Source organism: Oryx dammah, unplaced genomic scaffold (assembly GCF_014754425.2).
Source record: "Oryx dammah isolate SB20612 unplaced genomic scaffold, SCBI_Odam_1.1 HiC_scaffold_19, whole genome shotgun sequence".
Taxonomy (NCBI): Eukaryota; Metazoa; Chordata; class Mammalia; order Artiodactyla; family Bovidae; genus Oryx; species Oryx dammah.
Genome location: NW_024070203.1, coordinates 59,439,382 through 59,511,470, shown reverse-complemented (window position 1 = coordinate 59,511,470; position 72,089 = coordinate 59,439,382). Strand labels below are relative to the sequence as shown.

General features: G+C 40.0%; 2 protein-coding genes across 2 annotated transcripts in view; one reads left to right on the top strand and one right to left on the bottom strand.

Moving 5' to 3' along the window:
- Positions 1-9,772, bottom strand: part of EIF3H (eukaryotic translation initiation factor 3 subunit H) — a 99,561-nt gene extending 89,789 nt beyond the window's left edge. The window contains exon 1 of the mRNA XM_040261804.1: positions 9,586-9,772. Within this exon, the coding sequence (XP_040117738.1) occupies positions 9,586-9,717 (132 nt within the window). The 5' untranslated portion in view covers positions 9,718-9,772. The remainder of the gene's footprint in view (positions 1-9,585) is intronic.
- An 18,092-nt stretch (positions 9,773-27,864) lies between these two features.
- UTP23 (UTP23 small subunit processome component) lies at positions 27,865-34,837 on the top strand. Its single transcript, XM_040261803.1, has 3 exons — positions 27,865-28,180; positions 31,439-31,613; positions 32,471-34,837. Exons 1-3 carry the CDS (start codon positions 27,993-27,995, stop codon positions 32,852-32,854), a joined length of 747 nt encoding a protein of 248 aa, XP_040117737.1. The 5' UTR covers positions 27,865-27,992; the 3' UTR covers positions 32,855-34,837.
- Positions 34,838-72,089: the final 37,252 nt, after the last annotated feature.

Here is a 72,089-nt window from a genome sequence, read left to right as displayed (position 1 = left end):
AAAATTAATAAGCAGAAATCTCTTGCACTCCTATACTAACAATGAAAGATTGGAAACAGAAATTAAGGAAACAATTCCATTTATCATTGCAACAAAAAGAACAAAATACCTAGGAAAAACCTATTTAAAGAGGCAAAAGATCTCTATGCAGAAAACTATTAAGATACTTATGAAAGAAATCAAAGATGACACAGACAAAGATATACCATCTTCTTGGACTGGAAGAACCCATATTCTGAAACTGATTATACTACCCAAAGCAATCTACAGATTCAATGCAATCCCTGTCAAACCACCAACGGTATTTTCCACAGAACTGGAACAAAAAATTTTACAATTTTTATGGAAACACAAAAGACTCCAAACAGCAAAATCATCCTGAGAAAGAAACGGAGCTAGAAGGATCAGGCTCTCTATACTACAAAGCTACAGTCATCATGACAGCATGGTACTGGCACAAAAAAAAAAAAAACAAACAAGAGAAAGATCAGTAGAGCAGGCTAGAAAGCTCAGCCATAAACCCACACACCTATGATCACTTAATCTATAACAAAGGAGGTAAGAATAGAAGAATGAAGAAAAGACAATCTCAATAAGTGGTGGTTGGAAAACTGGACAGCTACATGTAAAAGAATGAAATTAGAACACTTCCTAACACCATACACAAAAACAAATTTATAATAGATTAAAGCTCTAAATGTAAAGCCAGACACTATAAAATTCTTTAAGGGTAAAATAGGCAGAACACTGTTTGACATAAATCACAGTAAGACCTTTTTTTGACTCACCTCCTAGTTATGAAAATAAAAATAAAAAATACACAAATGGGACCTAATTAAACTTAAAAGTTTTTGCACTTAAAAGCAAAGGAAACCATAAACAAGACAAAAAGAAACCTCTCAAAATGGGAAAAAACATTGCCAACAAAGGATTAATCTCCAAAATACAAATAGCTCATGCAGCTCAATACAAAAAAAAACAAACAACCCAATCAAATGTTTAGAAGATCTGAAGAGAGATTTCACCAAAGACACACAGATGGCAACAAACACATGAAAAGGTGTTCAATATCACTAATCACTGGTAAAAATGCAAATCAAAAATATAATGAGGTATCACCTCACTCCAATCAGAATGGCCACAATCAAAAACTCTATAAACAATAAATGCCATCAAGGGTGTGGAGAAAAGTGAAACTTCTTACACTGTTGGTGGCAATGTAAACTGATACAGCCACTATGGAAACTAAAAACAGAACTATCACATAACCCAGCAATCCCACGACTCGGCATAGTATACACAGAGAAAACCGTAATTCAAAACAGACATCTAAAAAGAAGACACATAAACCCCAATGTTCACTGCAGCACTATTTCCAACAACCAGGACAGAAGAAACATAGCTGTCCACTGACGGATGGATAAAGATGCTGTGGTAGATTTATACAATGAAATATTACTCAGCCATAAAAAGGAATGGATGTGACTCAGCTGAACTGAGGTAGACGAACCTAAAGTCTGTTACACAGAATGCTTCATATTACAATATGTAAAACAAACAGCTATTGGAAAAATTGCTGTGTAACACAGGAAGTTCAACCTGATGCTCTGTGACAACGTAGCGCGTCAGATGGCTGGGGGCTGGGAGGTGCTGGGAGAGAGGTTCAAGAGGGAGAGGACGTATGTACACTTCTGGCTGATTCACAGTGTTGTATGGCAAAAACCAATACAACACTTAAAGCTATTATCCTCCGATTAAAACTAATTTTCAAAAAATTATTTGAAAAAAAATACAAGCACCCCACTGTCTATTGCAGCACTATTTACAACAGTCAGGACACAGAAGCAACCTAAGCCTCCATCAACAAAGGAATGGATAAAGATGTGGCATACAAATGCAGTGGAATATCATTCAGTGATAAAAAGAAATGAAACTGGGTCATTTGCCAAGAAGTAGATGAACCTAGAGACTGTCATACAAGCAGAGTCAGAGAGAAAAAAACAAATATTACATATTAACACATATATGTGGGACCTAGAAAAGTAGTATAGATGATCTTAGTTGCAAAGCAGAAACCGACATACAGATGTAGAGAAAAAACTTATTAATAACAAAGGAGAAGAGGGGGTGGGGTGAATTGGGAGATCAGGACTGACGTATATACACTTGTGCTTTGTGTTTAGTTTCTCAGTTATATCCAACTCTTTACAATCCCACAGGCTACAGCCCACCAGGCTGCTCTGCACGAAGGAAGCTTCCAGGCAAGAATACTGGAGTGGCATGCAGTTTCCTATTCCAGGGTATCTTCCCAACTCAGATCGAGGTGGAATTCTTAACCACTAGCACCACCTGAGAAGCCCATATATACACAAGTATATATAAAAGAGACAGCCAAGGAGAATCCACTGAATAGCACAGGGAACTCTACTAGGGCTCCATGATGACCAAAATGGAAAAGAAATCTAAAAAAGAGGGGACACGTGTATGTATACATATGGCTGATTCTATGCAATACAGGAGAAACTGACACAGCGGTGTAAAGCAATGATACACACACAAAAAAAAATCCACTGCAGCACTGCTGACAACAGCCAAGACAGAGAAGCAACCTTTTAAAAAGGCAATGGATTTCACAAGCTCTCTGACCTTAAGGGCAAGAAACTATGGCCAGGATGTCTGCAGGTCATCCAAGTCTTGAAAGCAACCTGAGATGAAAAAGTCAGATGGACTTAGGTTTGCCTACATGAGGCAGGTAACTTCACTTAGGGATACCTGCTAGTACTGAAAGAGAAACTCCCCAGGTCGGTAGGTGCCCAATATGCTACTGGAGATCAGTGAAAAACTAACTCCAGAAAGAATGAACAGGCGGAGTCACAGCAAAATCAACACCCAGGTGTGAATGTGACTGGTGATGGAAGTAAAGTCCGATGCTGTAAAGAGCAGTATCACATAGGAACCTGGAATGTTAGGTCCATGAATCAAGGCAAACTGGAAGTGGTCAAACAGGAGATGGCAAGGGTGAATGTTGACATTTTAGGAATCAGTGAACTAAAAGGAACTGGAATGGGTGAATTTAACTCAGATGACCATTATACCTACTACTGTGAGCAAGAATCCCTTAGAAGAAATGGAGTAGCCATCACAGTCAAAAGAAGAGTCCAAAATGCAGTACTTGGATGCAACCTCAAAAACAACAGAATGCTCTCTGTTCACTTTCAAGGCAAACCATTCAGTATCACAGTAATCCAAGTCTACACCCCGACTAGTAATGCTGAAAAAGCTGAAGTTGAATGGTTCTATGAAAACCTACAAGACCTTTTAGAACTAACACCCAAAAAAGATGTCCTTTTCATTACAGGGGACTGGAATGCAAAAGTAGGAAGTCAAGAAACACCTGGAGTAACAGGCAAATTTGGCCTTGGAATGCGGAATGAAGCAGGGCAAAGGTTAACTGAGTTTTGCCAAGAGAATGCACTGGTCATAGCAAACATCCTCTTCCAACAACACAAGAGAAGACTTTACACATGGACATCACCAGATGGTGGATACCAAAAACAAGATTGATTATATTCTTTGCAGCCAAAGATGGAGAAGCTCTATACAGTCAGCAAAAACAAGACTAGGAGCTGACTGTGGCTCAGATCATGAACTCCTTATAGCCAAATTCAGACTTAAATTGAAGAAAGTAGGGAAAACCACTAGACCATTCAGATATGACCTACATCAAATCCCTTACCATTATACAGTGGAAATGACAAATAGATTCAAGGGATTAGATCTGATAGAGTACATGAAGAATTATGGATGGAGGTTCATAACACTGTACAGGAGGCAGGGATCAAGACCATCCCCATGGAAAAGAAATGCAAAAAGGCAAAATGGCTGTCTCACAAGGCCTTACAAATAGCTGAGGAAAGAAGAGAACTAAAGGCAAAGGAAAAAAGGAAAGATATACCCATTTGAATGCAGAGTTCCAAAGAATAGCAAAGAGAGATAATAAAGTTTTCCTCAGTGATCAGTGCAAAGAAATAGAGGAAAACTATAGAATGTGAAAAGCTAGAGATCTTTTCAAGGAAATTAGAGATGCCAAGGAAACATTTCATGCAAAGATGAAAACAATAAAGGACAGAAATGGTATGGACCAAACAGAAACAGAAGATATTAAAAGGAAGAGGCAAGAATACACATAAGAAATGTACAAAAAAGATCTTCATAACCCAGATAAACATGATGGTGTGATCTGATCACTCACCTAGAGCCAAACATCTTGGAATGCGAAGCCAAGTGGGCCTTAGGAAGCATCACTACAAACAAAGCTAGTGGAGGTGATGGAATTCCAGTTGAGCTATTTCAAATCCTGAAAGATGATGCTGTGAAAGTGCTGCACTCAATATGCCAGCAAATTTGGAAAACTCAGCAGTGGCCACAGGACTGGAAAAGGTCAGTTTTCATTCCAATCCCAAAGAAAGGCAATACCAAAGAAAGTTCAAATGACCACACAACTGTACTCATCTCATACGCTAGCAAAGTAAATGCTCAAAATTCTCCAAGCCAAGCTTCAACAGTACACGAACCAAGAACTTCCAGATGTTCAAGCTGGATTTAGAAAAGGCAAAGGAACCAGAGATGAAATTGCCAACATCCACTGATTCATCGAAAAACATTTATTTCTGCTTTATTGACTATGCCAAAGCCTTTGACTGTGTGGATCACAACAAACTGTGGGAAATTATTCAAGAGATGGGAATACCAGACCACCCGACCTGCCTCCTGAGAAATCTGTATGCAAGTCAAGAGGCACCATGGAACAACATGGAAGAACAGACTGGTTCCAAACTGGGAAAGGAGTACGTCAAGGCTGCATATTGTCACGCTGCTTATCTAACTTAGATGCAGAGTATATCACACAAAATGCCGGGCGGGATGAAGCACAAGCTGGAATCAAGACTGCCGGGAGAAATATCAATAACCTCAGTATGCAGATGACACCACCCTTATGGCAGAAAGTGAAAAAGAACTAAAGTGCCTCTTGATGAAAGTGAAAGAGGAGAGTGAAAAAGTTGGCTTAAAACTCAACATTCAGAAAACGAAGATCATGGCATCTGGTCCTATCGCTTCATGGCAAATAGATGGAGAAAGTGAAAATAATGACAGACTTTATTTTGGGGAGGGGGCTCCAAAATGGTGATTGCAGCCATGAAATTAAAAGACGCTTGGCAGAAAAGCTATGACCAACCTAGACAGCATATTAAAAAGCAGAGACATTACTTTGCCAACAAAGGTTAGTCTAGTCAAAGCTATGGTTTTTCCAGTAGTCATGTATGGATGCAAGCATTGAATTATAAAGAAAGCTGAGCGTTGAAGAATTGATGCTTTTGAACTATGGTGTTGGAGAAGACTCTTGAGAGTCCCTTTGACTACAAGGAGATCCAACCAGTACATAAAGGAAATCAGTTCTGAATATTCATTGCAAGGACTGATGCTGAAGCTGAAACTCCAATACTTTGGCCAAAGAACTGATGCAAAGAACTGACTCACAGGAAAAGACCCTGATGCTGGGAAAGACTGAAGGCAGGAGGAGAAGGGGACAACAGAGGATAAGATGGTTGGATGGCATCACCAACTCAATGGACATGGGTTTGGGTGGACTCCGGGAGTTGGTGATGGAGAGGGAATCCTGGCATGCTGCATACAGTCCATGGGGTCGCAAAGAGTCAGACACGACTGAACTGAATTAGTACTCTTCCTGACTCTCCTTAATATACGTAGACCATTTATTAACAGCATATGATCACATGCCAAGATGAGTAACACAAGATGTCACCATAAAAATAAAAAGTTCTTACAGAATTGTAAAGTAAAATAAAAAAAAAATAAAATAAAAAGTTCAGAGAAAAGAAGAGATTGATGTGGCCCAGAGCAGCACCTTTCAAACATTAAAATGTTACAAATCACCTGGAACAATAGATCAAGAAAAATTCTGAGATACTGTGTTTGTGTCTTTCTAATAAGCTACCAGGCAAGGCCAATTCTGCTTGTCTTGTTGGTCCTTGGACCAGACCTGGAGTATCAGAAGTGTAATATACATAAGAAACGTTAAGATTCAGGCTGGTTTAGGGGGATCAAAGAGGGTTTTTACGTGAAAAGTCCAATAGGAAGAATTAGCTTGATGTTACCTAGGAATAAAGAGATCACCTGACTACAATGACAATTCACTCATCCATTCTATAAGGATACACCGAGTACCAACTGCACAACATACAGTAAAAAACAGGCTGTCAAGTCTACTGGAATGGACGGTTAACATCACTGAGAGATACCATTTCACACAAGGAAAGCAAGTCATCTCACTGTCCATTAACATGTAGAAGAGGAAAATTATGTTCTACTCATGCAATGAAATGTTAAGTAGTAATGACAATGAATGAATTAGAGCTCCTCACTCTAGAACAGAACAATCTCAAGATCATGGTGTGAGATACACACACACACACACACATATATATATATATATATGATTCAAGACATAGGTGAACATGCACTATGATTTAACTAACACTTCATCCTTTTTATTAATGTAAACACGCCGAAGTAAACAAATCGTTTGGGAATGCTCTGTGTGGTACAGCTATAAAGAAAACCAAGAAATTACTGAAACAAAGCTCACAAGAGTGATTACAGGTACAAAAAAGGGATGGGAGAAAAGGATGAAATGGAAAGGACTTCAAAGAGACTAAAAATTCTATTTCTCAAGTTAAAAGGCAGGTAAATGGATATTTATTCTGTGATTACTTAAATTATGTATTAAAGACATTATTTTACATGTATATCCTGTTGTTTTACAGTTCTTTGCTAATGTTATCAATCACCTTTTTAAAAACTAAATCAAGAAACTGGTGATGGCAGATTCTAGTAGCACTGAGTTGAAGAAAGATGGAAGACCACAAATACAGATGAACTGTTTAACCACTGAAATCAAAGGAAAGAAATGGGGACTAAGAATGAACACAAAGGAAAGTCGTTCAGTCGTGTCCAACTCTTTGCAACCCGAGGACTATGGAATTCTCCAAGCCAGAATACTGGAGTGGGCATGCTTTCCCTTCTCCAGGCAATCTCCCCAACCCAGGGATCAAACCCAGGTCTTCTACATTGCAGGCAGATTCTTTAGCCGCTAAGTCACAAGGGAAGCCCAAAAATACAGGAGTGGGTAGCCTATCCGTTCTCCAGTGGATCTTGCCGACCCAGGAATTGAACCAGGGTCTCCTGAATTGCAGGTGGATTCTTTACCAATTGAGCTATCAGGGAAGCCCAAGAATGAACACAAAGTGCTAAGTAAAAAGAGAAGAGGTTGGACATTTTAATATGGAAAAGTCTGACAACTGCCATGTGTTAAGAGAAAGGTAAAATTAAAGATTGATGAAACAAAACTAAAGGTTCGAAAAGAAAGGCTCAAGAAGTAAAGGAAATCTGGCCCTGGCTATCGCCAAGGTGCCAGAAACAAATGTGATTAAACATCAGACTAAGCAAATTAGTCCTGTATGGCTGGAATGAGCCATCCCTACAAAGCATGGAAACAATGGCAAGTTAACCTGAACACAAATGCCAAGGACATCTTGGTCAGCCTTCAACTCATTGCAAAGGCACTAAAAACATTTCAAGAGGGAAGTTAACCATGTCTGAACTTTCACATTAAAGTGCATGTTTTAATAAAAGTAGGAAGGATGGACTGAAGCAGGCTAAGAGAACAATTCAAGATGCTATGAAAATAATCTACAGAAAAAGGTATCAGAACATGAAATGGAAGTACTACAAAAAGAAACTAAAATACTTCATTCATCAATTTATCCTGCTGCTGCTACTAAGTCACTTCAGTCGTGTCCGACTCTGTGCGACCCCACAGACGGCAGCCCACCAGGCTCCCCCGTCCCTGGGATTCTCCAGGCAAGAACACTGGAGTGGGCTGCCATTTCCTTCTCCAATGCATGAAAGTGAAAAGTGAAAGTGAAGTCGCTCCGTCGTGTCTGACTCTTAGCGACCCCATCTATCTCAACTAAGTGATTCAGTTTTGGAATGTAACAGATGAAAAGTCATAATACCTGTCTGCCCTCAGTAGCTTGCATTCTGCTGGGAGAGGAAAAACAAGAAAACAAACAAGACAACTGCAAGTAGTGGAAAATGCTATGAAGGAAATAAAGGTGATGTAATGGAGAGTAATGGGAATGAAGCTATGTTTTACACGGTAGTTAGGCAAGGCCTCTCTTGAGATGCTGACACTTAAGCCAATACCTTAAAGGCTCAAAAAAAGCCACGGAGTAGGAAAATATATTTCAGACAGTATTTCAGGCTGAGAAAATAACACTGAAAGCTGTGACTGAGGCCTAGAAGAAAGTATGAGGTGAGTCTGAAGAAAGAGACAATAGTAGCAGGGCCTTGAAGACTGAGTAAGAATTCTACATTTTAAGTGGATGTGGTTGGTGGAATCTAGAAGAAAAGCAAAGGAAATTTGATGTATTTTGGACGTAGAACCAATAGAATTTGCTCAGGGACGGGACGCCAAGGGTAAAATAAGAACAAGCATACATTAACGCTCATGTTTTGACTTTTCAAACAGGTAGATAGCAGTTCTATTTACTAAGATAGGAAAGAGTGAGGTAAGATCGATGCGTGGGAGAGAAGCAGGGCAAGGGTCAAAAATTTTATTTTGGACACATTAAGTTTGAAGTTCCTATGAGATATCCTAACAGTGACAGCAAGATGAGTAAGAGTGGCATTCAAGAACCACGTCTGACAAGAAACATAAACCTATGAGTTATCAGAATACAAATAATATTTAAAATCTTGAAAAGACGGCCTTAAAGAAAGCCTACTACTGTAACTTTTGCAAATGTAACAACAGCAGCTAAAAGTACATGTTAACACCTCTTACCATTTAACTTTCCAAGCACAAAGAGATTAATAATATGCCCGACGTCATTCAGCTAATTTTAGCGCTGGATTTCAAGCCAAGCCGTCTGACAGCAGAGTTGCGATTTCATCTGCTTTGTCAAGCAGAGACCAGGTGGAAGGACGCCTAAACCCAAATCCCAAGGCACTCCAATATACACAGAGAGGGAAAGAAGTCAACATAAGGTATTTATTCCAATAACGCGGTTTCACGTAACCGCTGAACCACAGGCTCAAACTAATCTCCACTTATGTCAGATCCCAACAGGGAAACAAAGTTTACTCTTCCCTTCCAAAAGCCCTATATCCTTCTAGACACCTCCGTCTCCTACTTGCCTCCCAGAATAGTCATTCTCCAAAAACCCTGTCCCAAGCATCTCAAAACAAGCGCCCAAGAATCTGTCACACACACACACCCGAGCCCAGGTCCACTTTCTGAGTCCTCAATTCCCTGATGAGACGGCAGAGAAGGTAGCCGCGTCTTCCGAACATAAAGTGAAGATAAAGAAAGAAGGTTTTACGGGAAAACCTTGGCCCAGCTTCGGCAAGCCCAGAGGGGAGACTGCCGGAAAGCACGCCTGGCAAGACCGGGCTGGGAACTGAGCTCCCCACGTGGGCTGGGAGAAAAGGAACTCCACTCACCAAGCCATCTATCTGCACTTGCTTCACGGCTGAATCTCCGGATCCTCCTTTGCCTTTGCCTTTGCCTGCAGCGCCGGTGGTAGAGCTGGAAGAGGTGGCGGATGAACCGGTGCCTTCCTTGCGGGACGCCATCTTTCCAGCCGGACAGGGAAAGAGAAACGTGAGTTGCCGGAAGCGGAAGTAAAGTTTCACCTGACGTCAGGCGCAGTCTGGCGTTCGAGGGGCGGAGCTGTTAGGAAAGGCCGGGGTCGGGGGAGGGGGGGTAGAGGCCCGGCCTCCGTTCTCTTTTCCAGCCTTTCTTCGGCAGTGGAACGCATTGCGCATGTGCTTTGTGCTTTTGGGGGGGCTTCTTTCGTATAGAAAGCTTTAAGAAAGGCAAAAAGAAATTTTTGAAAGTGTTTTCCCCTTTATGTTTAATCGATATGCACTAGGTAGTGAATCATAATTGCTTTATAGCTAGCATTTATGTAGCGCGTCATTCGTATAAAATGCTTTCACTTTTAATTTTTTAAATTAATCCTTAGTCCCAATGTGACAAACTGTGAAGAGCTGTACTTACTTCAATAGCATATTTGGCAATTGAGACATGATTTGTCAAACGTCATTCTGTTCATTAATGGCGAGCTTATATTGAGGGTTTTTTTTTTAATTTCTTTCCAATTTTTGTCCTTGGCAATATCTAAGATTTCCAGTCATGTGTGTTAATCACACAACATGTGAAACTGATTGGTGTCATTCAGGGGGTCTCTGAAGAGCTCCAGTGCTATAGTCCTTTATGTCTCAGTGCACAGAAGAATTCAACAAGGGCAAAGTGGCAGATAAAAAGTGATTCATTAGAATAGAACACTTGTGAGGCTTACCAGCAGGTGGACAAGAAATGCCATGCCCCAAGAACTAGTTGGCTACAGCTTTATAATCAAAGGAAAAGGGGAAAGAGGAGAAGACCTCCTTTGTCTTTCTTGAGTAGACATCATGTTTTCATCATTAGCTCCTCCAGGCTGAGCAGGGGAGTTTTCTTGTCCCCGTGTGGTCAAGCTAGGTCCACAAATTACTGTTTTTTACGCCTGCAGAGAGCATTTCGGAGGGATCACCGGGCAGGATGTGGGTCTCTTGCCACCATTGTTTTATTGTTTGTTGGTGTGTCCCATGCTTCTCTTGCATGGTTCTGTTGCTAAGCAACCCTGCTTGGTTTTGTGGTGAGGCAAACCTGCTTTCTCAAGTAATCATTAACTTACAGGGGTCTCCCATATTTTTCTGCTTATAGAAAATCCCTAGTGGGATTAACTATTTAATCACCTATTTTATCTTGTCATTCTGTCCCTACCACTGGGTTCTTGTAATCTAACCCTAACTAGAAAGGGCCTAGAAGTGATAGGGACAGAATGCATGTGTGTGTTCTAAATTGCTTTAGTCCTACTGAACTCTTTGCAACCCTGTGGGCTGTAGCCCCCAGGCTCCTCTGTCCATGAGATTCTCCAGGTAACAATACTGAAGTGGGTTGCCATGCCCTCCTCCAAGGGATCTTCCCGACCCAGGGATCCAACCCACATCTCTTACATCTCCTGCATTGGCAGGCGGGTTCTTTATAGCTAGCGCCACATGGGAAGTTCAGGGACAGAATGTGAAAGTGAAAGTCGCTCAGACATGTCCAACTCTTTGTGAACCCATGGACTAGATACTTCATGGAATTCTCCAGGCCAGGGTACTGGAGTATGTAGCCTTTCCCTTCTCCAGGGGATCTCCCCAAACCAGGGATCAAACCCAGGTCTTCCGCACTGCAGGGGGATTCTCTACCAGCTAAGTCACCAGGGAAGCCCAAGAATATTCGAGTGGGTAGCCTATCCCTTCTCCAGTGGATCTTCCCAACCCAGGAATTGAACCGGGGTCTCCTGCATCTTACGTGGATTCTTTACCAGCTGACCTACCAGGGAAGCCCAATAAGATGATCAAATAGTTAGCTTAGAAACCCCATTAGAGAATTGTAGATAGAGAGGGAACTTTAGGGGGATTTGGGAGACCACGGTAAGACTAATGATCGCTCAAGAAAATAATGGGAAACTTCTGAAACAATGTGGGCCTAGTTGAATCACAAAGCAAAGCAAGTCACTTAGCATCAAAGTCAGACTGGCTTGCTTAATGATAAAATCAAGCTAACCTGCTGGCAACAAAGCCATGCAACAAAAACAGGAGACATGCCCCAAAACAATAAAACAGTGGTGCCATGAGATCTGCATCCTGCCCAGTAAGCTAAGGGAATTAATAACCCCCCAAACATGTTCTTTGGCCCCTAAGACATGTTCTTTGTGCCATTCCACCCAAATAATAAAACAATTGTAGAAAATAACTACAATCTGCCCAGTGCTATCAAGTTAATGACTTCCAAAACAGGATCTTCACACACACAATCATTTATGGGAAGATGATTTCTCAAAATGAAAGGCACCATTGTACTGAAACCTGAAAATATGTTTCCAAAGTGCTGTGACAGTCCTGGCTTGACCGTATGGGTAGGGACAAATAAACTTCCCTGCCCTAGCGGGGGAGGAACTGATGTCGAAACGTGAAGCCTACTCAAGAAAAACAAAGATCTCCCCCTCCTCTTTCTTCCTCTGATTATAAAAATGTAACCCACTGAGCAGTCAGGGCAGTGCAACATTTGCCTGCATGCTTGTGAACCTTACAAGCATCCTGTTCAAATAAATCACCTCTTATCTATAACATTGCTTCTCGATAAATTCCTTTCTGCGTTGAGACATAAAGGACTGTGAGACTGGAGCTCTTCTGGAGCCCTGACGCCTAACGGTTTCAGAAGGAATGACATGTCCTTCACTTGAATGCCTAACTTTAATTCAATTTTTAAATTTAAGAACAGGAGCGTGTTCAGCCCTTGTACATCTTCATTCCCTTATCTTTACTCTGTATCTCAATACTCCTCCTGCAATGCTGATGATTCCTGAATTTATATTTACCCAAACCTCTCCACTGAACTCCACAACGGCATGTCTGTCTATTCAACCTCTTCACTTAAATGTCCCACAAGCACCTGCTCCAACTTAACCTTTCAAAAATTGAGCTCCAAATACCTCCCCCTCTTGAAAAAAATGTTTTTCCTCAATCTTCTCCAGTCATTAGATGGCAGTTCTTTTCTTAAGAACAAAGCTTTTGGGGCATCTTTGACTCCTCTGTATCCTTCACACTCGACCAGTGATTCATTGGAAGCTTCTGTAAACTCTAGGTTAAAAATGTATTCAAGGGCTTCCCGGGTGGTCCAGTGGTTAAGAGTCCACCTTGCAACGAAAGGGACGCTGGTTCCATCCCTGATCTGGGAAGACCCCACATGCTGCAGGACAACTAAGCCTGTGTGCCACAACTATTGACCCTGTGCTCTGGAGCCTGGGAGCTGCCACTACTGAAGCCCAGGTGCCCGAGAGCCCATACTCTGTGATAAGAGAACCCACCCCAATGAGAAGCCCTCAAAGGGCAACTGGAGTGCAGCCTCTGCTCGCTGCAACTGGAGAAAGCCCAGGCAGTAGTGAAGACTCAGCACAACCAAAAATTAATAAACAAAATTATTTTAAGAATGAAATAGTAGTCTTAAGCCTAAACATATCAATAATTAGATTAATATAAAGGTACTATATTAAAATACAACTATTGGAAGAATTTCAAGCTGGTTTTAGAAAAGGCAGAGGAACCAGAGATCAAATTGCCAACGTTCACTGGATCATCGAAAAAGCAAGAGAGTTCCAGAAAAACATCTATCTTTGTTTTATTGACTATGCCAAAGCCTTTGACGGTGTGGATCACAAGAAACTGTGGAAAATTCTGAAAGAGATGGGAATACCAGACCACCTGACCTGCCTCTTGAGAAACCTATATGCAGGTCAGGAAGCAAAAGTTAGAACTGGACATGGAACAACAGATTGGTTCCAAATAGGAAAAGGAGTACGTCAAGGCTGTATATTGTCACCCTGCTTATTTAACTTATATGCAGAGTACATCATGAGAAATGCTGGGCTGGATGAAGCACAAGCTGGAATCAAGATTGCCAAGAGAAATATCAATAGCCTCAGTATGCAGATGACACCACCCTTATGGCAGAAAGTGAAGAAGAACTTAAGAGTCTCTTGATGAAAGTGAAAGAGGAGAGAGAAAAAGTTGGCTTAAAGCTCAACATTCAGAAAACTAAGATCATGGCATCCAGTCCCATCAGGTCAGTTCAGTTCAGTTCAGTTCAGTTGCTCAGTCACGTCCAACTTTTTGTGACCCCATGAATCACAGCACGCGAGGCCTCCCTGTCCATCGCCAACTCCTGGAGTTCACTCAAACTCATGTCCATCGAGTCGGTGATGCCATCCAGCCATCTCATCATCTGTCGTCCTCTTCTCCTCCTGCCCCCAATCCCTCCCAGCATCAGAGTCTTTTCCAATGAGTCAACTCTTTGCATGAGGTGGCCAAAGTATTGGAGTTTCAGCTTTAGCATCATTCCTTCCAAAGAACACCCAGGGCTGATCTCCTTTAGGATAGACTGGTTGGATCTCCTTGCAGTCCAAGGGACTCTCAGGAGTCTTCTCCAACACCACAGTTCAAAAGCATCAAATCTTCGGTGCTCAGCTTTCTTCACAGTCCAACTCTCACATCCATATATGACCACTGGAAAAACCATAGCCTTGACTAGATGGACCTTTGTTGGCAAAGTAATATCTCTGCTTTGGCAAATAGATGGGGAAACAGTGGCTGACTTTATTTACTTGGACTTCAAAATCACTGCAGATGGTGATAACAGCCAGGAAATTAAAAGGTGCCTACTCCTTGGAAGGAAAGTAATGACCAACCTAGACAGCATATTAAAAAGCAGAGACATTACTTTATCAACAAAGGTCCATTTGGTCAAGGCTATGGTTTTTCTAATAGTCATGTATGGATGTGAGAATTGGACTATAAAGAAAGCTAAGCGCCGAAGAATTTATGCTTTTGAATTGTGGTGTTGGAGAAGACTCTTGAGAGTCCCTTGGACTGCAAGGAGATCCGATCAGTCCATCCTAAAGGAGATCATTCCTGGGTGTTCATTGGAAGGACTGATGTTGAAGCTGAAACACCAATACTTTGGCCACCTGATGCGAAGAGCTGACTTATTTGAAAAGACCCTGATGTTGGGAAAGATTGAAGGCAGGAGGAGAAGGGAATGACAGAGGATGAGATGGTTGGATGGCATCACCAACTCAATGGACATGAGTTTGGGTAAACTCCAGGAGTTGGTGACGGACAGGGAGGCCTGGCCTGCTGTGGTTCATGGGGTCACAAAAAGTTGGACGTGACTGAGCAACTGAACTGAACTGAATTGGAAGAATGGATAAAAACACTGATAGAATGGGACTTCCCTGGTGGCATGGTGGATGGAGTCCACCTACCAGTGCAGGAGCTACAGGTTCAATCCCTGGTCCAGGTAGATACCATATGCCTCAGGGCAACTAAGCCCTTGCACCACAACTGCTGAAGCCAGCGGGCCCTAGAGCTCATGCTCCCCAACAAAAGTGGGCCACTGCAATGAGAAGCCCACGTACCACAATGAAGAGTAGCCTCCGATCGCCACAACTAGAGAAAGCCCTCACAAAGCAATAAAGACCCAGAGCAGCCAAATATAAATAAGAAAAATTGCTTTAAAAAAACTGGTAGAATGGATAAAAACAACCTAATAGGCTGTCTAAAAGAAATTCCTATAATGATATAAGTACATTGACAGTAAAATGATGGAAAAATATATCATTCATCAAAAGAAAGCAGAACTGGCTGTATTAATATCAGATAAAGTGAATTCTGAGCTAAGATAATCAGCAAAGATGGAGGAAAATATATAATGATAAAATGGTCAATCACCAAAAACACAGCAATTCTAAATGTGTATGTTCTAGCAACAAAGCTGAACTTACTGTGTTGAGAAAAAACTCATAGAGCTCAAAGAATAGACACATTCACAATCATAGTTAGAGATGTCAACTCTCCTTTCTTAACAATTGATAGAACAACTACAGAAGAAATCAGCAAGGATATAAAGGAATTCAGCAGCATCATCAATCATAGGATCTAATCAACATTTATAAAACATTCCACTCAACAGCAACAGGATACACATTCTTGTCAGAACCCCATGGAACACAGAAATCATATCCTGAGTGAGGAACCAACCTCAACAAATTTAAAGAAATTAAAATTATTCAAAAAATCATTCAGAGCGTGTTCATCAAGCAGAATGGATTCAAACTAGAAGTCAAAATATAAAGGTAACTGAAAATTTTCCAAATACTTGATAAATATACAAAATGCTTCTTTTAAAATTTATTTTAATTGAAGGATAACTGCTTTATAATATTGTATACAACATGCTTTTAATAACCCATGGATCAAAGAGGAAGTCTTAAGGGAACTTTTAAAACACACTGAATTTATTTAGAGGAAACTGAATGAATATGAAAATATTAATATAAAATGTCAAAATTCATGCCACACAGTTACAACAATACTGAGAAGAAAGTTTATAACTAAATGTATACATTATAAAAGATGGTATATCTCAAATCAATAACCTAATCTTCCTCTTCAAGATCCTAAAAAAAATAAGACCAAAATAAGCCTGCAACATGCAGAAGAAATTAAACAACACTAAACATATTTGATCATCCAACGAAGGTTGCTCACAACCATTCAGTTGTACTTTAGCAGCCCTCCAAAAGGAAGTTTTGATGTTGTGGTTATTAATTTCACTATAGATATTCATATACTGGAAAAGACAAATTTACCCTATATTCCCAACAGTATGTTCTTCATTCTCTCTATCCAAGGAACTAAAGTTTTCAGCAAAGTTCTATATTTGCTGGAAATACTTCAGATTTAGTCAGAGGTACAGAGAGAGGATGGTAAGGACCTTCCAAAGCAAGCTGTGGGCCCTGTCCATGGTTGATTACCACATGGGGACAGGAAGCAAAGGAGAGCCTGCCATACCTGAGTGGAAAAATGAAAAAATAAACAGTCTGACTGGTCTGCTTTTGTGGCATGGTAACTCAACCCACTCAGAAAACACAGCCCAGTGAATGTCAAACTGTGACCAGTCCATGCCTTAGACCCAGCATTAGAGCTGTTTCTAATACTCACAGTATTAGAGCTGTTTCCTCTCAGCTGGCTAAGACTCACCTGAATACCCTTCAATGCAATAAAATAGACACCAAAGATGAGCCAAAGAATTTCTTAAAAGGTCACTTTATTCCTACTCAGTATTAGGACGAGCCAAGGGTTTGTTTGTTTGTTTGTTTTGAACGTCAATTTATTCCTGTTAGGTTGTTGGCTTTTTCCAGCCCTCTACGGAAGGCAAGTTTCCTTTGGCCATCTTGACAGTCTGAGTTGAGCAAGGGCTTTTAGGCAATCTCTATAGGGTTGCCTAACTTAGCATCGGTTCCAGCCTTGGTATGAAGGAAGAGGGTAGAAAGTCCTCTGACCTTTCTATTTACCGTCCCTCTGGGAAGTAACTATATGCTCATGACATACAAGTGAAGGATGGTTCTTCTTTGGTAACCATTAGGAACAAAGAAACCACCATTTTTAATAAAAATTTCAGTGGAAGGCTGTAAGGGTGTATGCTTTTATCTCATCTGTGTAGATTATTTTCTAGGAAAGGAACAGAAAAAATCTCCTTTTCTGAGATACTGTTATGGGATGGTTACAAGTTCTCCGCAAACATCAGATTAATCACTCCACTGTTCAGTTCAGTTCAGTCGCTCAGTCGTGTCCGACTCTTTGCGGCCCCATGAACCGCAGCACACCAGGCCCCCCTGTCCATCACCAACTCCCGGAGTCCACCCAAACCCATGTCCATTGAGTCGGTGATGCCATCTAACCATCTCATCCTCTGTCGTCCCTTTCTCCTCCAGCCCTCAATCTTTCCCAACATCAGGGTCTTTTCAAATGAGTCAGCTCCTAGCATCAGGTGGCCAAAGTATTGGAGTTTCAGCTTCAACATCAGTCCTTCCAATGAACACCCAGGACTGATCTTTAGGATGGACTGGTTGGATCTTCTTGCAGTCCAAGGGACTCTCAAGAGTCTTCTCCAACACCACAGTTCAAAAATATAAATTCTTTGGCACCCAATTTTCTTTATAGTCCAACTCTCACATCCATACATGACTATTGGAAAAACCAAAGCCTTGACTAGATGGACCTCTGTTGACAGAGTAATGTCTCTGCTTTTTAACCCTAACTCCATTGTTAGGGTGTCATAAGTAAGAGGGTATAGAGAGAAACAGGAAATCTACTTTAACACTTCTCAGTTATAAGGAAGGGATCGGAAATGCGCTACTCTGAAAATGAGAGGAAAGGGCAAGAGTTGGTTCATCTCCTCCCCTCTAAAAGAACATATAGCGCCATCACAATTGAACAAGGCCCGGGGAACAAAAATCAGACATAAGCAAAGCCAGAAGAAACAACATACAAATGAGGCAAAACTGAAGTTGTGAATTAAATTCACACACTCTTAAAAAGTTCACAAATATTTGCTTGACCAAAGAAAATCATTTGGCTTAAAATGCTAAACACTTTGCTTAATATATAACTAGAATGGAAAAGATGCCTTTGGGAGATACTTGAAAGCAGCTAGTAGCAACACTTACTTCTGCATTCCAGCCTCTTCACGATGGTATCTGGGATAAAACAAGAACATATACGGAACATCCTAAATGTCTTTAAGGTAAAACATTATACAGGTAATATTATTTTTCCTTTAAAAATAGATTTTGTTGTCTAGATTTAACAAACAGTCCATCGGTTAGGATAGCCCATCGGTTTGGGCTATGAGCAACCAAAAATAAATAAGTAAACAAAAAACAGTTTAAATTATTTTAAACAAGAAGGACATATGTATACCTACGGCTGGTTCATGCTGATGTTTGACAGGAAACAACAAAATTCTGTAAAGCAATTATCCTTCAATTAAAAAATAAATTAATTAAAAAAAGGAGGAAATGTATTCTGTCACACAGTTAAATGTCTAGAGGTATCCACACTACAAATGAAGCAGCATGAAGACTCCAGCTCTACATTTTCATGAATCTCTTGTCTGTCTTCTGTCATGTTTTGGTACTGTCCACACCCTGGCTGAAGCTCCAATACTCTGGCCACCTGATGGGAAGAGCCAACTCACTGGAAAAGACCCTGATGCTAGGAAAGATTGAAGGCAAGAGGAGAAGGGGATGACAGAGGATCAGTTGTTTGGATGGCATCATCAACTCAATGGACATGAGTTTGGGCAAACTCCAGGAGATAGTAGAGCACAGAGAAGCCTGGCGTGCTGCAGTCCATGGGGTCTCAAAGAGTCGGACACAACTTAGCGACTGAACAACAACATGAATTGGCTAGCTACCCCATAACCTCAAAATAGCTGCTAGTATCAAAGAACACAATACACTTCATTTTTATAATTCTTGTAAGAAAAAGAAAACCTATTCCCCAACTATGGGAGAAAAAGTCTTTCTCTTTAATCTGAGATCAATTTAAATCATATTCCTTCTTCTGTATACTTATGTGCAATGAGACTAAGGGAGGTTATACGTTGAAGAACCAAATGATTTGTTCAGTATTATGAAAAGTCACAACAGAGAGGGTAAGGAGAGAGCCAATGGAAAGAAAATAATACTATGAATTATATTACTTATGAATCAGCATGTAGGTATTTTCTATATGTTTGTTAAAATAATGATAGTTTTTAAAATGATATTTGATCTTCTCATCCCAGTATTTTGATGTATGACCTACCAACTAATATTAAAAGAAAACGAGTCCCATTGAAAACATTAGCACAGATTCTAAGAGTGACTTTTATTTGGTATAATATCATGTAATTAATACCTTGTGCTGGTGTAGTTCAGTTATAAATACAAGACTTTGAAATAATATTCTACTGAATTATTGAAAGCCTGTTTAATTTCTTGCCACTAGAAATTCAGTTTCTGCCCTGAAGTCTCCCTGCTGCTTAAAAATATATACTAAACCATGAGTGAAAGGGTTGTCTTCAAAATTTTGTTTAATATAAATAAATAATGTTTTCAGAAAATCCTTTAATGCCATATTTGACATAATTCTCAATTTTTAAACTCCTTTAGGTAATAGTAATAATATTTGCTTACCTAGAGTAATTTTATAAGGATTCATTAATCTTCTAAAAATGCTTTGATAGGTTAAAAAAAAATGACCCCATACAGCATGAACTTCTCTGGCAGTTTCAGTTATGATTTCATTAAATTTCAAATGATGGTTTATTTATTATGCATGTATCAAAGTAAAACATTTTGCACATTGCTACCACTTTTCAACTTTTTGCTTTTCTCTCCCAGTGTATGTTTTTACTACTTTAATTAATACCACTGAACACTTTGTTAGTGAAACTCCAGTGGAGAGCATTATTCAGATCTATTGTGAAATACTTAATTCCTTTTTAACTTACCTCACATGGAAGTATTTTTTCTCTGTATAATTTCATTCAAATAAACTATTTAGCAAGCAAATTTGCTAGTCTAATTTTACAGCCATCTGACAACAGCCATCTGATAACCAATGGTGAATTATTTGCTAATCACTGTCTGGTTTAGAAATATCCTTGCAAAGAGCAATCCCTTGTGATTTTTTTCCTAAGACACAGTTTCTCCTTCATCATTTCAGGAAGAGGCCATGGTACTAGCTAGGCCAACAGACAGAAATTTTGCTTGCTTCCTTTAATTGACAGCTGGGTGACACAAATATTTCCTTGATGTTTCTTGCCCAAGCAGCTAAGGGTCTTCATATTTAGCTAACTTTTCCAAACAGGAGATACATCCCACTGACACTGTTAGTTCAAATCAAATTGTTTATACTTTCAAAATAAACAAATGTCAAGATAGCTTCTATAGAATGTAAAAAGATTTAGTTTATTTTATTTGAAAAAGTATTTTACATTTACATCTACTTCTGCTTTATTGACTATGCCAAAGTCTTTGACTGTGTGGATTACAACAAACTGTGGAAAATTCTGAAAGAGATGGGAATACCAGACCACCTTATCTGCCTTCTGAGAAGTCTGTATGCAGGTCAAGAAGCAACAGTTAGAACTGGATATGGAACAACAGACTGGTTCCAAATAGGAAAAGTAGGTTAAGGCTGTATATTGTCACCCTGCTTATTAATGTATATGCAGGGTACATCCTGCTAAATGCCAGGCTGGATGAAGCACAAGCTGGAATCAAGACTGCTGGGAGAAATATCAGTAACCTCAGATATGTAGATGACACCACCCTTATGGCAGAAAGTGAAGAGAAGCTAACGAGCTTCTTAATGAAAATGAAAGAGAAGAGTGAAAAAGTTGGCTTAAAACTCAACATTCAAAAAACTAAGATCACGGCATCCAGTCCCATCACTTCATGGCAAATAGATGGGGAAACAGTGAAAACAGTGACAGAGTTTATTTTTTAGGGCTCCAAAATCAATGCAGATGGTGACTGCAGCCATGAAATTAAAAGACGCTTGCTGCTGGGAAGAAAAGTTATGACCAACCTAGACAGCTCATTAAAAAGCAGAGAACTTTGCCAACAAAGTTCCATCTAGTCAGAGCTATGGTTTTTCCAGTAGTCATGTACAGATGTGAGAATTGGACCATAAAGAAAGCTGAGCATCAAAGAGTTGATGCTTTTGAACTGTGTTGTTGGAGAAGACTCCTCAGGGTCCCTTGGACAGCAAGGAGATCCAACCAGTCCATCCTAAAGGAAATCAGTCCTGAATATTCACTGGAAGGACTGATGCTGAAGCTGAAACTCCAAGACTTTGGCCACCTCATTCAAAGAACTGACTCACTAGAAAAGACCCTGATGCTGGGAAAGATTGAAGGCAGGAGGAGAAGGGGATGACAGAGGATGAGATGGTTGGATGGCATCACCAACTTGATGGACAGGAGTTTGAGCTAGTTTCAGGAGTTGGTGATGGACAGGGAAGCCTGGTGTGCTGCAGTCCATTGGATCACAAAGTTGAACATGATTTAGCAACTGGACTGAAGTGATTTTACGTTTCAAAAATAAAATGCTTATTTACTAGGATTTTGAAACTGTCCAAAGAAAGCGTAAATTATATTGCCAAAACCAACCAACATCGAAGTTTCATCAAAGACATCTGCCAAGATAAAATTCTCTAATTCTGGCAAGTAGTTTTAACTTGGGCTTCTGTGATGGTTTGGCAGTAAAAGAACCAGCCTATGATGCAGGAGACGGGAGTTTGATCCCTGAATCAGGAAGATCCCCAGAAAAAGGAAATGGCAACCCACTCCAGTATTCTTGCCTAGGATATCTCATGGACAGAGGAGCCTGGTGGGCCACAGTCCATGGAATCATAGGAGTCAAACACAACTTAGTGACTAAACAACAGCTACAACAAACAACAGCATACTTTCATGCCCTTACAACTGGAGCAGGCAATGGCACCCCACTCCAGCACGATTTTGCCTGGAGAATCCCATGGATGGAGGAACCTGGCAGGCTTCAGTCCATGGGGTTGCTTAGAGTAGGACACGACTGAGCAACTTCACTTTCACTTTTCACTTTCATGCATTGGAGAAGGAAATGGCAGTCTACTCCAGTGTTCTTTACTGGAGGATCCCATGGATAGAAAAGCTTGGTGGGCTACAGTCTATGGGGTGGCAAAGAGTCTATTCCGACTGAGGGACTGAGTACACACACACAGTTTTAACTCAGTTTAAGTTTAACTTAGTTTAACTAAGTTTTAACTAAGTTTTAACTTAGTCTGTCAATGTTTGGGTATGGCTGTATATAAAAGAAAAAATGTTTCGATATAGGGTCCTTCTTGGGTGAAAAACTGTACCATCCTGGTGAGTGGTATTGATACTGGGGGAGGCTCTGCATGTGTGGAGGCAAGGGCTACATGGGGAATCTCTGCACTTTCCTTTAAATTTTTTTATAAACCTAAAACTGCTCTAAAAAAAAATACAGCTTCAAAAATGAAAAGAAATCAAAAATAATATTTTTAGTACATTAGAAGTTTATTTTTCTTCTAATGTAAAATAAGCTCAGAGGTAAAAAGGCTAGATTTGGAAAGGTAGTTTCACAGTCACCGATGGCCCAGGCTCTTTCTCTTTTCTACTTTGCTAGCTTAGCACATGGCCTCCTTCCTCACATTTACCTCTTGCTCTAAAATAGGCTACAAAATCCCCTTTATCACATCCAAATCCTGGGAGTGGTTAGAAAGATGATGGGAAAAAAAAAAAATCAGAAGTGCCCACCACCAAATGAAACAAATTTCCTTTAAGCAGCTTTCCCAGAAGTCCCTTGTAACACTTATACTTAACATATCTTTGGCTAAAACTTAATCCTAGGACTATACTTAACTGCACAGAGTCTGGGACATGGATTCTCTTTTCTGGGCACACTACTGTCCAGAATGAAATTAGGATCCTATTACTAAAGAGAAGAGAAGAGATACTGTCAATTCACAGTTTGTGTCACATCCATTATGTTACATGTGGGATTTTGTGGGAAATTTCATGCAGTCATTAAAAATAATGAAAAAGAACTATGCCAATTAACTTGGAATATGCGTTGAGAGGATTTTTACAAAGATCATTGGGTGAGAAAACTAAAATAGACAGAAGTGATAAAATATGATTTCATTTTTGAATAACAAAGTGACAAAAATCTCTAAATATGTATGCAGATGTACATGCAAATGAGTATGTGAATATGAAAAAAATCACAGAAGGGTACCCAGTAGATTATTATGTATTATTTTGGCAAGGAAGAGGAGATGACTGTCTTGTGTTGTTCTGTTGTTCCTCTTGTTATAGTAGGCCTGTGTTATTTTTATAATTTGAAAACCATAAAATGTTTTTTTAAAATATGGCAGCAGAACCAACCTTTGTAACACCTTCCTTTGTATATAAAAATTCACAGTAAGCAAGTCCCAGATGGAGTTTAGAGGATCTTAGTGAAGAACTAATAAGCTCTCAATGCAAACCAGTTTACCTAAGTTGCTTTATTTATTTTGGGAAATTACTTATTTAAGGAATATGTTAGCTGGGTAACAGTAGGGGAACATTGCATTCCTTTGGAGCTAATGGATGTTAACAAATGTTTGTAAATATTTAAATATGAATATAAGGAAGAATAATATCATGACAGATATCTTTGCTGAATTATTGGAATATGAGCATTTATGAAATTAAACAAAATAAGCTTTATGAACTGTATTTAATATTTACCTATTTAATTCCATTTAGGACATGAATCTTTCATGAAAAGTCTTGTTTGGGAATTAGTCATACCTTGCAAGAATAAATCATATTCATGTCAACTTGGCTTCATCAAAATTTCATGAAGAAAGAGCTTCACAATTGTGTACAACAACATATAAATTATATTTGATCCAGGTGTAATAAAGAATATGAAGACTATGAAAAAAATAAAGAAAAATAAATTAAGCCCCTACTGCAACTGAATGTCTATTTGGCCTGGAAAATATCCAGTGTTTGAGTGACCTGAGGGGGAAAAAAAAACAGCAGCTAGAAATGCTGAGACATTACTGTTCCTGCACTTTAAGGTCAGGAGAATTTTCAATGATTATTTTTAAAAGTTAATATAATATTATAATAATTTTCAAAGTAAAATTCCAGGTTCAAACTTATATCCAAATAGTTTGTCCAATAGTGGCAATATTTGGTTCCTGCCTTTGTTGTGGCCAAATGTTGATTTTTCAATACTAGGTCATTTGGTATCAGGCAAAGATATACTCAGTAGACCCGGAGAAGGCAATGGCACCCCGCTCCAGTACTCTTGTCTGGAAAATCCCATGGATGGAGGAGGCTGGTAGGCTGTGGTCCATGGGGCCTCTAGGACACGACTGAGCGACTTCACTTTCCCTTTTTATGTTCATGCATTGGAGAAGGAAATGGCAACCCACTCCAGTGTTCTTGCCTAGAGAATCCCAGGGACGGGGGAGCCTGGTGGTCTGCCGTCTATGGGGTCACACAGAATCGGACACGACTGAAGCGACTTAGCAGCAGCAGCAGCAGCATACTCAGTAGACCACTTAATGAAAACATCCCATTGGGTAAACAGTGACACTTTACTGCAGATAGTCCTTCTGGAACACTAATAGGCATAATAAATGACTTGCAGGAGATTGTAATAAATGTCACCTCCTCTCTGAATAGTATCCTTCTCCCTCAATACTTGTTCTGAATCAAATGGGCATATTAAACAAGCATACTTGCAACCTTTTTGCATGTTCCAGGATCATGTTTTGAGAAACACTGATGTAACAGAAAATTCCGTTTTAAACTTGATAATCACCAGTATCTACTGTCTTCTTGCTTGTGAAATAAAGGATGGTTGTGTAAATAGCACTGTCACATACATAGACCTTGAAAAAAATTGCTACAGTTTACTAAATTGAAAAAAAAAAAAAGAATATGACTCAACCCTAGTCGTGAGCCACATATTTCTTACTAGTGAAATGTGGCCAAAAGGATTGTAGATAAATCTTTGAGTCTGTTTTTAAAACTAACTGTTTTGCAGGACTTGGATAGTGTATTTTCTCTATCTGTGGTGGGATTATAGTCAGAGTGGGGTGTTGGCACACAGGGATAAAGAGAGTATTCAGATTGAAAGGTCATGAGGAATTCTACTCAAGAACTGTGATTCCAGTTCTACAGTAATTCTTCATGGCTTCCAACTCCTAGATTTATTTTCGGTTAAAAGATGCAGCCATTTAAATGATGTTGTACTGGGGATCAAGACAGGGTTTACATTATGGATTTCAATTCCAGTTTCATAAACCTATGTCTTCAAATAAAACCCCAAATGCAAATAATATGTCTCTATCACTTTGTAAGTTATTCTTCTGCATTGGTTCTTTCAATCTTCAGCTAGAACTAGATCTGGGACAGATCCAAGTCAAAAGAAAAAAATACAAAATCCCATACTCCACTCTCTAATTATTTTGCCTAGAATTGAAGTAGATATGTAGCAGTTAGTCATCGGGGAACTCAAAATTTTCAGATTCACCCTCTTCATTAATCAAGTTGACCAAATAATTTCTAAACTTTTGGTCTGCTTTGTACCTCCCTGTTAGTAGCCCAGTAGGTAATCTTCCTACCTTAGAGACTATAGACATAAAAGAGGTTCTTAAAAGTCATCTAGTCCTGCCGATCTATTTGACAGTGAAGAAGTTGAACCCAGCTTTTGTGGGGAGTTGCTCAAGGTTAAATGACTTGGCTTAGGGAAAGAATGAGAACTCTAGTTTAGGGACACTGACTCTTGGAAAAGGAAGCTCTTGAGAAGTCCTCCTGAAACGTTCCTTGTGAGTCATTTAGGATGGTCTCCAGAAGAAATGCAAAATGGTAGTACTTTTTGCCCTGACATTTGGCTCTTTAGAGACAGTGGTCCTATAGGGGAGATGTGGAGGGGTGCCAGGAGGGGTGCCACTTGAACTTCAGGCAGGAGACCTGGGTTCCACTGGTAGTTCTGACACTAACGAACAAGGTGTCCTTAATACTCAGGCTCAACTTCTTTATAGGAAGGCAACCATTACAAACCAGCCCAATCGCAGTCATCCAATATACTTTGGTCCATTTCTTCCCTCATTTGAGAATTATTAGCCTCTTGAGAAACCTATATGCAGGTCAGGAAGCAGCAGTTAGAACTGGACATGGAACAACAGACTGGTTCCAAATAAGAAAAGGAGTATGTCAAGGCTGTATATTGTCACCCTGCTTATTTAACTTCTATGCAGAGAACATCATGAGAAACACTGGGCTGGAAGAAGCACAAGCTGGAATTAAGATTGCCGGGAGAAATATCAACAACCTCAGATATGCAGATGACACCACCCTTATGGCAGAAAGTGAAGAGGAACTAAAAAGCCTCTTGATGAAAGTGAAAGAGGAAAGTGAAAAAGTTGGCTTAAAGCTCAACATTCAGAAAACGAAGATCATGGCATCTGGTCCCATCACTTCATGGGAAACAGAGAGGGAAACAGTGGAAACAGTGTCAGACTTTATTTTTCTGGGCTCCAAAATCACTGCAGATGGTGATTGCAGCCAGGAAATTAAAAGAGGCTTACTCCTTGGAAGGAAAGTTATGACCAACCTAGATAGCATATTCAAAAGCAGAGACATTACTTTGCCAACAAAGGTCCGTCTAGTCAAGGCTATGGTTTTTCCAGTGGCCATGTATGGATGTGAGAGTTGGACTGTGAAGAAGGCTGAGTGCCGAAGAATTGATGCTTTTGAACTTTGGTATTGGAGAAGACTGTTGAGAGTCCCTGGACTGCAAGGAGATCCAACCCGTCCATCCTAAAGGAGATCAGTCCTGGGTGTTCTTTGGAAGGACTGATGCTGAGGCTGAAACTCCAATACTTTGGCCACCTCATGCGAAGAGTTGACTCATTGGAAAAGATCCTGATGCCGGGAAAGATTGAGGGCAGGAGGAGAAGGGGACGACAGAGGATGAGATGGCTAGATGGTCTCACCGATTGGATGCACAGGAGTTTGGGTGAACTCCGGAAGTTGGTGATGGACAGGGAGGCCTGGCGTCCTGCGATTCATGGGCTCGCAGAGTCGGACACGACTGAGCGACTGAACTGAACTTAACATTAAAGGAGGTATAAGGTTAACTTATCTAGAACAGTGCCTAGGACATATTACTTCTCAATATTTTCACTATTATAACGCCAGTTTTTCAGCTGCTGTGCCAGGTAACACCCAAGAGGCTGTGTGTGTTGTGTGTGTGTGTGTGTGAGCTGCTGTGCCAGGTAACACGCAAGAGGCTGTGTGTGTGTGTGTGTGTGTGTGTGTGTGTGTGTGTGATTTCGCGCACGCGCCAAATCGCTTGAGTCGTGATCGACTCTTTGCGACCCTATGGACTGTAGCCCACCACCAGGCTCCTCTGTCCATGGGATTCTCAAGGCAAATTCTTGAGAATCTGAAATGGGTTGCCACGCCCTCTTCCAGGAGATCTTCCCGACCCAGGGATTAAACCGACGACCCTTAACACCCACCTACATGGCAGGCAGGTTCTTTAACACTAGCGCCACCAGCGTGTAGTATTTTTAGTCTGGTCCTTGACTGCGCATGCACGCGCTTAATCACACGCCTAGTTGTTTTCCCGCTTGAGCTCAAGCTCCGCCTCCGAGGGCGTGCCCTTTAGAGCGCGGGCACCACGGTGAAGCGCGCGCTCGACTGGGTGTGACGTAAATCGGGGCGACAGATGGGGGCGGTTGCTTCCGGGGCCAAGGCTGTTTGTTTCCGGGGTAACAGACATTGCCGGTAGGGGGATAGTTTATTGGTTCGAAGCTGCCTCCTAGTCGGGTGGCCTGGGTCCGTGAAGCCAGGCATGAAGATCACCAGGCAGAAACATGCCAAGAAGCATCTTGGCTTCTTCCGCAATAATTTTGGAGTCCGCGAGCCATACCAGATACTGCTGGACGGCACTTTCTGTCAGGCGGCGCTACGGGGCCGCATCCAGCTGCGAGAGCAGTTGCCCCGCTACCTCATGGCGGAGACTCAGCTGTGCACCACCAGGTGGGCCTGGCTGGTCCGGGTGGAGGCGCGGGGGACCCGCGGGTGCGGTAGCAGCCGGACGGCAGCTCCCAGGCATCCAGTGCGAGCCCTGGAGGGGCAGAGCGCCCGCCCCCTACCCCAAGTAGGAGTTGACCGTTCAGCCGGGCCGCGGAGGAGGGTGGGCGAGTATCTCCCGGGTAGACAGATGGTAGTATCGTGGTGGTATTTGCTTGTCGTTAGTCTGGAGGACAAGCGCATGTCCTTTGCAGTCCAACCTGGCTTCCGCCCCCAGTGCTACCAGTTTCCGGCAAGTTATTTAATCTCTCTTGAGCCTAGAATTACTCATCTGTTAAAAAAAAAAAAAAAGAAAAAAGCTCGTAACTATTTATAAATTTGCTATAGAAGTCTGACGAGATATAGTATTTGGGGATCGTTTATTGGTATCTCAAAACCTATCTTCTCGAAGTGGTTGCTGGTTGTTTGCAAAGCTTTTCCCAGTTTAAGAATTTTTCAAGCTTCACAACTGCCTCATGCTGTAAGATCTTCGATTCCCAGAAAGATAAGGCCAGACTCGATGTTAAGAACTTTGTGCAAGGTCTTCTGTTTATTCAGCTGCCTTTTTTGAGCACCAACCATATGCCAGGCACTGCTCTAGCCAGAGGATAACTGGATGAGCAGGATGATCTCCCAAACCGAATGGCCAGCAAAGTGCATAAAATGTTAGTCGTTCAATCCTGTCTGACTCTGTGCAACGCTATGGACTGTATCCTCCCAGGCTTCTCTGTCCGTGAAATTCTCCAGGCAAGAATACTGGAGTGGGTTGCATAAATCAACCGCTAATTGATATGTTTAACTCCAAGTGTAGTCTCCCCATTTCCTCAAAGTGTGGGAACATGTAAGATGAAACCATGTGGGGTTGTTTAGAGGGAGGATGGAATCAAGGAAGGTTTCATAGAGGAAGTGACTTGAGCTCAGTCACATTTCAGTTCTGAAGGGAAGGACATTTTTTGAGTGAAAGATCCCTTGTAGAACTCTTGAATGAAGGAGTGGAGTTGTGAAATGCAAGGGAAAGAGGTTAGAGCACAGTGTATACTCAGGAAAGAAGCTGGGAAGAAGATAGATAGAGGCTGCATAACAAAGAACTACTATTCATAAACTTAGTAGATTTTTTTTTCCTTTGTAGAATATTTCCTTTAAAAAGTGAAAAAAGAAAATTTAAATGACCATAAGACCACACCAATGACTTACTACTGTCATTCATCCAGTTCTTTGCACACACACATAAGAATAGGCTCTTACTCTGCATATATTAATGGCCTGCCTTTCTCACCTAATAGTACTCCATAAACAGCTTTCTGTATTGAGAACTTCATATAGATTTCATCAAGTTAGAGAGCTTCAGATGGGACATAGATATCCTTAATTTTTGATCCCCTTTACCTTCAGGACTGCCAGATCCTGATGGCCTGTGCTCCAGAGTTGATTTTTTCTGTCTAGAAGCCTTGTCCATTTAGCTCTGTCTGTCATAAATATTAACATTTTTAATACAGTCTGTAATATACATATGTTTGAGAAGTAGTGGGTGAAATTATATTTTGCTGCATTTTTCCCCATAAAGAATTTAGCTTCTGAACTTTTGGAATGTTTCATGCACAAAAATAGAATAGCATCACAAAATATCTATTATTCAGCTTTTGCAGTTATTGACATGACTATTCTTATTCATTTATTTCCCCCACCCACCCTTAACCTTACTGATAGGTTATTTTAAAGCATATTGTTCTGTTAATTCTTGGTGTGTGTCAAGAGGTAAATGCTATCAGACATGATAAGTATCTACTAGAAAAGATAACTGCAGCTATGTAAGGGGTGAGTTGGAGAAGCAAGAGAATGAAGACAGGTAAACCCATTTTTTGGTTGTTTAGTCAAATAATGAGAGAGAGGAAAGGCAGGAACCCCAGGGTTTTACAAGGAGATGTCACAGAAGTAAATACTAAGCTGAGATAGAACTACCCACCTATGGGGCAAGATAGAGGTGGGAGTGAGAAAACAAAGATCCTATTTAGGACTTCGGATTTCTAAACAAGGTATCTGAGAAGATAATAAATTCAGAGCATTAGCAAGCCCTGGATAAGTTTGGAGACAGGAAAGTAGTTTGGTTTTAGACATAGTGAATTTGATGAAGAGCTGATGGCAGGCCATCCATGGGAAATATTCAGTAAATGTTTGGCAATTTAGTCCTGAAATTCAGAATAGCATTCAAAATGGGTAACTGTAGAAAGCAAAATCTCTTCAAACAAATAAACTAATGGGATGATAAAGGGGATGAGGCAAGGTAGACAGGCAAGGGTTGGCTCAGGTTGAAGAACCTTTTGACTCAGTATTTGTCATAATTTTTAAGTGGGATAGAGAAAGTATCTCGGGATCTGATTAAAATGCTAATATTTGACTCCTCCATAAGAGGTTCAGATTTGTGGATGAGAAATTAGGCTTCTCAGGTGGTAAAGCTGTAAAGAATCCGTCTGCCAGTGCAGGAGACGCAGGTTCAATCCCTGGGTCAGGAAGATCCTCTGAAATAGGAAATGGCAACCCACTCCAGTATTTTTGCCTGGAAAATTCCATGGACACAGGAGCCTGGTGAGCTATAGTCCATGGGGTTTCAAAGAGTTGGGCACGACTGAGCACCTGAGCACACACACATTGGTAACACTTTGAAAAACAGTACCTTAATATGAAAATGCAAAGTGAAAGAAAGTTGTGATTGCTTTTAAACAAGCTGGTGAGTTGAGAATGTTTACTTTTCTGAGCTGAAAATACTTTAAAGGTGTATCGATTTGTACTTGAAACAGAAGCCTATAGCACTCTGGTTGGGGCATCTATTGTCAAACTACTTAGATTCACATTTCACTCTACCACTTTTAGTTGTTTGAATTTGGGCATGTTACTTGAAATCTCCCAGAATGAGCTGTTCTAAAATAAGGATAATTTTAAAGTAAGCTGCCCAACTTTGCAGGGCTGTTTTGAGATAAGGGAGAATTTATGTCAAGAGCAGTTAGTATGCTGCCTGCACATGATAAATACTCAGTACATTTCAGCTATTCATTAAGTTCCTTCTACTTGGTGTATGCATTTTTCCAGGTCTTTTGCGAGTGAAATGGTTACTGTATGGCTTGTAGTTTTTGAAAAAGAACTGAGATTGTTTTTTTATACTTGCTTTATGTGAATAACTGATATGCATCTGTTATAATTGTGAGCTGCTAATAACATTTTATTTTCCAGATGTGTGTTAAAAGAGTTGGAAACATTGGGAAAGGACTTATATGGGGCAAAGCTGATTGCCCAAAAATGCCAGGTTCGAAATTGTGCCCATTTCAAGAATGCAGTGAGTGGATCAGAATGTCTGCTTTCCATGGTGGAAGATGGAAATCCTCACCATTATTTCCTGGCAACACAGGTGACACCAGTTTTAAAACCAGAGTCAATTTTAATCATCTCTGTTTATACTTTATGTGGAGCTATTTGTCATTAGAAAAAATTAGATGGATTAAGCATAATGGTTTTCTTCTTCATTACTGAAATATCCTTTTTTTAAATAAATTATTGACATACAGATGTGATGATATGTTTTAGGGCTCTTGAAAGTAAGTAGAGCAAAGATTTTACGTTTTATGTTTATACATGTTTTTTCATGTTTCGTATGTATTACATATGAATACATATATTCAGAAAGTTGTATTTCATATTATTTGAGACCATACCACCAGTATGGAACTCTTTCAGGCTTTTAAAGACTGGGATGCAGAGGAGGAGAGACTCTCTGGGTGAATATTAATAAGTTCACATATGTACAGATTTCCTTAAATATGCTTGTGGAATATTAAAATTGCACAGTTAGAAGCAGAGCTTAGTGAAGAATCTGAGTCAGCTAGCTCCTACCTTATTTCTATTTTTACGATCTCTGTGAGCATTCTTGAAACATGTATCAGAGTAGGAATGATGGATATCACCTAACATATTTACCTTTGCATTAGTTTTTATTTTGAGGTCTTAGAAAATTAGTGGTCTTAGAATATTGATCAGTATAGAATATTGATAATTCCAGTTCACATTGTTGACGCTTAACTGTGCTCAGTTTTTATGTTTTTCTTCCTTTGTCATAAAATATACTACCGTTAGTGAAGTGTACTGATTTGGAAAGTAAAACCAATGATCTTTTATTTTTAGTATAGTCCTCTTTAAGTTCTTAGAAATCTATTTAAGGTATCTAATTATTATATTTGAACTAAATAATTCTATTTTTGTCTTTAATAGGATCAGAATTTGTCTATGAAAGTAAAGAAAAAGCCTGGAATTCCTCTCATGTTTATTATTCAGAACACTATAGTCTTGGACAAACCTTCTCCCAAAACGATTGCGTTTGTTAAAGCAGTAGAGTCCGGTCAGCTTGTCTCAGTGCATGAGAAACAGAGTATCAAGCAACTCAAAGAGGAGCAGGGTTTAGTAAAAGACCCAGAGCAGAGAAGAAGAAAAAAGCGCAAGAAAGTAAGTGGCCCCAATCCTCTTAGCTGTTTGAAGAAAAAGAAAAAAACACAGGATACGAACTCATCTGCCTCAGAAAAGAAAAGGAAAAGAAGAAGAATCCGAAACAGATCTACCTCAAAAGTACTTTCTGAAAAGCAGAATGCCGAAGGGTAATAAGTCCTTTGGTTACTTTTAAAGACTTTCAAATATGAAAATAAATTTCTTTTAGAAACTGAAAGTACTTATTTTTATAAATGAATATTGAGCCTTTATAAAATTATTTTTTTTAAAACTGGATGTGTTTAGATGTAATCATGTTCAATTTTCTTACAGAACTTAGAGGGATTTTTTTTTTTTAATGTAAAACTGTTAATCTTTTTCTGTCTTAGTGCTATCCCCCACCCTCCAATATTATGTGGAGATGGTTTAAAAATATCTTATAGTACCAAAATGCTTGTGACCAGAAAAGAGGTAATCCTTCCCATCCTTCTTTCATGTTGACAGAAGAAATTTATGCTTGCAGCTTATATAGTGGTTGTAGAATTTACCTTTATGTTTCCAAATAATATGAATATGTTGCTATCTTTTGATCTGCTGATTATTTATTAACTTTCTACTCAAAAGAGTGAAAATTTTGCTTATTTTACTTCACCATTTTTCTAATATATTAATATTTTAGTATTTTTACATCCCAAATTCAGTATTTTCATTATGAAGCCTATCAAATTTAATTTACTACTGAACCAAGTAGCATGCTGTGGTTGACTTTATTTCTTATATTACTTTTTTTGTTATTTCAGAAGTTAATAATGGGCTCATTTTCTTCTAGCATCTGACTTGATCTTGCCATATTCAGTAATTCTGGAAAGGAGCTCATAATTTTCTGTATGATTGTTGTTGTTCAGTTGCTAAGTCATGTCTGACTCTTTGCAACCCCATGGACTGCAGTACACCAGGCTCTTCTGCCCTTCACTATCTCCTGGAATTTGCTCAAATTGGTGTCCATTGAGTCCATGATGCTATCTAATCATCTCACGCTCTGCCACCCCTTCTTTTGCCTTCAATCTTTCCCAGCGTCAGGGTCTTTTCCAATGAATTGGCTCTTCTCATCAGGTGGCCAAAGTATTGGAGCTTCAACTTCAGCATCAGTCCTTCCAATGAATATTCAGAGTTGATTTCCTTTAGGATTGACTGGTTTGATCTTGCAGTCCAACAGACTCTGAAGAGTCTTTTCTGGCACCATGATTAGAAAGTATCTTTTTTAAAAAAATATAAATGTATTTATTTAAGTTAGAGGCTAATTACAATATTGTATTGGTTTTGCCATATATCAACATGAATCCGCCACGGGTGTAGTTCTTTGGTGCTCAGCTTCTTTATGGTCCAACTCTAATGTGTATATATGACTGTTGGAAAAACCATAATATCAGGTAATTTCTTTCCCCTGGTGATACTTCTGGAGCCAGTTCTCTGACCTCCAATGTGGAAACATTTTCTACCAGGTATATTCCTCAGTTATCACCTAGGTATTTCTTGTCCTTATCCAGAGAATCTATTCTGTAGCCTAGATTCTTCCTTCTTGGTTTCCTCTTCTGTGGTGGAGCATAGGGTGTGCAGGAGGTACATTTTTTGAGGCTCAACCAGTGTGTCTAAACTTATATTTATTGTATCAATAATCTAGCAAGATAAAGAATTCTCTATTCTTGTTTATAAGACCCTAGGGGGAAAAATCCCTTTACTCATTCTGAGTTCCATTTGTCTGGTGGAGAGGATGGTTTTCTTTCAGGTATACATGTTAACTTCAATGGCAAGAATTCTCTTCCACTCTTGGAATCATACTGTCTCAGATTGGCTTTAAATATTGTTTTTAAAATGTCTAAATAGTTCAATTAGGAATTGAATAATCTAACTTTTCTTTTTTAGGCCCCTCCCAAGTTATTTCAATCATCAATCAGGCCAAAATTTAAATGTTTATTACACTGTAAGATTGAAGTATAAAGTTCTTACATTGATCAGTAGTTCCTGACTTTGAGAGTCTGTGATACCTTCAAATAGTGGTTCTTAATCTGTATCCTTATAATATCATGATCATGTATGAAGTACTTCATGAATAAGTTCTTATTTATGGCTAAAATAAATGTGTTTTTAAAAATATGAGACAATTCAAATTTATTCCTATAGAAATATTCTCAGTTGCATTCAGAGATGCTTTTTTGATGGAAAGTGGAATTTTAGCTTTACACCAGGAACACCACATAGGCTGTATTACCTCTCAAGCCAGGTGAGTGTTTTCTGTTGTCATTTCATGATTCTGTTTTAAATTGTTTATGTAGGAACATTTTTTTAAAAAGGAAAGCGAAAGTACTAGAAAAAGGTAAATATAGTTCTATAGTTTTGTGAGGAGAAAACATTTGTCAGTAACGACAAGAGTTGAGATTACTAAATGTAGACAAAGTGATAAAGCGAGTGAAATGTACACTGATGATACTCGTTTCAACATTCTCAAGTGCATAAATTTTAGGTATTTTTCTTTTTAACAAGCTTTATATTCAGTACTATCTGATTGCCTATTAATAGAACTGGTGAGCTGGGAAAGTCAAGTCATTTTTATAAAATAGTAATTTTTAAAATATAAAAAGTACAGTGTGTTATAAAACATTTAATACCTTAAAACTTTGACTAGTCATATGTATTTTTTCTTGGCAAAATTTACCCTAACTGTAACAAAAGGATCTCATATCTTTGTACTAGTTCTTCAATGAATATTACCCATTGCCACCACCTGAAAATTGCTAGTGCTACTTGCCTTATTTCTGTGTGCAAATTAGAGAAGGAAGTGGTGGGCTGTAGGAGTATGCACATGTAATCCATTTTGTGGTTTGGAAAAGAAAATGTTAAGAACCTCTTTAAAGGATAGCAACTTGTGTTGTTGGGGGTAAAATACACATGCTTTTGCATTCTCTGAAGTTTGCCAGACTTCAGATTCTGTATTCCCTGTATTTTCAAAGCGCTACAGCCATTTCTAAAAGGAACCAGTCACAGCTACCTGGTGGCAGGTTGATTACACTGGATCCTTTCCATCATGGACAGAATAGAAATTTATCCTTAATGGAATAGAGCCTATTCTGTATATGAATCTTTTTTTCTTTCCCATTATGCTTATGTCAGTACAACTTAACAAAATGCCTTATTTGCCATCATGGTACTCTGTCAACACTACTTCTGATCAAGGAATTTGTGGTATTAAATGGTCTTGCTCTAATATGTCGTTATGTAAGTAATGCTATTTTGGAGACAACACCTTGAAAGGATGGATATTCTCTTAGAAGAATATCTTATAAGACACAGTATAAGATATGAACCAGAGGTCAAAATATGGTGTGTCACTTCCATAGCTAGAATATATGGGTCCAGAAATTAAAAAATGGAAGTTGGAGTACTTCCTCTTACTATTATGTTTTATAACCCACTCAGAAATTTTACTTGCCCTCAAACTTTGAGCTTTGCTGGCTTGGGGGGGTTTGGTTCCCAAAGGAGAAATGCTTCTACCAAGGGAGCAACAATAATTCCATTAATTTGGAAGATGAGACTGCCACCAGGTCATCTGGGGGCTTTTTTTAAACATTTGTTTTTATGTTTGGCTGCACTGGGTTTTCACTGTTGCAAGCGGGCTTCTCATTGCAGAGGCTTCTCTCGTTACTGAGCACAGGCCCTAGAGCGCCCAGGCTCAGTAGCTGTGGTGCACGTGGGTTTAGTTGCTTCATGGCATGGGGGATCTTCCCAGATCAGGGACTGAACCCATATCTCCTTTATTGGCAGGCAGATTCTTTAACACTGAGCCGTCAGGGAAGCCCTCAGCTAACATCTTGGCTGATTTCATATGAGGCAGGACCACTCAGTTAAGTCACTCATGAGTTCTTGACCCATGGAAACTATGAGATATATGTTTGTTGTTGTAAGCAAATAAATTTTGCAATAGTTTGTTATGTAGCAAAACAACTAGTATAATAATGGAAGTTTAAAATATCAAGTATGACCTTGTGACCAGTTACATAAATTGTGCCTCTAACAGCTATGAGTGTTTTCTTTCTCGTTATGTGTATATGTATCTAGAGCTAAATGTGCTTAGTCGATCAGTCGTATCCGACTCTGGAGCCAACCTACCAGGCTCCTCTGTCCATGGGGATTCTCCAGGCAAGAATACTGGAGTGGGTTGCTATGCCCTCTTCCAGGGGATCTTTCCAACCCAGGATCGAACCCAGATCTACGTTGCAGGTAGATTCTTTACCATCTGAACCACCAGGGAAGCCCAATCACTAAATGTGTATATGTATATATAATATGCATACACATATACATTATATAAATGTTATACATATATATACATTATGTATAAATGTACAATATAATGTATAAAAGAATCATACATTCACACATATATACTATCTTCTCCTTTTCCTAATTAATTTTTACATGTTTTTTAAATTTATTTTTTATTGAAGTACAGTTGATTTACAATGTATTAATTTCTTCTGTACAGCAGTGACTCAGTTATACACATATATACATTCTTTTTTAATATTCTTTTCCATTATGGTTTATCCCAGGATATTATATAGTCCCCTCTGCTATACATTAGGTCCTTGTTGCTTATCCTTTCTATATGTGATAGTTTCCATCTATTAACCCCAAACTCTGAGTCCCTCTCTTTCCCACCCACTACAAGTTTTTCTTATTTGAGAGTAACTTTACCATTTAATTTTTTGTTAACAGAATTTCAACTGGAACTGAGATTGAAATTAAGGGGTAATTAGCATAGCCTGTATAGCTACAATGTCCATTAGTATTTTGCATCTTCTGATTTTGTGAAGTGTGAGAATACCTTCTTTTGTATGAAGGACAGTTACATCATACAACTGGGAGTTGTTGAGTTATTGTATGAAAATTTAAAGTGTAAAGAAGGGTGCACAGGAATGCTGAGTAGCCAAAGGTGAGTCAGCTCCAAGTCCACCTTTCTGTGCTCTCTATTGTGGCGCTGGAACTCTGCAAACCACAATTCTCTGGTGGCAGTTTTCTCTTAGATTCTGCCAATGAGGGGCACTAAGGCAGGACCTGGAAGGAGCATGGAAGAAGAAAGGGTGTGCTTCTTCCTGTGAGCTGACTATAGACTCCTTGGGTGCCTGGGGTTCTTGAGAGTGCCACTTCCTCACTCTAGCTGCTCCAGTCTCTTGCCAGCAGTCCCTAATCCAATTATAACACTTGCAGAACAGGTTTATTGCCTGCACTCCTTAGCCCCCACCAGAAAGCCGGCACTACCTGGCTGGAGCCCATTCTTCTGAGCTGAGAGACATTGGAGTTGGCCTTCTCAGATATTTCAGCTCCAAGGGCTGCTTCTCCGTGTTCTGTTTTAATAATCTTTAAAATTTCTTAAAATTATTTTTGGCTGTGCTGGGTCTTCGCTGCTTTGTGTGGGCCTTCTCCAGTTGTGGCGAGCGGGGGCTGCTATTTGTTGAGGAGTGTGGGCTGCTTGTTGCAGTGGCTTCTCTCATTGTGGAGCACGGGCTCTAAGTGTGTGAGCTTCAGTAGTTGCAGCATGGGGGCTCTAGGCGTGAGAGCTTCAGCAGTCGTGATGAACAGGCTTAGTTGCTCTGAGGTACGTGGAATCTTCCCAGACTGGGGATTTACTCATGTCCCCAGTCTGCATTGGCAGATGGATTCTTATCCACTGGGCCACCAGAGAAGTCCTGTTTTATTTATTTATTTTTTTTAATTAATTAATTTATTTTTTATTTTACTTTACAATTCTGTATTGGTTTTGCCATACATTGACATGAATCCACCACGGGTGTACATGCGTTCCCAAACATGAAGAAGTCCTGTTTTAATAATTCTAACCTCTTCCCTCTATCCCCTTGCATTAAAGGCAGAAGTTGCTTCCTGCAGTTGCTACCTTCAGAATTTTTAGGGTTCTCCTACCTGTTTAGTGTCCTGGTTAACAACTTGATACCTGATTAATATGTGTTTGTATTAAACTATCTCTTTCACATGACTGGTGTGGTTTTTCTCTCCCAGCTAGTCCCTGATCTAAGGGTTCCAATTAGCCAGGCCTGATTCAAGTGTTTATTCTGGAGCTAGAGGGGAAGGGGTCAGCTCTACTCAAATTGTGTAGACTGAGATTGGATAAGGTTTAGTCCTCCTCAAAGAAAAAATGGGATACTATTATAAAGACAGGTGAGGAGGGATCAGGCAAAAACATCACATCTGAGTATGAGGATAATCTTTAAAGACAATGAGAAGTTTTCACAACCTTTTCTCCCATATAAAAATAGCCCAAATAAAATTATTGTGAAAGTGAAAACACAAATGGAAATTAGATGCCATTTCACATTCACTAGGATGGGTTATAATTACATAGACATGAAATAACAAGTGTTGTTAAGGATGTGGAGAAATTGGAACCCACATACATTGACGGTGAGAGTGTAAAATGGTGCAGCTGCTTTGGCAATCCCTCACATACTTAAACATAGCATTATCATATTATCCAGCAATTCTTTCCCAGGTATATCCCCAAGAGAAATGAAAGCATATGCCCACACAAAACTTGAACATAAAAATTCATAGCAGTGTTGGTGAGGGGCAGCGACATGGCCCTTCTGCCTCAGTGATCAAAACAGCAGGTCCTGCCTCTGCAGGGAGAAGAGCATGGCCCTGCCAGCCTTAAAGCTGATGTTAGCCTGCCTGGGATTTTTTGTTTTTTGTTTTTTCTGGTCAGGAGGACAAAATTGACTGAATGGACCTATTCTTAAAGGTGAAATTTCTTTTCTATTTTTCTGGGGAAGGTGGGTTGACTGGGGATTTCAGCTGCTGTAGTCAAGTGAATTGCAGTACTTGAGTGTGTGTGCACACGTCAGTGGTTTTTTGCCACGGCGTTCTGCTTTTCTGAGACTCAGGCATAAAGTGACCTATATAAATGTAGAAAAAAATTCAGAGCAGGATTATTTATAATACCAAAAAGTGGAGACAACCCAAATGTCCATGAACTGATAAATGGATAAATGTGATATATATATATATCAATATAATTTATTTGACAATAAAAAGAAATACCTATGCATACTACAACATGAATGAATCTTGGAAATATGCTAAGCGAAAGAAACCAGTCCCAAAGGATCATATAGTGTATGATTCCATTTATATGAAATGTTAAAAATGGGCAAATCTATAGAGGCAAAATGGATACCTAGGCACTAGAAAAGATGAGAGGATGGAGGCAAGGGGTACAGGATTTTGAAGTAATGAAATTCTACAGTCAATTGTGATAAGACGTACAACAGTGTGGGCATATTAAATCCTTGAATTTGTACACTTTAAATGGATGAATTGTGTTATGTGAATTATATCTCAGTAAAACTGTTAAAAAGTATTGCTCAGTAGGTATACAATGGACTTCCCAGTGATACATTACAACGGTACATTCTTTACCATACAGTGACTCGGGTAAAAAATCCGCCTGCCAAGGCAGGAGACTCAAGTTCAACTCCCAGTTCAGGGAGATCCCCTGAAGTAGGGAATGGCAACCCACTACAGTATTCTGGCCTGGGAAACTCCATGGACAGAGGAGCCTGGTGGGCTATAGTCCATGGGGTTGTAAAGGAGTTGAAGACAACACAGCAACTAAACAACAGGTGTACAATACATACTTTTTATTCATGAATTAGTCATGCACCCAAGTAGATTGAACAGAATATATTTCTGTGTTCTGAATATTTTTAAGGAGCAGCTGAAGAAGAAAAAAAAATGTATCAATTGTTTCCAGTTTCTTTAAAAGAAAAAAAATTACTGACAAGCTCTTTGGGTGGTAATGTTCAATTTCTTTTTCTCCTAGAAAGGAACCCCACGTGGCTCTCTGCCAGTTTGCTCATGCTCGTTAGCCACTCCCTGATGCAGTCAGAAATATACCATCTGTTCCTTTCAGTTGTCAAAAAATTACAAATTATCTAAACCTTTCCACAGGTAGTAAATCCTGAAACGGTACATCTTCCAAATGATCATCATTTTCTATAACTATTGTACAATGATATTTTGTTTAACTTGATGTGAAAATGATAATCCCTAGGTAATGAAATATTTAATCTCCAAAACTGAATTAGCAAATGTCAATATTTTACATGGTGAGCAATATGAGCATGGTGCTGTTTAGCTGTTCAGTTCAGTTCAGTTCAGTCGCTCAGTTGTGTCCAACTCTTTGCGACCCCATGAATCGCAGCACGCCAGGCCTCCCTGTCCATCACCAACTCCCGGAGTTCACTCAGACTCAACGTCCATCGAGTCCGTGATGCCATCCTGCCATCTCATCCTCTGTTGTCCCCTTCTCCTCCTGCCCCCAATCCCTCCCAGCATCAGAGTCTTTTCCAATGAGTCAACTCTTTGCATGAGGTGGCCAAAGTACTGGAGCTTCAGCTTTAGCATCATTCCTTCCAAAGAAATCCCAGGGTTGATCTCCTTCAGAATGGACTGGTTGGATCTCTTTGCAATCCAAGGGACTCTCAAGAGTCTTCTCCAACACCACAGTTCAAAAGCATCAATTCTTCAGCACTCAGCTTTCTTCACAGTTCAACTCTCACATCCATACATGACCACTGGAAAAACCATAGCCTTGACTAGATGGACCTTTGTTGGCAAAGTAATGTCTCTGCTTTTGAATATGCTATCTAGGTTGGTCATAACTTTTCCTCCAAGGAGTAAGCGTCTTTTAATTTCCTGGCTGCAGTCACCATCTGCAGTGATTTTGGAACCCAAAAAGAAAGTCTGACACTGTTTCCTCTGTTTCCCCATCTATTTCCCAGGAAGTGATGGGACCAGATGCCATGATCTTCGTTTTCTGAATGTTAAGCTTTAAGCCAACTTTTTTACTCTCCTCTTTCACTTTCATCAAGAGGCTTTTTAGCTCTTCTTCACTTTCTGGTGTCATCTGCATATCTGAGGTTATTGATATTTCTCCCGGCAATCTTGGTTCCAGCTTGTGTTTCTTCCAGCCCAGCGTTTCTCATTATGTACTCTGCATAGAAGTTAAATAAGCAGGGTGACAGTATACAGCCTTGACGTACTCCTTTTCCTATTTGGAACCATTCTGTTGTTCCATGTCCAGTTCTAACTGCTGCCTCCTGACCTGCATATAGGTTTCTCAAGAGGCAGGTCAGGTGGTCTGGTATTCTCATCTCTTTCAGAATTTTCCACAGTTGATTGTGATCCACACAGTCAAAGGCTTTGGCATAGTCAATAAAGCAGAAATAGATGTTTTTCTGGAACTCTCTTGCTTTTTTGATGATCCAGTGGATGTTGGCAATTTGATCTCTGGTTCCTCTGCCTTTTCTAAAACCACTTTGAACATCAGGAAGTTCATGGTTCACGTATTGCTGAAGCCTGGCTTGGAGAATTTTGAGCATTACTTTACTAGCATGTGAGATGAGTGCAATTGTGTGGTAGTTTGAGCATTCTTTGGCATTGCCTTTCTTTGGGATTGGAATGAAAACTGACTTTTTCCAGTCCTGTGGCCACTGCTGAGTTTTCCAAATTTACTGGCATATTGAGTGCAGCACTTTCACAGCATCATCTTTCAGGATTTGAAATAGCTCAACTGGAATTCCATCACCTCCACTAGCTTTGTCCATAGTGATGCTTTGTAAGGCCCACTCGACTTCACATTGCAGGATGTCTGGTTCTAGGTGAATGATCATACCATCGTGATAATCTTGGTCATGAAGATCTTTTATGAACAGTTCTTCTGTGTATTCTTGCCACCTCTTCTTAATATCTTCTGCTTCTGTTAGGTCCAGACCATTTCTGTCCTTTATCGAGCCCATCTTTGCATGAAATGTTCCCTTGGTATCTCTAACTTCTTGAAGAGATCTCTAGTCTTTCCCATTCTGTTGTTTTCCTCTATTTCTTTGCATTGATCGCTGAGGAAAGTTTTCTTGTCTCTCCTTGCTATTCTTATCTTTCCTTTTCTCCTTTGCTTTTCACTTTTCTTCTTTTCACAGCTATTTGTAAGGCCTCCCCAGACAGCCATTTTGCTTTTTTGCATTTATTTTCCATGGGTAGAACTGTATAAATTTTATATAGTATAGTACTGATAACACAGTATATATGTGTTGATCCCAATCTCCCAGTTCCTCCCACCTGTGTAGCAGCCCTAACACGGGTTGGAAAAGAATTTCCAGACACAAAGTATTGCAGAAAGAGTGAGTTTATTAAGAACAAAGAGCAGGAATAATGTGGGCACTGCCAGTGCAGTGGGCTGACACCTCCTGACAGGCCAGGGAGAGTCGATGTTTTTCCTGGATTCATAACCAATTTTTATAGCCTCAAGTCAAAGAAAATTCCCACTGGTAGACTGGCATTACGAGATTGGTTATGGTAATAGGGTGAGTACCAGGGTGGGAATTTTTGCCTAATTTGGGGTCAGGAAGCTGGCTGGTAAGGATTGGGGGGGGGGTGCTTTGAGCAACAGTTACAAAGGGGTTCACTTGGCTCCATGTCTGTGGCCTTGGTGCAGGACTCCATATCATCACCCTCCTTTTCCCCTTGGTATCCATATATTTGTTCTCTATGTCTAGAAAAATACTAAAGGTGATCTTACTTACAAAGCAGAAATAAGAGACACAATCATATATACCTATTTCTGAATTCCCTTTTCCTTTTTCAGTTTCAGCCGAGTCACTTTCTTCTCCTTTTGTTACTTCTCCAAAGTCACCCCCAAAATTTCAGATGGTCTGGAGTGTGTTTAGCCGGAGCACAATAGGGACCAGATACATGATGACAGGACATTACACCCAGAGAGACTAAAATGCTTTCTCACTGCAGAGGGAAATAATGAGGAATGGTATGAAACTGTCTTTTCAGAATGTCAGAGCAGAGTGTGTATCAGTGCAAAGGATAATGACACAGTTGGAAGGACACTGAATCAGACAGCACTGCTGAGTGTGGTTAGATGAATGTTTCCTTATAATAGGCTTTTCTTTTGGTTGACAGAGATGGAGAGGAAAGATAGTGTATCTCTGTCCTCTGGGAAGTACTGATGACCTCTGAGAAACAGAGTTGCAGAATTGATGAAGGGGCCCCATGGGTAGTCATGCACTATAACCACACTGTTCTAACAAAGAATGTGTCTTATGTGCAACCAAGTGGACACTCTCAGTACCCCCAATATGTACACATTGTCATTTTACTACAATCAGAATAATTCATAACACAGTGAAGAGAGAAGTAGTCAATGATTTTAGAAGCATATGAAATAAACAACTTTTTAGTTAGGATACGTATTTTGCCAATCAAACATATTTCTAAGTATTTCTTCCCTTTCACCAAAATATAAGATTCTTTTTGCTAACTACTGGTTATTTCCAAATGGCAAAGTGCTCAGGGAATAAAGTTTGGAACTATGTATGTGCCATGTGCTGTGCTGTGCCATTCAGTCACATCTGACTCTTGGAACCCAATGGACTGTAGCCTGCCAGGCTCCTCTGTCCATGGGGATTCTCCAGGCAAGAATGCTGGAGGGGGTTGCCATGCCCTCCTCACGTATGTGCTATATTGGCAAGCAAATTTAAATGGTCCCTATTTTGCACAGAAAAAAGAAACAGTGTGATACTGACAGTCATGAGTTAGGAAGGCTAGAGACCCTGAAATACGGGTGATAATAACAGAGTTCATTCCATTCAGTTTGATTCGTTCATTCATTCACTCACTCACTCACTCATTCAACATTTAGTAAGCACCTAGGTGCCAGAAATGACATCAAGCACTACTGGAAAACAAGGGTAAAATAAAACCATTGTCTTTGAACTTTAATCAAAGAAAAGCCTAGTGATAACTCTAAGTGTGTAAAGGTACTGTTTGAGGAAACAATGAGACATACAAACCCTAGTAGTTCCCTGGTGGGACAGTGGATAAGAATCCACCTGTCAATGCAGGAGATACGGGTATGACCCCCGGTCCGGGAAGATTCCACATGTCAAGGGCCAGTAAAGCTCGTGTGCCACAAATACCGAGCCTGCACTCTAGAGCCCTCAGGCTGCAACTCCCGAGCCCCACGTGCTGCAACTACTGAAGCCTGTGTGTCTAGAGCCTGTGCTCTCCAGCAAAAGAAACCACTGCAGTGAGAAGCCTATGCACTCCAACAAAGGGTAGCCCCCACTCACAACTAGAGAAAGCGTGCGTGTAGAAACAAAGACCCAGTGCAACCAAAAATTAACTTACTTTAAAAAAAAAAAACACTGAATTAATCTAATCAGGGATGCTACCTACCTGCCCAGGTGTCTGGGCTCGCCATCATTCTAAGAGGCACAAACATGGAGAGCATATGCTAACAAATATGACTCTTCTAAACATCCATGCGATTCCCAGATAATTTCCTTTCATGCCCTGCTCTTTCTGAATATAGAAAACTCTCCAAGTGCCAATGTGGACATTGTTACATCAATTTTAGAAAAGGCAGAGGAACCAGAGATCAAATTGCCAACATCCGCTGGATCATGGAAAAAGTAAGAGTTCCCGAAAAACATCTATTTCTGCTTTACTGTCTATGCCAAAGCCTTTGACTGTGGGGATCACAATCAACTGTGGAAAATTCTGAAAGAGATGGGAATACCAGACCACCTGACCTGCCTCTTGAGAAACCTATATGCAGGTCAGGAGGCAGCAGTTAGAACTGGACATGGAACAACAGACTGGTTCCAAATAGGAAAAGGAGTACGTCAAGGCTGTATACTGTCACCCTGCTTATTTAACTTCTATGCAGAGTATATCATGAGAAACGCTGGGCTGGAAGAAACACAAGCTGGAATCAAGATTGCCGGGAGAAATATCAATAACCTCAGATATGCAGATGACACCACCGTTATGGCAGAAAGTGAAGAGGACCTAAAGAGCCTCTTGATGAAAATGAAAGAGGAGAGTAAAAAAGTTGGCTTAAAGCTCAACATTCAGAAAACGAAGATCATGGCATCTGGTCCCGTCCCTTCATGGCAAACAGAGGGGGAAACAGTGGAAACAGTGTCAGACTTTATTTTTTGTGGGCTCCAAAATCACTGCAGATCGTGAATGCAGCCATGAAATTAAAAGACGCTTACTCCTTGAAAGGAAAGTTATGACCAACCTAGATAGCATATTCAAAAGCAGAGACATTACTTTGCCAACAAAGGTCCATCTAGTCAAGGCTATGGTTTTTCCAGTGGCCATGTATGGATGTGAGAGTTGGACTGTGAAGAAGGTTGAGCGCCAAAGAATTGATGCTTTTGAACTGTGGTGTTGGAGAAGACTGTTGCGATTCCCTTGGACTGCAAGGAGATCCAACCAGTCCATTCTAAAGGAGATCAACCCTAGGTGTTCTTTGGAAGGACTGATGCTGAAGCTGAAACTCCAGTACTTGACCACCTCATGAGAAGAGTTGACTCATTGGAAAAGACTCTGATGCTAGGAGGGATTGGGGGCAGGAGGAAAAGGGGATGACAGAGGATGAGATGGCTGGATGGCGTCACTGACTCGATGGACGCGAGTCTGAGTGAACTCCGGGAGTTGGTGATGGACAGGGAGGCCTGGCGTGCTGCGATTCATGGGGTCGCAAAGATTTGGACACGACTGAGCAACTTAACTGAACTACATAAAATAGAGAACTACTGAGAACCTATTGCATAGCACAGGGACCTCTGCTTAATGCATTGTTGTGACCTGAATAGAAAAGTCCAAAAGGGAGAGGACATATATAAATATATGGCTGACTCACTTGCTGTACAGTGGAAGCTAATACAACATTATAAAGCAACTATACTCAAAGAAATAGGTATATATGAGAAACAATGCTGTGAGACAGTGGCTCTTAGTCTTACCATGCATCAGAATCATGGGGAATAGTAAAAACAATGAATAAACGCCCAAACCCACGGGAGAGACTTAGATTCCTTTAGTCTGACGAGATTTGTGTAAATTAAATGTTCCTTACATGTTTCTAATGTGCCATCAGATTGAGAACCTGGCATAGAAAAGAACTGGGGTTTGGGAGTCAGGCAGTTCCAGGTCCAGTCAAATGGGGTGAGTGTAAGTCACTCAGTTGTGTCCACTCTCTGAGACCCTATGGACTGTGGCCCACCAGGTTCCTGTGTCCATGGAATTCTCCAGGCAAGAATACGGCAGTGGGTTGCCATTTGGGTAAATGTGGATTGTAAATAAGATAGTTTCTGGTCCTTAGTATATGGTTAACAAACTCTCAGTTCCTAAGGCCACAGCAGCATCAACATCAGCTGGGAGCTTGTTAGAAATGCAAATTGAGAGCCAGACTACCAATCAGAATCTTTGGGGGCGGGGCCTAGGAACGGGTTTTAACAAGTCTTCCAAGGGATCCTTTGCTGGCTAAAGTAGGAAGTATGCATTAGGTGAGAGGAGAAGGCCAAACCAGGACAGAAGGCACCACGGGAGCACCACCGAGGTTTCAGATGTCTAACCAAGGAACCAGAGTCCGAGGCTAGAGCCAGACACACCCCAAGCAGTAAGGATAAGGGAGAAGTGGGTCTTCCAAGGAAACTGGTGGTGTTTCCAAACTAAGGGGAATGAACGTTAGTTAAAAACATAGCACAAATATGGAGGGGGTGTGGAATTATGGCGTTTGTTTTTGAGGATGAAACAAAAATAATGCTGGCAGAAGTGTTATTCGGTTAGTGTCTGGCCCGTAATAAGCACTTAGTGAGTTATATGAATTATTTTTATTAAATTAGCACATTGCGGACGTTCAATTTAATTAGGAACTATAATCTTTGTGCTTTATGTTTCTGGCATTAAATGATTAAAGAAAATGTTTTAGGTGATACGAACAAATTTTAACACCTCACAAAGTGGACTTTTAACATCTCACAAAGTCTCCTTTGGAAGGCTGCAAAATGGGGTGGAAAGCAAAAACTTATAGGGTAAAAAGTAAGAAATAAGGAAGAGAAAATAGCTGATATCCGATTGGCTGGAACCATAGTCAACCTTGTTAATATCCAAAATGTATAAACAGCTCACAAAATTCTATTAAAGATTTTAAAATGGGCAAAAGATCTGAATAAGCATTTTTTTCCAAAGAAGACATATAAGTGGCCAACAGGCACATGAAATGTTACTCAACATCACTAATCATCAGTGTAACACAAAGATTATATCATTTGGAAGTTATATTATCATTTGTAAATATTTCCTCCCACTGAGTAGGCTGTCTTTTCATTTTGTGGTTGGATTTCTTTGCTGTGCAAATGCTTTTAAGTATAACTAGGTGGGCTCCAGTCCATGGGGTTTCCCAGGCAAGAATACTGGAGTAGGGGTGCTCTTTCCTTCACCAGAGAATCTTCCTGACCCAGGGATCGAACTGAGTCTCCTTGGCAGGCAGATTCTTTACCACTGAGCCACATAAGTAGCCCAGGTGTATCAATCAGGTAGGTATTCCTAAATAACAAGCCATGCCTAACTCACTGGCTTAAATCAGTAATCCTCTACAGTTGTTGTCTGTGTTTTGACTGACCTAAGCTGAAGTTGATGGGATCGTTCGCAGGTTTGGCAGCTGAGGCCACTCTGCCACTCGCTGAGGTCTGTGGTTTGATTGGGATGGCCTCCCTCCTCTTTGGGTTGGGGTGGGGACCAGGCTAACCAAGGTTGTTCTTCTGGTAAAATAAGAGACCCCAAGCAGCAAGCAGGCCCCATAAGGCCTGGTCTCAGAATCAGCACCTGTTGTTTCTACTCACGAAGAAGTCACGTGGTTGAGCCTACAGTCAAAGGGTCAAGACACATTGCCCATGACAAGGACATAAAAAGGATGTGAGTATAGGGAGGAGCAAAGAATTAGGGGTAGTTGTTCATTCTGCCACAACAAGATAGAATTTTTTTCATCTAAAAGTCGGAAAAATTCTCAGGAACTCAGGTTGCTTCTTTTTTTAGGCTGTGAGGCCTGTGAGAATATTAGTTCCCCTACCAGGGATTGAACCTGGGCCCTGGGAAGTGTAAGTGTGGAGTCCTAACCACTGGACTGCCAGGGAATTCCCTGCTTCTATCTTGTTGGTCCTTGGTGCATGGCCTCATTGTCAGGGTTAACTCATGGAATAAGGTGGCTTTTTTAGCTCTGTATATGGTAGGAAGGGACGAGACAAAGGGGACAAAAGGCACAGGCCAACTGTCATTTAAGGGAGGGTCCAAGTAGTTGTCCCGTGACACTTGTACATCATGTGGCCACCGTTGGTTGCCAGGGGGACTGAAAACATAACCTTTATTCTGCTTAGCCGTATACCCAGGTGAATCAGGGCGTGTATTACTAAGGAGGAAGAGGAGAATGGATGTTGGGAAGAAGACAGTTAATGATTTCTGCATATAGCCTTATTCAGAGTATGGGTGCAGTAAATATTTGTTACTTTTATTGTAAACTTTTTACATGCTGTGAAACAGTGGTTATTCTTTATGGAAAAAGAGAATAGCTATTCTTAAGAATAAAAAATGTTTTTTTAAAATTCGGTGGTGCACATGTTTGGCACCGTAAGTTCTTTTCTGGTCCCACAGTCACAACTGACTGAGAATTTTTTGTATGAAAAGCAGTATTCTCTTTCAATCACTAGACTTGACTCAATGACTCTAACAGTATTCAAATCAAGGGATTGAAACTAATAAAATTCAAAAACCACAACGTGGTATCACTATGTGCCTATTAAAATGATAAAATTGAAAAACATATGGTGGCAAGGATATAGAACAATGAAAACTCTGATAGACTGCTGGTGGAAATGCAGAATGGTCCAACAATGTTGGAAAACAGTCACTTACTGTGAGACCCAGTAATTCCACTCTTAAGTATTTATCAAGGAGAAATTGAGGCATATGTCCGCATGAGAACCTGTGTTTTGTGCAAATACAGCATCTTTATTTACAGTCACTAAAATGTACTGAAAACAAAGTGTCTGTCTATAGGAGAATGGATAAAGAAATTCAGTTACAGCCATACAATGGAATACTACTCAGCAGCAGAAAGAAGTGAATTACTGAACATGCAGTAAGATGAATACATCTCAGAATAATTATGCTGAGTTAAAAAAAATTAAAAAGCTACAGACTATGTGATTTCATATACGTGACTTTCTGCAAAAGTTAGAATTATAGGGAGAGAAACTGATTGGTGGTTGATAGGGGCTGAGAGAGAAGAATGATGGTAAAAAGCATAAGGGAAATTTTGGAATAAGGGAGATATTCTTGATTCTTTTTTTTTTTTTTTTCTTCTAGTCAAGTGCAGTAGTGAGAAGGGGGGAAGAGTAGAACGAGGAGTTCGATCTGTAACTGACTGTGAACAATCAATTGAGATAGATATTCTTGATTCTTCAAAATTGTATTATCTTTCATAGAACTGTACACCTAAATATGATAAATTTTACAGTATATAAATTAGATCTCAGCAAAAGTGACCAAAAAAAATTTTCAGGTATATAGCAGAGACTCAGTTACATACATTATTTTTCTGAATCTTTTCCTTATAGATTATTATGAAGTATTCAAATAGTTCTCTGTGCTATACAGTAGGTCCTTGTTTATTTTATATATAGTGATATGTATCAGTTAATCTCAAATTTCCAATTTATCCCCCACCACACTACCTCCTTTGGTAAGCATAAGTTTGTCTTCTATGTCTGTGAAAAGTTCTATTTCTTCTATCAAAAAATAAACAATGCAAATTTGATGAACTCAGGAAGAAAAATTGATTGATTTTAAAGTGGTGTTTGAAGCTATTTTTTTATTAAGAAAATGGTGGGAATTCACTGGCAGTTGAGTGGTTAGAACTCGAAACTTTCACTGCCACACTGAATCCCTGATTGGGGAACTAAGATCCCACAAGCCAGACAACAAAAAAGAAAAAAAAAAAGCAAAGTCAATTATTTTTATAATAAAAGATTCATTTATAACTTAGAATTAACTCTAGCTTCAAATAATTAATTACTTTTATATGTTTTATTTTAGCCTCATATCTGTAATTGCTCACCATGAAACAGTTAAACCCATTTGGGAAAGTGCTTCTCTCTCAGCATTGTTTAATAGTGACTCAGGTTATATATAGTCCACTGGGTATTGAAGGGCCAAAAGGGATTGTTTTCATAATGTAAAATGGCATATCCTGGAGCTGTGGAAATGGTATGAGAAAATTCTGTAAGAGTAATTGTTCTGTTCTGGTAAAAGAAAAGATTAATAATAGCTGTCTCACAGATTCAAGATAATAGTGCTTTGCTTTCATTATCACCTAGCCTTAACTAAACATGAGAACCAAAGATTTCCCTGAGGAAGAGCTGAGGACCCCATGGTGTGAAGAAATACATCCCCCTGAATGGAGATAAGAGGTGTGAGGGTGGGCAGAGGGGCGAAGGGGGTATAGCAAGAAAGTTAGTCTCAGGGAGAGGCTTACCCTCAAAAGGTTTAGGTCTAACCCTAGAGAAAGACACACACTGACAAGTAAGGCAATAAGGTGTGACAAGTGGACAGATGTTAAATGCCACCTCTAGGGCCTTGGAGGTCACGTGGTTTACGTGAAGGGGTAATTCTACAACTGAGACAAGCGAGAGGAGTGAGTTTTCCGTGTAGCTGGAGCAGTTGAGCAGGGCATGGAAGTATGAAGGCTCCAGAGTGGGCAGTTGTGTGGGCTTGGAGTTTGGAGAACAGATGGGGTGTGATTACAGAAGAGGTTGGTACATTTGGGGAGACAGACAGGAGGCAGCTCTGTGAGTCTCTGCAGAGTTTCACCTCTGTGCTCCAACAGGCATGGAGAGCCAGTGTGAGAGTGATATATACAGATGACTCCCAACTTATGATGGTTCAACCCAATACACTTTGTTGTTGTTGTTTAGTCACTCAGTTGTGTCTGACTCTTTTGAGACGTCACGGAGATCGCCAGGCTCCTCTGTCCATGGGATTCTCCAGGCAAGAATACAGGAGTGGGTTGCTATTTCCTTCTCCAGGGGATCTTCCCAACCCAGGATAAAACCCCCATCTCCTGTATTGGCAGGCAGATTCTTTACCACTGAGCCACCTGGGAAGCAATTCATATTCCATGGAGACCATAGTTTGACTTTTGATCTTTTCCAAGGCAAGCAGTATGCATTATGATAGCTTCCCTGGTGGCTCGGCTGGTAAAGAATCCACCTGCCATATGGGAGACCTGGGTTCAATCCATGGGTTGGGAAGATCCCCTGGAGGAAGGTATGGCAACCCACTCCTATATTCTTGCTTGGGGAGAATCCCAATGGACAGAGGAGCCTGGTGGGCTACAGTCCATGGGATTGCAAAGAGTTGGACACAACTGAGCAACTAAGCACACACATTCCCTTATGATGGTGGGCAGTGGTGTTGAGCCCCCAGTCATCTATGTGATCACAGGGGTAAACAACCTACACACTTACAACCACTCTGTATCCATATAATCATTCTGGACCCATATGACCATTCTGTTTTTCACTTTCAGTAGAATACTCAGTAAGTTACAGGAGATATTAAACATTTTATTATAAAATAGGCTTTGTTAGATGATTTTCTCCAACTGTAGGCTAATGTAAGTGTTCTGAGCACATTTAAGGTCAACTAGGCCAAACTATGATGTTTGGAAGGTTTAGATGTTGTTGTGTTAGTTGTTCAGTTCAGTTCAGTTGCTCAGTTGTGTCCGACTCTTTGCGACCCCATGAATCTCAGCACACCAGGCCTCCCTGTCCATCACCAACTCCCGGAGTTCACTCAGACTCACGTCCATCGAGTTGGTGATGCCATCCAGCCATCTCATCCTCTGTCATCCCCTTCTCCTCCTGCCCCCAATCCTTCCCAGCATCAGAGTCTTTTCCAATGAGTCAACTCTTCACATGAGGGGGCCAAAGTATTGGAGTTTCAGCTTTAGTATCAGTCCTTCCAATGAACACCCAGGACTGATCTCCTTGCAGTCCCAGGGACTTGCCTTCTCCAACACCACAGTTCAAAAGCATCAATTCTTCAGTGCTCAGCCTTCTTCACAGTCCAACTCTCACATCCATACATGACCACTGGAAAAATCATAGCCTTGACTAGACGGACCTTTGTTGGCAAAGTAAGGTCTCTGCTTTTGAATATGCTATCTAGGTTGGTCGTAACTTTCCTTCCAAGGAGTAAGCGTCTTTTAATTTCCTGGCTGCAATCACCATCTTCAGTGATTTTGCTCAGTTGTGTCCAACTCTTTGTGACCCCATGGATAGTCTGCCAGGCTCTGCTGTCAATGGGATTCTCCAGGCAAGAATGCTGGAGTAGGTTGCCATTTTCTCCAAGGGATCTTCCCGACCCGGGAATAGAACCCATGTCTCTTATGTCTCCTGCATTTGTAGGCAGGTTCTTTACCACTAGCAACACCTAGGAAGCCCAACTCAGTTATATACATATATATATTCCTTTTCAGATTTTTTTTCCCTTATAGGTTAGCACAAAATATTGAGTATGGTTTTCTATTAAGTGTACTTTGTACTTAAAGATATTTTCAGTTTACTATGCGTTTATCAGGATGTAACTCCATCATAAGTCAAGGAGGAGCTGTATCTGAATTTTGAATAAATCACATTGGTAACTCTGAGGAGTGTAGGGTAAGAGGTGGTGGAGTGGACAGTGGTGATAGATAGACCATTTAGGAGATTATTGCAAAAGTCCAGCTGAGAGATGATGGGGGTCTGAAATGAGAGGCCGCAGCCGTAGAAATGAGTGGGTCAATTCTGAGAGCTATGTAGTACCTTCTTCAGAATTAAGTTGTGAGAAAAATGTAGAACCTTGGATAAGGTTCATTTTTGGAAAAAAATAAAGATTAAAAGCTATGTCATCATCTGCTCCAGCCTTACTTCTGTAGTACATCCATCACCACCAGCTTACTGTCTCATGGCTGGAGTCCTGTCTCATATCTTTTTATTGGCTTTATTCTGAGGCAGGGTCTCCAGACAAGGCCAGAAAAACAGTCCAGCACTTTTAGGCTTATGGAGAAAAGACCTAGAACTGGGGATGCTGTTGAGTGCTACTTCTTAGGCTGGGTCACCGTGGGTGTGTGTGGACGTATTTCACATAGAGAAGAGAGGTGTTAGTATCAGGAGAAGATAAAAGACAGCAGATGGCATCCATTATATATTCCAGCTTTCCACCCCACAGTAGATGGGGTTTTGGATTGGTATAAAACACAATATCATGTCGCTGCAAAGTTAAAGAGACAACTAGGCTAACTGGCTTGGGTGTTCCAGGGGTGCTGTTTCATCTGGCACCACCCAGTGCTCTATGTCTGCTCTGTCTTAATATTTCTCAGGACGATTATTTATTATCTAAGCTGATTTTTATCTCATACAAATGCTGAACCAGACCAATACTAGGGCAACAGGTATAAACCAGGATAGTCCGGAGCAAGCTGAAGCACAGGGTCACTCTCATTTTGGGTCTCACCATTCAGCTCAGTTTCCAGAAGTCTCCTGGTTGATTGGTGCTTGCTTCCTTTGATCTGATTCTAAAATATGGTGCCAGAGTCATGATGATCCATCTTCTGCCTCCTTGCCACGTGCATTGGGGTGGTTCTACTTCCTGGTCCTTCCCTACTTTTTCTTCCCCTCCTTTCCTCCATCAACATCAGAAGGTATGAATGTTAGCCTGACCCCTTTCAGGAGATGAACCAAAGGCAGGATCCAGTGACCATTTGCATTATATCCAAATTTTCATCTGTAGGCTTGTGTTTTACTATATTATATTGATTTTTTTTTGGAAAAAGGAAAAAAATTGCAGGTGACAGCAAAAATGAATCATTTTGATTATTTGTGTTTGTCTATATCTTGAAGTATCTTAGCATTGTCTCTATGTTTCTCTCCATAGACTGGGCACCTTGAGGACAAGAGACATGTTTTATTAGCCTAGTGTCTTCATTTCTTATCACAGTGCTTGTGATACATTTCAACTTGTCAAACATTTGAACTAAACTAAAATCTAATATCAAGTTGATGGTTGTGCTGTTAAATTCTGCAAAAGAGTTAAACTGAGGAATTATTCAAATGGAGAACCTACACACTTTTATTTGTGTCCTCAATATAGATTGAGCAGTAGATCACATACATTGTTGGAGTGTGACCATGTTTAATCCACTGCTCTTCTTGGTAGTGATAACAGATATATACCATCACACCAACCCTGACAAGAGTATGGTGTTTGTGTTCAGTAGTATTTAGTGTCTGAGGAGCAAAGCAGGCCAGATGAGATAAGTTCTGATTGATTGATTCTCACAGCTAAAACTTAGCAATTCTCATAATATTTTTCACAGTGTTAGGCCGAGGCGGTGTGCTGGTAATTGTTTACCATCCAGCTCTCCTGAGGATGAAAAAAAAAAAAAGCCCTGATTTGTAAACCTTGCCAGTATCTATGGTGTAAATACTCCCACCATCACTGATTCCCAACTACCAACATGATGTAACCAAAGGAGGAGCTGGAAGGAGGTGCAGACTGGTATGAGCAGGCTCCAGCATATCCTGAGTACGTTAGTGCAGGATTGTCCCAAGCCTAAAGCGGATGCCTCCTTATTTTAAAAAAATAGAATTCTATTTTACTTATTTAAAAATTTTTACCTTTTACTTTTGGATGTTCTGTGTCTTTATTGCTGTGCATGGGTTTTCTCTAGCTGCAGTGAGAGGGGGCTACTCTGTGGTTGTGGTGAGCTGGCTTCTTATTGTGGTGGCCTCTCTTGTGGAGCACTGGCTCTACAGCTCTCGGGCCTTAGTAGTTGTGGCACATGGCTTAGCTGCCCTGAGGCATGTGGAATCATCCTTGACCAGGGATCAAACTCATGTCCTGTGCATTGGCGAGCAGATTCTCAACTACTGGACCACCAGGAAAGGTCTGGTGTCTCCTTTTGATATTCGTTCATTCAACAGACAGCTATTCATTGACCACCTCCTGTACCAGTGCTTGGGAAACAGAAAAAAAGCAAAGATTTCTAAGCTTATGGGATTGAAATTCTTTTGGGGAGGGTGGAGACAGAAGATAAACAATAAACATATTTAACAAATGAGTTAGATAATATAGTGGAAATTGATAGAAAGTGAAAGTCACTCAGTCATGTCTGACTCTTTGCGACCCCATGGACTATACAGTCCATGGAATTCTCCATGAATTCCAGAATACTGGACTCCAGAATACTGGAGTGGGTGGCCTTCCCCTTCTCCAAGAAGTTGATAAGTGCTACAAAATCTAGGTGGATTGAGAATGTAGGAGAGGTTGTAATTTTAAATGGGATGGTTGAACTGCTCTGCGATGACATTTAAGCAGAAATTTGAAGGAGGGGAAGGAAGCAAGACGTCTGGATATCTAAGGCAGGGGTGATCTAGACAGAGGGGGCAGGTGGTGCAAAGACTCTGAGGTGTGAGGCTGTGTGGTCAGTTCAGGTGGGAAAATGGAGGAGGGAAGGGGGAAGGAGGGAGAGAGACTGACTGACTGAAGGCAGAAGGAAAGGTCATGAGAGAGTGTTGGTATAACAAGGGAAGACAGACCTCGTAGAATATTGGGAGCATTCTGGATTTTACTCAGAGAAACCTGGAGAACCCCTGTAGGCCAAGCAGGAAGTAACAACCCGGAGAGTAACTGTGCTCATAAGAAAAATCATATTATCTATTCTGAAAATAGTTACTCACTCCCCTGAACAAAAAATTTTAAATTATTTAAATTAATTGGAAGTTCTAAATATTACATTTCATTTCTGTCAGAAACATTTTTTTTTGTAAATTCGCCTTTATTATGCAGATAGTTTAGATATTGGGGAGAAAAAAACCTCTGAAAATCTATAAAAAGCTTTTTGAAGTCTTTAGAAAGGCAGAGGTGATGAATCTCAGGAAACATTTACCTCATTATGTAAATTAGATGTAGGCACCTGAGCCATTATAATATTTCATTTGAAAGTTACTAAATGTTCCTGGCTTTGAGACAGTGTCATTTGCATCATTCTTTGCACACCTTGGCAAATTACTGTTGTTTTAGGGATTTGATTGTACAGATTCTTTGTGACTCCATGGACTGTAGCCCACCAGGCTCCTCTGTCCATGGAATTCTCTAGGCAAGAATACTGGCTGCTGCTGCTAAGTCACTTCAGTTGTGTCCAACTCTGTGTGACACCATAGGCGGCAGCCCACCAGGCAACCCTGTCCCTGAGATTCTCCAGGCAAGAACACTGGAGTGGGTTGCCATTTCCTTCTCCAATGCATGAAAGTGAAAAGTGAAAGTGAAGTCGCTCAGTTGTGTCCTACTTTTAGCGACCCCATGGACTGCAGCCTACCAGGCTCCTCTGTCCATGGGATTTTCCCGGCAAGAATACTGGAGTAGGAAGAATACTGGAGTAGGTAGCCACTCCCTTCTCTGGAGCTTCCGAACTCAGGAATTGAACCTGGATCTCCCACATTGCAGGCAGAATCTTTACCATCTGAGCCACCAGGAAGTCCCCTGTACAAACTGAAACTAGTCCAAAATGATGAAAACAAGGGTGGATTCAATGGAGGAGACAGTAATATGTCCCCATACCTAGGGAAGGGTGTGAAGCTCAGCTTCATGAAGACCAGAAACTAGGAATTGGAATCAGAAATATAATCCAACATAGCTACTCCCTCCAGCTCTGTATCTTTCTAGAATTTTAAGGGCTCTTGTCTCTGGATTTTATCTGTACATTTGCTTTGCTTTTTTCACTTCCCAGATGACCACTTGCCTCTTCCCAAGCTTGCCTTTCTCCTCCTTCATTCACTGATGTCCTTAACCTCAGAGTTTATACCGCATTATAAAGCCGGGACAGACTGCTCAAATCTATATTCAGCACTGACATATATTTAACTACCATATGTAAAATATACAACTAGTGGGAAGCTGCTATATAGCACAGGGAACTCAGCTCAGTTCTCTGTGATGACCTAGAGGGTGGGTGGGGGTAGGAGGGAGGCTCAAGAGGGAGGGGATGTATGTATACATGTAGCTGATTCACGTTGTTGTACAGTAGAAACTAGCACAACATGGTAAAGCAATTATACTCCAATTTAAAAAATCCATATTCTCCAGAACCTGAATTGAATTTTTGCAAGAAGGAATCTGATTGGCCCTAGGGTCTGAAATAATTCAGTCTTGATCCAGTCAGCTGAGTAGAAGGGAAATGTTCACATGCACTCATTAAACAAATGCTGACTGAGAGTATCATGTGCTACTTGCTCTTATAGGTTTTATGCGTGCTGCAGGGACCATACTCTCCAGTGTCTGTGAAGCTAAAAATGCACTGTGTAGATGGGCATGAAATAGGATGGAGTTAGAGAAAGGTGGCCAGGCATCCTAAAAGAGTATCCTGTTTGGGGATCTGCCAAAAATAGAGGTGTCACATCTCTCTGCACTAGGTCATACTTGGATTCTTTTGACTGCAATTGCAAGTTAAGGGATTCGCCTTCCCTTTATTCCATACCAAGCCAAGCAATCACCTCTTTGCCAGAAGGTGAGAAATTACAGTATCATTTATCCTGTCCTGTCCCAGCTAATAAAGTTCTTTATGATGGAAGTAGGTACAGGGAAGGGGCTGATTCACTCTACAGTGTACCTCAATTCAGCGGACCAGGCGGTTGTTCCATCAAATAATTGTTAACAATATCAGTTGAATTTTTTGATGATTTGCAATGTTGCTTTGCCGTGGCTTAAGTACTTTATGTCTGTTATCTTGTTTAATCCTTACCAGTCTATGGAGAAAGTCCTCATTTTTACACATGAGAAAACTTAGCAGAGAGGTTGAGTGAGTGGCTCTAGGTCTCTCAGCTGGCAAGTGGTGAGCCAGGATTTGAATGTAGAGTCGTGGAACAATCACTAAGTCACGCGCTCTCTAAGGCACTCCTGGTGATGGTGATTTTGGGGGGTTTGAACTACTTTTAGTGCCTTTCCTGGTACATAAACGATAGGTCCATGGAGATTGCCAGTCTCAACTTTTGTCAGCCTATCTGTGTGAAAGATGTCAGGCACTCTGATTCATGGAAATATGTATTTCAAATGAATAAGCAAGCAAGATTTTTTAACCAGAGGGCCTCAAGTAGAGAATTGGTGGGAATTACAAGTTCTCCCTCCGGATATACAGGTTATCCTTTAAAAAGAGTGTGTCAGCCTTTAGAGTTAGATACTTCGCTTCAGTGTCTTTCCCAGGTCCTTTGAGCTAGCATGTGATGAAATCAGGATCTGAAACTAGGACCTGCGGTCTTAACCACTAACTTACATTGTCTGAAAGGTACTTGTAGTGATGGTGGTGGTAGGGAATTACAAGAGATGACACAAGTTGTGGGGTCTCAATCACATCTACTTGCCAGTAGAAGGAAAAATTTTGATGTTGTTGTTGGTGATGACGATAAGGAGGTATTCCCAGGTCCATTATAGTGAATTTTCCTAAGGGTCTCTTCTAAAATCCTTCAAGACCAACCCTTTTAAAGACTTCTATCACCATCCATCCCCTTAAACAGAGTTGATTGTTCCTTTCAAAATCCAACAGTGTCCATTGGATGTATTTCCATTAAAGTATGCAATCTCACTATAATACTTTTTTTTTGAATTTACAGTCTGTGAACTCTAAAGTCAAGAGATTTTCTCTATTTTATTCACTACTGAATCCCTACTGCCTAAGTGCTTGTCCTATTGTGTGTAGTGGACACACAGTGTTGTCAACAAAGAAAAAAAGGCAGACAAACCAGTGCTTTACCAATAACCATCTTCTGTGGCTCCTTTGGAAACTTTTTCAATTATTAGTTCCCCTATTTCCAGCAACAAAATTCTCCCAAATGTCCAAGGTTCTTTGAAGTCATTAAAGAACTAATCTGATGTCTTTGTCATATTACTTTATGACCCTGTACTAAGTCCAAATCCAATTACTATTGAGCATTCTTGTTCATATTGCAATTTTTTCCCTTTTCCTTAGCATCCATAATAACCATCAGTTGCAAGTTTATGCATCTTGTCATGTTATATCTACCATCTATTTAGAAGTCACACTGAATTTCAGTCCAGCAGAGTAAGCCATTTGGTTTGCCTATAAAACTTCTAATTAGCAGAAGTGAAGTTTATTCATTTAATCATGAATTTACTGATGGAATTTACTTTAAATGTATTAATCTTTTTAAAAATGAAACCACATGGGTGAACTAAGGGGGATAGGAAGCCCTTAGGAATTTTAGGATAGAATAATAAAATGATTTGGGCTTCCCTGGTGGCTCTTTGGTAAAGAATCTGCCTGAAATGTAGGAGACGCAGGAGACACAGATTCAATTCTGGGTAGAGAAGATCCCCTGGAGGAGGACGTGGCAACCCAATCCAGTATTCTTGCCTAGGAAATCCCATGGACAGAGGGGCGTGGCTGGCTGCAGTCCACAGGGTCACAAAGAGTCAGACATGACTGAAGCAACTAAGCACACGTGCAATAAAATGATGTAACTGTACATTAAAAGGTTTTCTCTGGAAATTGTGTGGAAAAACAACCCGAGCAATACAAAATGGAAGATGGGAGAGCATTTGAGAGCATATTGGAAGATACTGAGAAGATATAGGTTGCAGTAAGTTAGAGGTGGTCAGATTTTGGATATATTTTGAAGAAGAGCTAACAATTTGCTGAAGGGCTGATGTAAGGTGAGAGAAAGAGGGAAGGCAAGGACACCTCCAAAGTTTTTAATCTGAACGATTAAAAGAATTTCAATGACTGAATTAGGATAACCTGAATGAATCTCAGTCTGATGAAATCCCATGACGGTATAAATACATTCGATTCCCATGGGAGATGGGAAATGAAGCCATGTGCTTTTGGAGCATACCGTTATTTTAGTCATATTGTGTGTTTCAGTCAAAAAAGAATAAACTAGGTGTAGGGTGAGTGGTCCTGGAAGAGGAGCTGTCCACAGACTTTGTTGTTCAGTTGCTAAGTCATGTCCGACTCCTTGGGACCCCATGGACTGCAGTTCTCCAGGCTTCCTTGTCCTCTACTATCTCCCGAAGTTTGTTCAACTTCATGTCCATTGAGTTGGTGATGCTATCTAACTATCTTATACCCTGACACCCACTTCTCCTAATCCACAGACTTAGAATTGGTGAAAAATAGAAGTTACACTAGGCAGGATACTTATGGTTACAAGTAACAGAAAACTGCCGTTTAAAAGACAGTTTATCAGGTCACACAAGTAAAAAGTTCAGGGGTACATGTAGCTTATCTCATCTGACTTCAGGTACTTGACTTTATTCAGACCACTCTCTGATTCCATCTTTCACTTATGCTTTTGTTTTGGTTTTACTCTCAGGTAAGTGTTCTATACTTGGTGGCTTCCAGAATCTGCAGTTTCGAGATGGAACAGAGAAGAAATCACCTCTGCACACTGATATCTGTACATTAGAATTTATTAAATCATCACTTGGATTATTTAATTCTTTAATTCTCATCAAAGTTTGTATAAAAATATAGTATAACTTACTATCAACCCCCTCAGTATGATCAATTGAGTCTTGTATTATTATAATCATGTGAAGATCATACTCACCATTGAAATTAAGAACTTTGGAAGTTATCTTCATTCACTGCCGTTCATTATTATTTCCTTCATCTGGCTTCAGTCCCTTGGTAAAATTGCAGGATGTGTATAATTTGGGGGGTACGGTATAATGATGAATGCATTTGCTTTTCTGTAGGATTGCATTCTAGAAAAGAAGCTTAAATTCACTTTCCTCCCAGTCCTTTTTAGAAACTCTGTTGCAAAGAATTTTAAACATGTAGATATCTTTTAAAAACCCCAAAATAAGGACCTCTAGTGTGGTCTTAATATTAGAAATCATTATGTAATATAGGAAATTTTAGTTATATAATGCATTATTATTATCTATAATCACAATGCTCTGCATTAGCTCTCTAGAACTTACTTTCTAACTGGAAGTTTGTATCTATTGACCAACATCTCCCAGTTCCCACATCTCCAACCCCTGTTAATACCATTCTACTCTCTCCCTGTATTAATTTGGTTTTCTTAGGTTCCACATATAAGTGGTATCATATTGTATTTGTCTGCTCTGTCTGATGAAAGTGAAAGAGGAGAGTGAAAAAGTTGACTTAAAGCTCAACATTCAGAAAACTAAGATCATGGCATCTGGTCCCATCACTTCATGGGAAATAGATGGGGAAACAGTGGACACAGTCAGACTTTATTTTTCTGGACTCCAAAATCACTGCAGATGGTGAGCCATGAAATTAAAAGACGCTTATTCCTTGAAGGAAAGTTATGACCAACCTAGATAGCATATTGAAAAGCAGAGACATTATTTTGCCAACAAAGGTCCGTCTAGTCAAGGCTATGGTTTATCCAGTGGTCATGTATGGATGTGAGAGTTGGACTGTGAAGAAAGCTGAGCACTGAAGAATTTATGCTTTTGAACTGTGGTGTTGGAGAAGACTCTTGAGAGTTCCTTGGACTGCAAGGAGATCATTCCTGGGTGTTCATTGGAAGGACTGATGCTAAAGCTGCAACTCCAATACTTTGGTCACTTCATGCAAAGAGCTGATTCACTGGAAAAGACCCTGATGCTGAGAGGGATTGGGGGCAGAAGGAGAAGGGGACGACAGAAGATGAGGTGGCTGGATGGCATCACCGACTCGATGGACATGAGTTTGGGTAAGCTCCAGGAGTTGGTGATGGACAGGGAGGCCTGGTGTGCTGCTATTCATGGGGTCGCAAAGAGTCAGACACAACTGAGCAACTGAACTGAACTCTGTCTGATTTATTTCCCTTAGCATAATGCTTTCAGGGTCTGTCCATATTGTCACAAATGGAACTTCCTCTTTCTTGTGGCTGAATAATATTCTGTGCATAGCTGACCCTTGAACGAGATGGGATTACACTACATGGGCCCACTGATACAAGGATTTTCTTCAGTAAATATATACTACAATACTACACAATCTAATTGGTTGAAACTGTAGATGCAGAGTTGTGGCTGTGGAAGGATGACTGTAAAGTTGTGCATGGATTTTTGATTGGGGAGGTAGTGCATCAATGCCTCTAAACCCTCACATTGTTTAAAAGTCAACTGTGTATGTATGTCTGTATATAGAATATTAATATGTGCTTCTTCTCTCCCTCAACCATTCATCCATTGACTTATGCTTAATTTGTTTATGTATTTTGGCAATTATGAATAGTGCTGCACTGAACATGGGGTTGCAGATAATTGTTTGATACCCTGTTCTCATTTTCTTTGAGTCTATATCCATAAGTGAAATTTCTGGATCATATGGTAGTTCTAATTTTAATTTTTTGAGAAACTTCCATGATGTTTGCCGCCGTGACCGAACCAATTTGCATTTTCATCAATGGTACACAAGGGTTCCCTTTTCTCCACACCCTTGGTCAACAGGTTCCTTATTTTCTGTCTTTGTGATGATAGCCATTCTAACAGGTGTGAAGTGATGTCTCATTGTGGTTTTGATTTGCATTTCTTTGATAAATAGTGATGTTGAGCACGTTTTTATGTACCTCATGGCCCTTTGGATATTGTCTTTGGGAAAATGTGTTTCCTTTGCCAATTTTAAAGTCAGATTATTTTTGCTAAGTTGTATGAATTATTTATATATTTTGGATCTTAACCTCTGCTGTGATATGATTTGCAAATATTGTCTTCCATTTTTGCATTGCTTTTTCATTTTTTGGTGGTTTGTCCTACTGTGCAGAAGTTTTTTAGTTTGATATATACACTTACTAATTTATGCTTGTGTTGCTTTTGTTTTCATGTTATATCTTAAAGATCACTGCCAAGACCAATGTCAAGGAGCTTCTTTCCTATGTTTTCTTCCACATGTTTTACAGTATCAGGTCTTTGTGTCTTTAATCCATTTTGAGTTAATTTTGTGAGTTGGGGGTCAGATTTCATTCTTCTGAATGTGCTTATCTAGTTTTTTCAACAGTTATTGAAGAGACTATCCTTTCCCCATTCTTAGCTTCCTTGTCAAATATTAGTTGAGTGTAAAGGGGTTTATTTCTGTGTTCTTGACTCTGTTACATTAATCTATGTGTCTGTTTATTAGCCGGTGTTGTACTTTTTTTTAATTACTGTAACTTAATATTACGATAATACAGTTTGAAATCAGGAAATGTGAGCCTCCAGCTTTGTTTTTCAATTAAATTGAAATCAAAAAATGCTGGGTCTTCGTCGCTGTGCATGGGCTTTCTGTAGTTGGGGATTACTCTCTAGTTGCAGTGCATGGCTTCTCATTGAAGTCTTTTCTTGTGAAGCACAGGCTCCAGGCGCACAGCCTTCAGTAGTTGCAGTGAATGGGTTCAGTGGTTTTGGCTCACAGGCTCAGTTGTTCCATGATATGTGGAATCTTCCTGCACCAGGGATCAAACCCATACTCCTTGCACTGGTAGGTGGATTCTTATCCACTGTACCATCAGGGAAGTCTTTGTTTTTCTTTTTCATGATTGAGTTGGCTATTTGGGGTCTTCTGTGTTTCCATATATATTTTAGGATTGTTTTTTTCTGTATCTGTGAAACATGCTATTGGAATTTTGACACAGATTGCACTGAATCTGTAGATGACTTTGGGTTGTATGGACATTTGAACAGTATTCATTCCTCTGACTCATGATCATTGGTTATTTGTATCTTCTATTTCTTTCATCAAAATCTTAGTTTCGGGACTTCCCTGGTAGTTCAGTGGTTAAGAATGTACCTGCCAATGCAGGGGACACAGGTTTGATTCCTGGTCCAAGAAGATCTCACATGCGGCGGAGCAACTCAAGCCCCAACTACTGAAGCCTGTGTGTCTAGAGTCCATGCTCTGTAACAAAAGAAGTCACTGCAATGAGAAGCCTGCACACTGCATTGAAGAGTAGTCCCCTGTTCAGTGCAACTAGAGAAAGCCCTCTAGCTGCATAGCAACGAAGACCTAGAGCAGCACACCACCACCCACCCACCCCCCCACCAAAAAAAAAGCTTCATTTCCATTGTACAAAACTTTCACTTCTTTGGTTAAAGTTATTCCTAAGGATTTTATTGTTTTCCATGCAGTTGTGAATGGAAGGTTTTATTTCTTTTTTCAGATGTTTCATTATTAGTGTTTAGCAATGCAACTGATTTCTGAATGTTGAGTTTATATCCTGCAAATTCACTGAATTTATTAACTTCAACAGGTTTTTGGGTTGGGTTTTTAGGATTTGCTATATGAGATTATACCACCTGCAAATAACAATATTATTTCTTTCTTTCTGATTTGGATGCCTTTTATGTCTTTATCTTGTCTAATTGCTCTAGCTATGACTTCCAAGTACTATGTTGAATAGTACTTGGAAGTACTTTTAGTGAGAGTGGACACCTTTGCTGTCTTTCTGATTTTAGAGGAAAGACTTTCGACCTTTCACTGTTAAGTGTAATGTGATCTGTGGGCTTGTCATATGTGATCTTTATGATGTTGTATGTGCCTTATGTGTCTAATTTGTTGAGAGTTTTTAATCATAACAGGATGTTGTATTTTGTCAAATGCATTTTATACATGTTTTGAGATGCTCATTTAGTTTTCATCTTCCGTTCTGTTAATGTGTGTGTCACATTTTTCTCTGTATGTTCACTCATTTTCACCCCATGGACAAATCCTACTTGGTCATGATGTATAATCCTTTTAGTGCGGTGTTGGATTAAGTTTGATAATATTTTGCTGAGTATTATTGTATCTATTGTGAAATAAAATTTATATTTTATGGCAAAATAAAAATTTAAACATAAAATTTCTCTGCCCATTGGTCTCCTCTCTCCCTTCCATTGTGCACTGAGTATCTGCATCATGTATCAACCAAACCTCCACATCAGCAGAAATACCTGCTCAATCATAAAGAGCAACATTTTCTTAGCATCACCAAGGCAACTCCTTAAAAGATAAGTCCTTTTAATCTCCTAAGGGGTCACATGAACCACCACTTTGTACTTGTGAAAACTGTCAGTAGCATTTAATGTGCAGCCCACTGTCTGAAAAAACATACCTGACTGTGCTTGGACTTTTAATGGACAGAAGAGTTCTCAGAACTTTCTGAGAGGCTGTTCCTGGATTATAATCCTCAACTTGACTAAAATATTTTTTCGTATCTTTCAAGGTTGACTGATTAATTTTTCTTTGATAGTATATTCATCAGAGATTTTAGCCTATAGTTTTCTTTTCCTGTGATGTCGTTATCTCACTTTGATAGTGCTGACCTTCTAAAATGAGTTTGGAGTGCTCCCTTCTCTTTTGTTTGTTTGTTTGTTTTTGAAAGAGATTGTGAATGATTGTCATTAATTCACCAGAAACCCTTTGGTCATGGGGTTTTCTGTATTGGGAGATTTTGATTACAGATTTAATCTCCTTACTAGTTATTGTAAGGTTACATGATTTAGTCTTTGTAAATTGTTTGTTTCTAGAAATTTATTCATTTTACTAGGCCTTTAGCTGTCCACAGTAGTTCATTCTGATCCTTTGTATTTGTGTAGTATCAGTTGTGATGTCTCCTCTTTCATTTCTGATTTTGAATCTTAGAGTAGGTAAAGTTTTGTCCATTTTTCTTTTTTTTTTGGAAAAAAACCCAGGTTTTTTTTTTTTTTTTTAATTGTCTTCTGGATTCTATTTCATTTATTTCTGCTCAGATATTCTTTTCTTCCTTTGGCTTACTTTGGACTTTTTTTTTTTTTCTGGTTTATGGTGTAAAGTTAGATTGTTTACAATTCTGATTTTCTTAATATATACATTTACTGCTATAAACGTCCAGAACGTTTTTGCAGCATCCTGTAAGTTTTGGGATATTCTGTTTCCACTTTTGTTTTGAGATAGTTTTTTATTTTCCTTTGATTTCTTTTTGACTCATGGGTTGTTCAAGAGTATAGTGTTTAATTTCCACATTTTTGTAGATTTTTCAGGATTCCTCTTGTTACTTATTTCTGTTTTTATACTGTTGTGGTCAGAAAAGATACTTGGTATGATTTCAGTCTTAACTTTGCCATGACTTGTTTTGTGGCCCTTTATATCATATCCTGGGGCTTTTTCCATGTGCACTAGAGAATAATGCATATTCTGCTTCCATGAGACGGAATTTCCATAAATGTCTGGTCGGCCCATTTAGTCTAATGTATGGTTCAAATTCAACATTTCCTTGTTTATTTTCTGTCAGCATGATCTGTTCATTGTTGAGAGTGAGGTATTGAAGTTCCCCACTATTACTGTCTATTTTTCCCCTGAGATCTGTTAGTGTTTGCTTAAATCTATTTTGGTGCTTCAATGTTTGGTGTCTATAATTGCTCTAGCTTCTTGATTAACTGGCTCCTTTATCATTATGTATTGACCTTCTCTGTCTCTTCTTACTATTTTTTGGCTTACAGTCTATGTTGTCTGATTTAAATACAGCTACCCCTGCTTTCTTTTGGTTTCCACTTGCATGAAATTTATTCGTACGTCGCTTTACTCTGAGACTCTGTGAGCTAAAGTGAATCTCTTGTGTGAAACATATATGTGCATGCTCAGTCATGTCCAACTCTTTGTGACGCTATGGATTGTAGCCTGACAGGTTTCTCTGTCCATGGGATTATCCCAGCAAGAATACTGAAGTGGGTTGCCATTTCCTCCTCCAGGGGATCTTCCTGATCCAGGGATCAAACCCGCGTCTCCTGCATTGGCAGGCATATTCTTTATCACTAAGCCACCTGGGAAACCCCGTGAAGCATACAGTTGAGTTCTTAAAAAAATCCATTCACCCAGTCTGTGCTTTTTGATTGGTTCTGTTTGAAGTTATTATTGACATGTAAGGACTTGCTAACGCCTCTGGTTGTTTTCTGGCTGTTTTGTATTTCCATTCTCCCCTCTCTGTTTCTACATAGCTTTGCCTTCTTTTCTTTTTCTCAATCTTTTATTTCTTTGAAAAGCTTTATCATTTGTGCTGAGCTGTATGTTAGAAATCAAACACTGGAAATATCTTAATAGTCTGATTCTTGGAAACTTTTTGGAAAATGCAAAGAAATTATAAAGAAGATTAGGTCTGCAATGTGTGTGTGGAGTTTAATGAAAGCATTCACAATTTAGGCTTGATTAATAGAAACCTCCACTTACAAAGCTCAATACTTTTAACTGGTGATTTTCTATGGCGATGTGCTGTTTCCTCTTTTATCTTTTGTGCATCAACTCTAGGATTATTCCATGTGGTTACTGTGAGACTTACAGAAGCCATCTCACAGATAAAAGTCTATTTTAAGCTGATAGCAACTTAACTTTGTTCACAGAGGTTTCAAACTTTTACTTCTTCATTTTATTTTTTATGTCAATTTTGGTATTATAATTATGCCTCTTAATATTGGTATTAGTTGTAATTATAGTAGCTATAATTATTTTTGGTATTCTTTTCCTTTGACTTTTATACTGTAGCTAAGTGGTTAACATACCATGCAATTACAGAATTAGTTTTCTAAGTTTGACTTTATATTTACCTTTACCAGTATATTGTATACTTTTGTATGTTTTTATGTCATTTCATTTCAACTTGAGCTCCTTTCAACATTTCTTACAGGTCTGGTGGTGATTAACTCCCTCAGCTTTTGTTTGCCTAGGAAAGTTTGTACTTCTCCTTTTATGAAGGATAACTTTTGCCAGATAGAGGATTCTTGGCTGGCAGTTTTTTTTCTTAGAACATTAAGAATATCATTCCACTCTCTCCCGGATGTCTAGTTCTCTCCCCAGTTGTGGGAAGTTCTTTGCTGCTGTTTCTTTAAATCTGTCCCCTTCTTCTCCTCCTCCTTCTGGACCTTGATTATTCTATCTATTTTTGGCTGCGCTGTGGTCTTTGCTGCTGCTTGGGCTTTTCTCTAGCTGTAGAGAGGAGGGGCTGCTCTCTAGTTGCGGTATGTGGGTTTCTCATCGTGGTGGCTTCCCTTGTCGTGAAACAGACTCTGGAGGCCTGAGCTTCAGCAGTTGCAGCACATGGATTCTGTAGTAGTGACGCATGGGCTTAGTTGCTCTGCAGCATGTAGAATCTTCCTGGACTAGGGATTGAACCCATGTCCCCTGCATTGGGAGGCAGATTCTTATCCACTGCACCACCAGGGAAGTCCCTGGACTCTGATTATTTTAATATTTGTTCTTCAGTGTTGTCCCATAGATCATGAATGCCTTCTCTTTTTTCCATTATTTTTCTTTATTCCCTATAACTGGGTTATTCTTTATTTCCTATAACTGGGTTATTTTATAGTTATAGGTTACTCCTATAACTATAAAATTCCTATCCTCTGCCTCACTTGTTTGTTTTCTAGGTGCTCTGCTCTACTGCAGATGTTCTCGCATTTTCCATTTCATTTATTAACTTCTTCAGCTCTAGAATTTCTGTTTGGTTCTTTTTTATGGTTTCTATTTCTGGTAATATCTCATTTTGAACCTGTGTTTTTGCGCATATGTGTGTGTAATTTCATTGAATTGTCTTTCTGAGTTGGGTTATATTTTTCTTTTGGTAGCTCATTGAGTTTCTTCAGAACAGCTATTTTGAATTCTTTATCAATCACACTACAAAATTTCGTGTGTTGAGCTCTGTTATTAGAGGATTATATTTATCTTTTGGTGATAACATATTTGCTTGAAACTTTATGTTCCTTATAGTTTTGCATTGCTGCTTTTGCATTTGAAGAAGCAGACACCTCTTTAAATCTGTGCTAGTTACCTTCAGATAGGTATTCAATTCCCTGGTGCTAGTATTTTCTGGGGTTTTCTCTGCCTTTGTGTGGGTACACCTGTTCTATTCATCTTGCTCCCTCTTGTGGCAGAATTCTTAAACTCTTATTTCTTCTCTGGTTCTTAACAATTCACTATGCTGGCTCCTGGAAACCTCTCTTGTTTTCTAAAAGCTCAAGCTATAATTTTCCCCTTGCCCACAACCCCTTGGCTGTTTTCTAAGCATATTCACCATCTGCAGAGCTTCCTCTTGGAAGTGTGCAAGGAGCCGGCTGCAGAGTGGAGGGAGGTAGGTGTTGGGGGTGCCTGTGGATTTGGTGGCTTCCCGGGTGGCACTAGTGGTAAAGAACCCATCTGCCAATGCAGCAGACATAAGAAACGTGGGTTCACGTCCTGGGTGGGGAAGATCCCCTGGAGAAGGGCATGGCAACCCACTCCAGTATTCTTGCCTGGAGAATCCCAGGGACAGAGGACTTGGTAGGGAGCTCTCTGGCTGTGAGATTCCCAGAGGCTTCTGGGTGGGCTTCCTGCTGACTGTGTTCGCTTTAATGCCCCTTGACAGTCTTACTTGTCCCTTTGCTGATCTCCTCTCTCCTCTGAGACATGGAGGTCCCACCTCAGTCCTCTTGGTGCTGCTGGAGACAGACAGGTTTCTTTAGCTGCATCTTGCACCCCTGGGATAGCTGCGTTCTCACTCACCACTTTCCTTTCTTCCGGTAGGGAGTTCACTTCTTTCTGATAGGTAACCCCCATGTGGTGTTTGGGGTGGGGAGACTGGTGCTGGTCAGGTTCTTATTGTCTTGACTACATTCAGACACATTTTTTCCCTCAGATGAGCTACTGAAATCTTTCCTCAGGTACCCTGGACTAATATGTCTGCCTTTTTAAAAATTAAATTTATTTATTTTTTTTAAATGAAACAGAGATGAATATTTTTAATGATAAATGGTACAGTTCACAAAGAAGATAAGACATCATAAACTGTTAGATACCTAACAACAAAGAAACAGAGATACATAAAGCAAATATCAGAAGAAATATAAGGGAAAAGAGAAAATATATATACTATTTTTATTATATTAAAAATTTAACTTTTCTATGAGACATATTAATATTTCTCTGAGAATATTCTATCAAGTGCAGAAAAAAGAATAGGAACATCTTGAATGATGTCATTAATAATTTAAATATGATACTTTTCTATTTATATTAGTAAAATGTCTCTCTTGACTGTGGGTTTCTGCCCTGTTCAGCCCTCTCCAGGCTTTTTCCTGACCACAAGATAGCAGTTGAGACAGGTTTGCTGCTCAGCTGTTCCACCCTGTAATTAGGTCTGTCTGCTTGTTACCAGATACAGGAACCCACTCCAGTATTCTTGCCTGAAGAATCCCACGGACAGAGGAGCCTGGTGGGCCATGATCCATAGGGTTGCCAAGAGTCTGACAGGACTGAAGCGACTTAGCATAGCATAGGTGAATGAGACCCCTCCTGGTTCCCTTGGCAAATGTTGCTGGATCTCATAGCTCTGTTCTAGGCGCTGTGGTTCATGGATGGATGACCAATTCCTTGTTGAAAAAGGGGAATGAAAGGAGGAATGTCTTATACTGCCACAATGTTGTCACCCTGTCTGCAGTGGAATCTTTTTATATCCTATGCTCTCGAGATAATTACCACAATCAAGCTTATTAACATATCCATTACCTTATGTAGTTAACGGTTTTTATATGTGACAACAACTAAGATCTACTTTTTTTAGAAATTTAAGTATACAGTACAGTACTATTGAGTTGATAATATTACCATGCTGTATATTAGTCAGTCCTAAAGGAAATCAACTGTGAATATGCATTGGAAGGACTGATGGTGAGGCCCATACTTTGGCCACCTGATGTGAAGAGCTGATTCATTGGAAAAGACCCTGATGCTGGGAAAGATTGAGAGCAAGAGAAGAAGGGGGTGACAGAGGATAAGACGGTTGGATGGCATTATGGACTCAATGGGCATGAGTTTGAACAAACTCCAGGAAATAGTGAAGAAAAGGGAAGCCTGGCGTGCTGCAGTCCATGGGGTCGCAAAGATTCGGACACGACTGAGCAATTGAACAACAACAATTTATTTACCCCATGTAACTAAAACTTTGTACCTTGTGACTAATAACCTCCTCATTTTCCCCTCCCCCTCTCTGCTTCTATGAATTTGACTAATTTTTTTAAATTTTCACTTATTTATTTTTATTTTTTGGCTGCGCTGGGTCTGAATTTGACTATTGTTTTTTAAATTTCACTTACTTATTTTTATCTTTTGGCTGCGCTGGGTCTTCATTGCACACAGGTTTTCCTCTAGTTGCAGCAAGTGGACAGCACACTCTAGTTGCAGTGCATGGATTCCTCATTGTGGTGGCTTCTCTTGGGAGCTCCAGGCGCTGGGGCTCAGCAGTCGCAGCCCACGGGCTCCAGAGCTCGGGCTCAGCATGAGGGATCTTCGTGGGACTTATTTTACTTAGCATAACATCCTCCAGCTTCATTTCTGTTGTCACAAATAACAGAATTTCTTTTTTTTTGGAGGCTGAATGATGAATGATATTTCTATGTTATATACACATCATATTTTCTTTTTCCACTCATCTGTCAGTGACTGCTTCGG

Excerpts from the sequence above, each read along its gene's own strand:
- UTP23 (XM_040261803.1), top strand. The coding sequence starts at position 27,993 with ATGAAGATCACCAGGCAGAAACATGCCAAGAAGCATCTTGGCTTCTTC. Across the intron at positions 28,181-31,438 it reads ACTCAGCTGTGCACCACCAG|ATGTGTGTTAAAAGAGTTGG; the intron begins GTGGGCCTGGCT and ends TTTATTTTCCAG. Across the intron at positions 31,614-32,470 it reads ATTATTTCCTGGCAACACAG|GATCAGAATTTGTCTATGAA; the intron begins GTGACACCAGTT and ends TGTCTTTAATAG.